Genomic DNA, 72,089 nt, shown 5'->3' with positions numbered 1-72,089 from the left:
CACTGGAACTCACACTGAGTGAGTAAGAGGAAGGTTTTTTGAAAAACTAAACAAGATGAGCATTAATCATCCTCTCTAAGATCTTACAGAGACAGTTCGTCAAAGCAATTGGATGGTAAGTTGAAGGAATCTTGGGACCCTTTCCAGGCTTAGGAAAAGGGAGTACAGTAGTATGATACCAAGCATTTTCCTGCCATAATTTGTTAAATACAATCAGAATAATAACAAGAGAGGCAGGAGAGAGATGGCACAACATCTTGTAATGAATATCATCAGGCCCAACTGATGAACTGCAAGCTTCAGTTCCAACAGTGTAAAGAGGAAATTATAGTCATAGAAACAATCAGCCCTAAAGGAAAGGGTGATCACTCTGCCAATGTCTTGATGGCTAGGAAGGTGGAGCACAAAGCAGATGTGCTATATGCACAAGAAAAGCTTTTGCCAAGAGTATTGGTGATTCTCTAGGCATCAACAACTTCCTGGCCATCAAAGTGCAACATCAAAAGTGAGGTAGAAGTATATTGTCCACTAACCTTTCAAATCTTGTCCCATATGACTTTTGAGCTGGTGGTAGAAGACATGCTAAAGGTGTATTTAATCCAAGATTCCTTGCTTTGACATCTGACTTGTCAAGCATGTTCATGGGCCCACTGGAATGCAACATGATTTAAAAGTGTGGGATACCTACAAAGGTATTCCAAGCCCATTTTTTAGCTTTCCTTACCAAGTGGTAAGCAAGATTCTACCAAAGATGATGAAACTGTGGGAAACGTCTTTGTCTTTGCCACCACAATGATAATGTTAATAATGTTAAAGAACTATGACATGAAGCTTTTGAGTGACCAAACTGTTGATGTTGGAAGCTTCTGAGAGGGTTGTGAATGTAAGGCCATGCCTTACAGTTCAAGTAACCTGCTTTAACTGTGGCAGGAAGACATAGTGATGTAAATGTCAATATCAAAACATCAGTGTGCATCGTAATTCTGTCTTAATGAGTGGAGATTCAGCACACTGCAAAAAGGCTTTGGCTAAAGAAGCCAGAGAAGATCACTGACTCGAGTATGTTCTTTAAATCCCTCTCAACTATAACCCCTCTGGAAGAATTCAAAGTTGCATGAGGAGTAACCTCCATGGGTATATCTCCAAAGGCCTTCAATTTCAAGAGGAGTTTGGTACATTGTGGTGAAGCTGTTTCCATCAAAATGTCTCCAAAACACCAATTCTTTACTGACTTAGGGGAGCCAGTAAACTCCTCTTATCCCTTTTGAATAATAAAGGGGAAAACTGCCTTAAGGATTTCTCAGATAAGGAACAGATAATTAGAAACTGAGATACAGAATCTGACTGTGATGTTGACTATACAGCAGAGTTGCCCATGCATGGTCATTTTCTGATAATATGGTTTTTAATATTTTTTCATGTTTATTTATTTTTCATAAATGGGGGTATCCATAATAAAGATGTACATTTCAGTGCCCATGGATCCCATCCACCATGGATGCCCTACTAGGGGATGCACTACAATGCAAGGGTTTTGTGAGTACTATACCTAAACACCAGTATTAGACACAATGTCCACAACACCAGTTGAGAATGTACAACAGTGGAACTCTGTTGACCCAAGCCCAAGTGGATCAAATGATTAACCCTGGGGGGTCACCCATCTACAGGAATTCAAGGTCAAACTGGTGTGTTGGAATTGGGATCACCATGCATGGCAAAGATGTGGGTGGATGTTTAGATCCCAGAGGTAAACTAAATTTACAGAACCTTGTCTAGGAGGTCCCCTCATCAAGCACAGGAATCCAGCTCAAGAGGAAAAAATTTAGACCTAATGTCGATTCACCAGTAAGTGACCAGCATGTACTGATCAATAATATATAAGCTTCAGAGCAACTCATATGTTGATCAACACTGATCCAAAAGCAAGTATCCAACTCATGCTGGTTTACACTGTCTCTTCAGCAAGAGACTAGCATATGCTGGTCAATATTAATTCACCAGAAATTGATCTCCAAACATCAGCTGATCAACAGAAATCAATAGTTACTGGTGATGACATAATTTCCTGCAAGGAATTATTAAATTCAAAATTGTACAGATGGTTTAATTAAACACTTTATATTTTTTCATGAATTGTGCAATTATGGACTGGAGTCAACTAATATTACAAACCTACATCTATGATGAAACTTTGTAGAATGGACGGCAACTGCCGGTTGTGGAGACACAAGTGTAGGGGACGACGTTTCAAAAGTTTTCCACCTTGTTTCATCATGAATACTCTGCCAAAACAATCTATGAAGAAAAACCTACATCTAATCAAAACTATTTAATGTAAAATCAAAATATATGAACTTTTCATCAAAAATGTACCAAGTAATGTATTATTTTGCTTCAAATATTCTGAAGATGAGTGATGTTTTTAAATTGGAATTAGTAAAATTTCCATTTAATTAAATTAAACAATACAGTATTACCTAGCTCTCATTTTCTAAAATGTTTTTAAAAATAAGTAATGTTTATAGTTAATGTACTAAGTTAGCTGCTTCCAGTGACATTAATCTATCTAGATGTCTTATTTCTTTAGAGTAATTGAACAATTAAGTTTGGAGGAGTTACACTTTGGTACAAGATACCTTGTAACTTAAAAGCACTGCTTAATTTCTTGTGATATAGAAAGGCTTTCAGGATCTTACTTCTTAAACATTAGGAAGGAATAATATGTTAACTATTAATACACTTAGTGTCCCAAAAAATGTACACATTTTAATGTGGTCCAAGAAAGTACAAAGCATAGTGATTCTTAAATTACATATTCATTTATTTCAAGACAAATGATGAAGGTTTACATTCCTGTAATCCCTTTTCACTCCACATGTTCAATGTAGGCTCTAATTTTATCTATAACAGTTTGCATTTGGACTGCCATATTGTCCACCAATTCAGGGAATGTTTATAGGGGGAGGTTCTGAACCTCCTGGCAGATATTGTCCTTGCTCTCAACAGTTTCAGGCTTGGGATTAGCAGATATTCAGTCTTTTAGATAACCAACTCATAAAAAAAAATTACAGAGGTGACAAATAATGTAAATATCAAAGCCACTTCACAACCTCACAGAGAAATCAGTTGGTCTGGGAATTGTTTATGAACTAAGACCTTGTTTCCCTGGCTGTGTGAGTTGTCCCATCTTGATGGAACCACTATGTTCTCATGTTAATATTTCCATTTAAAGGCTCCTATGTCTTGTTTGTTTGTTTTAAATTTTGTGCAAAGTTACTCGAGGACTATCTGTGCTAGCTGTCCCTAATTTAGTAGTGTAAGAAATAGAGGGAAGGCAGCTAGTCATCACCACCCACTGCCAACTCATGGGCTACTCTTTTACCAACAAATAGTGGGACTAACCATTACATTATAATGCCCCCATGAGTGAAAGGGTGAGCATGTTTGGTGTGAATGGGATTCTAAGTTATCCAAACAGTGTGCTGCTGCTAGTGATAAGGCAAATAAAGTTTAAGAGGGCTATAATTTATTGCATATGTAACTGGTTAGGTCACATTTAGAATATTATGTTAAATGTTGGGCTGCTTACCATAGGAAGGACACTAAATTATTGGAAATGGATCAAAGGAGAGTTAATAGAATAATACTTGAAGTGGAACGATTGTAACACAGAGAGGTTGAGATTTCTCAATCTGTTTTATCTTTAAAATAAAATGAAAGGGAATCTGAGTAAAATGTCTAAAACTATAAAACAATTTAATAGTGTTGAAAATAGTAGGTTTAGAGACAGAGGAAAATTAAATTTAGGCTAAGTAGAAATAATCTTCAGCTAAGACAGTTTTATTTTTTTAACAGGGTGGTTGGCCTTTAGAATGGGTTGCCTTCAGTTGTTGTGGAGACAGTAATTTTAAGCGAGCTTATGAGAAACCTTGATAACTATAAAATGATAAGGACTGGTTTTAATTTTTTTTCAATTTATTTACTTAATTTTTTTAGTTTAATTTAGAGGATGGGAAAGCCAAGGAAAACCAAATGGTCTCTTGTATTAAAATACTTTGCTATTTCTTTGCTGAGACTGTTTGCATAGTTCAGGAAAGTAAAATTCCTCAATCATTTGAGGATAAGTAACCTTGTTAATGGTGACCACTTTCTTTTCATAAGGATGTGAACTGGCCTCCATACTCACCTGATTTGTCACATCCAAACTTCTTTTTGTGGGTTTATATAAAAGAATTTATGATAACTCTAAGCCTCACACTATTAATAAGCTCAAGGACAACATCTAATTAGAGATTCAGAATACTCTCCAAGAAATGTTTATTGGGGAGTATTCTGAATCTTCAAGTATACATATGGTGTCCCAAAAATTGTACACAATGTAGTGATTGCAAAATAACAATATGTAACACAAATTTTGTTCCTGGATAGTATGTGTATTTCTTAATTGCTTATGTTATAAATGTACAGATAATAGCCATTATTCCCTTCAAACTTTGCTTTTGTGACCTGGATAATGAAATTTAAAAATTAACCTATTTTCTATGTAAAAACAGGTAAATTTGCACATTTTCATTTACATAATGTCTGAATAAAACATATGAATCAAGATTTACACGTATTTATACTTAAGTTATACAAAAATCAATAAAAACTTTTAGAAGTGAGTAGTTTTTCGAGATTTGTGACTGTAATGTAAAGCACTTTCAAATATCAGGCCCCAAATATAGTATTCCATAATGTTTTCATTATATGCTCCCAGGTCGCAAAAGCAAAGTTTGAAGAGAAAAATAGGTCTTTTCCATTTACTTCAGGCATAAGCAATTGGGAAATAACACTTTCTTCTCGGGAACATGAAAAAGTAAAAATTTTGTTACTTCATGTAATGAATGTATTGATTTAAAAATCATTGATGAAAGTTGATGTTCCCATAATCCCTTTTCATACCACATGATCAGCAACATGTATTCAAACTGCCATATTTTTTCTATGTTTTATCTTTATGTAATATTGAAGTTGAGTTCTGTTAAATTTAATATTTATATTTATCATCGACTGAATAGCCAGAGAAACCTTTTGCTATAAACCTGCTTTTAAAATATTTATATCATAACTTTTATATTATGCAAAAAAGAAAGTTTTGTTGTTGAATCACAAATTTAACATACAGGAATTCATTCAAAAACATGACTGCAGAAAAGGATCTTGATATAATGGTAGTTAAGATCAGTGCCTGTTGTTAGTAGTATAACTAACAGTAATTTTAGTATAACACAGAATTTATGGACAACAGATGATTTGGTCCATCTAGACTGTCCAATTCATTGTACCAAACCATATGACAAAAAAAGTCTAAGCCAGATCTTACTGTTCAAATATTTATCAAGCTTTCCTTAAAACCCACTTAAATTTACAACATTCAAAACATCTGAAGGCTGACTACCATGCTTTAAAAATTAAACTGAAAATTCCTTTTACCTTTCCAAATTTATATTTGTGTTTGCTAGTTCTACTCTCACCATTAGTATGTAACAAAAAAAAATTAGCTATCAGTTATAAATTCCCTTACCAATCATTAGAACCTCAATCAAATCCTCTACTACACTTATTTTCTCAGATTTTAAACTGTTCTCCTACAACAACCTTTCTATCATCGGTATCACTCTAACAGCCCTCCTCTGAACCCATTCCAATGGTTTAATGTTCTTTTTCTAGATAAAGAACCATTAACTGAAAACAATATTCAAAATGTGACCTAACTAAAGGACCAAGTAAAATTATAACCTCTTCACATTTGTATTCAGTGTTTATATAGATATACACACCTACTACTAAAAACAGAACACCATTTGCATAGCTTAATTAAGAGACTGATTAATCAGGATACAAAGATGGGTCATTCCATGTCAAATCATCCAGGGGGCTGCAGGTGACCCCCACAGAACGCCTTGAAAAAATTCACATGTGCTCATCTACCCATATGATGAAAAATTGCCAAAGATTAGATCAATATCTCTAATAGTTTCTAATTTACAGCCCTGTAACATTTAATTAATTTTTGTTATTTTTGGCAAATTCATTTTCAGGCAACTTTGGCTGCTTAAAGCTGCAAGAGTAATGGTGGTAGAAGGCTGACATTTGCTACACTGACTGAATTAATCTCACAAAATTCAACAATGGTCTCAAACCAAGTTTATCTCTCTTAGGATTTTCATAGTGAGGCTATAAAATCACCTGAAAACCCCAAATCATAAAAAAACATTGGTTTATTTAATAAGTCATAGCTTTAAGACTCAATATGATACAAAGCTGAATTTTGTTTTCAAATTTCCTGTAACATATCAGTTGATAAATCAGCAATTATTGTAATTAAAAGTCTATTAAATCTCCTGTGAAAAATTTAGTTGCATGCAACTTTTTTATGATTTAGCTAAAAATAGTCCTACTTCAGTCCACAGTTTGACCATGTCACCAGTTATTCAGCCAAAAATTTACTTTTTGAGTTATAATTTTTTAAAGTATCCTCTGACCATACATTGTTTACTTGAAAAAACAACAACTTCATTTAAGGTGTGTTACTGTGTGCAAATATATCCATACAATTTTGAAATTTATGAATCCCATTGAAATATTCTAATCATCCTCTACCACATATTCTTACATCTCTGAACATGATCTTCAAAAACATCAAGGTTGTGAAAAATAATAAATTATCAAATTTTAAGTGTGTCTGATATGTACCACTGGGCAAAGGACCACATTCAGGGCATTCAGTTCTTTCTTGTCAATCAGGAATCAGTCCTGCAGAATTGTGTAAAGTTTGATCTACTTGAGCGTGATGAAAAATACAAAACTGTGGCAGGTATTAGGTCACATCATAGCTTTATTCTACCAACAAATTGTATATGAGAAGGCTATCAGATGATGATGTGTACACAGTTGTAACTGTTGGTAGTAGCAGTGAAAGTGATGCTGCAGCAGCTCAAATAGGGTCTAATGATAACACTGACAATTATCAGCCAGGGAAATATGTGGCATGCATATATGATCATGAATGGTATGTAGGAAACATAAAAGATAGATCGGATGAACATTTCAATGTGTCGGTGTCATTTATGAAGAAATCAAGAAACGAACTGTTTTCATGGCCTGCAAGGTCACATGGAGATGAAAGCTGGATTCCTTTTCAACATATTTTTTGTCTGATAAGTGCACCTACCGTGCAAGGCAGTAGTATTCGCCACTATGTTCTAAGTCAAAGTGATCTCAACATAATCAAACTCGAATTTCAGAAATTTATTCAAGCTGTCTGAACAAAGCAATGTTTATTTGATGTTGTTAAGGCTAATTTATCACCAAAGCAATTTTTAAAACATTTCATTGTTACAATAATTGCAGTTTGGTGTGACTACAATCTTTCTCAGTTATCCCCTGTTGTAGCACTGTGCTTTCTGTGTCTGATTTACCTTTGTATTTATTATATTATGAATCTTAAACTCAGCCATATCTGCATAACTCTAATGCACACTCAATATATTTGCATTGCCATGTGATCTAACTAGTTATGCCAATAAACTTGTTCAAAAATGAATTAATTATTTCTTGTTTCTTACAACTTCATTATTTAACATTGTGAAAGGCTGGTTAGAATATTTCAGTGGGATTCATAAAATTCTGACAGGTATTTTTCAAAATTGTATGGATATATTTGCACACAGTAACACACCTGAACTGAATTTTTTTAAAATAAAAAACGTATGGTTAGAGGATACTTTAAAAAATTATAACTCAAAAAGTAGGTTGAATACCATCCTGATGTTTTTGTAAATCATATTCAGAGATGTAAGAAGATATGGTAAAAATCTGAAAAGGCTGAATAACTGGTGACATGGTCAAACTGTTGCCTGAAGTAGGACTATTTTTAGCTGCATCATAAAAAGTTGCATGCAACTAAATTTTTTTACAGGAGATCTAATAGACTTTTAATTACAACAATTGCTGATTTATTAACTGATATGTTACAGGAAAGTTGAAAACAAAATTCAGCTTTGTATCATATTAAGTCTTACAGCTATGGCTTATTAAATAAACCAATGTCTTTTTACGATTTTGGGTTTTCAGGTGATTGTAAAGCCTCACTGTGAAAATCCTAAGAGAGGTATACTTGGTTTGAGACCATTTTTGACTTATTTGAGATTAATTCAGTCAGTGCAGCAAATGTCAGCCTTCTACCACCATTACTTTTGCAGTTTTACACAGCCAAAGTTGCCTGAAAATGAATTTGCCAAAAATAACACAATTAATTATATTTTACAGAGCTGTAAATCAGAAACTATTAGAGATATTGATCTAATCTTTGGCAATTTTTCATTATATAGGTAGATGAGCACATGAATTTTTTCAAGGCATTCTGAGGGGGTCACCTGGAAATTTTTCCAAAAACTGGATGATTTGACATGGAATGACCCAGATTATTTTCATCCACAACAATGTTAAGGTTATTCCCATCAACAATTTAGTTATAATTCAAGTTACAATAACCAACATGTATTACCTTGCATCTAAATTATAAATTAATAACATTTGCTCAACTCAACAAATAACTTAAATTCTTTTGTAAAACAACAGCATCATCTTCACAGCCACTATCATTAGCAATTTTAAGTAATTTATTGCTTGTTCCTCCCTGTATATAACTTATAAACATTAAAAAGAGCAAGGTTCTAACAATGAGCCATTGGGTTCCCACACATAACATTAATCATATCTGTTGAACTCCATTTATAAGTCTCCTTTCAGTCATAAACTATATTCTTACAAGTGAGCCATTTTAGCTCTCACACCCACACATTTCATTAACAATACTTTTATATTACATCTTGTTAACTGCTTTCTGAAAATACTGGTAGACCAAATTCACACACTTACCATTTTTTCAATGACATTGTCACACACTTTATGCTCATATGTTACACTCATGACCTTTAGAGAACACATGAAACAACAAGAGAGCAACTTTAAGCATACCCACTATAACATAAAAAGTTAAAAGCACTTACTGTCTAAAGTAATATCATTGTAAAATAATCAAACACACAACTTCCTTATTTCATCTGCTTGTTATTCTAGTCATAAATGGAGTGTTCATCTAATAAACAATGAAACATACAACTGCAAACACTATCTCCCAAAATTTATCATATTTAACTCATCTTACAAAAGTTAATACTAACATAAGCTTGTAATTTATTATAATACACAGGTCTTACCTAAATTAATTCTAAAATCAACTTGCATCTTAGCTGTCACAAATTCATTAAAAAAAAAAAAATCTAGAGATGAAGAGCACACACAAGGACATTTGTCACCAGCAGCACAACAGCATGTCTGTGAACTTTCATTACTAAAATCATATTTTGATACCCATGATTGTCAGAGCACATTCAGTTCATTGTGTAGCTTTGTGCCTAATCCAAACAAACAAGAACATTTTTGTTTTGTTTTTTAAATTTTATTGTAACTCCTACCTCAGATTTTTGTAACTGAAATAAAGATTAATGCATGCCTACTAGTACAGTTGAGAATACTGTAATGATGTTAATCAATTTAGGACATTATTTTATAAGATAGGCTATATAACATATGTGAGGGTCCTTGAAAGATGCACAAACAGGCTTTCAACAGACAAATTTGAATTATACTCTGGTCTCTATCCTCAATGACTTACTGACTAAAAACATTTAATCTAAGGTAATTAATAATTATATGTAAAAGATATGCTACACCTGACTTGATAAATGAATGTAAATTAATAGGACTAACCATTCAAGTAACTTTAAGGTGATTCTACTATCAGCACATAGGCTGCAATTGCTCCATGACTAATTTTATGTGGCACATGCATTGATTATTAATGTTAAATTTCAAATTCATGCACAAAAATAATTTCTCTCAAAACTTTATTTTAATATGAAATTCCATTCCAGTACACCCCATGTTTCTATCCTTTACAGTCTGGTTTTCCATAGGTAAAAAGTTAGACCACCCTGACACACACTTTGACATTATTTTGACTTACCATAAATTCTGATAGTAATTTAACCATGCATGATTAGATTAGAAACCAATAAATGTTATATTTGGTCCAGTAAACTCTATATTTTAAAGTACAGTAATAGACAAAGAACTTCTCCCTAAAAAGATAAGAATCAGATTAAACTTTCAAAAACAGCATTTCTTTAAGACTGATTTTGAAACAACAAAATCAAGAAACTTTGAGATGTTCAGATTTTAAAACTACAATACCTTTTTTTCAACAAAAAAGTGGGAAATAATAAATATCATCAAGTGAAAAGGGCATTTTAACTTGTTGACATGAAGTCTCTGAAAGTGAAGTTTTTCAAAGTTAGTGTTTACTGGCCAGGATTTTGTCACAAGTGTCTAAGCAACTATCCTTCATATTCATCTTTGAGTTACTTTACACAAATGTTTCACAACGTGGAAATCAAATATCTGTAAATTGTAACTGCAATATGCTTTAACTTTTATCTCTTTATTTAATTATTCTCTGTTTTATCTGATGCAGCCATGCCTTATAGCAAATTTCAGAGAAAAACAGCAAAAACTATGCCAAGTAATTCCAAACAGTGGTAATTTCTCTCAGTTAAGAAATTATACACACACACATATATATATATATATATGCATTTTAATCCATGAGATATTACAGTTAAGAAATTCACTACTGAAATTTTCTAGTTTAACTTTAAGTAGTTATCAAATTAATCTTTTATCTTAATTAGCAAATTGAGTTTTTTGATAATTATCAAATAAGATTACATTTTACCTGTTTATTGTCTCTACAGAAATACAAACTTTAACTTAAACATTAGTAATATAGTAGTAATTATTTCATTATTAAAATTATTCTCACTTTGCAAATTTGCACTTTTGAATTAAAAATTAAATTTTTGTAGGAATACATTAACACTTATTACATCACATTTTAATTTAATACTTAGACAGTAACAATAATATACTATTAACAGTTATTACATTTTTACAGTATTACACACGTTAAATAATACTAACAGTACAACTTTATTTTGTTAAACATGTGGACATTTTGACAGAATAACTTTTAGGTTTAGTCTTATCTTTCTAAATATACAATTAATTTCTACTCTGGACAATTGATATATACATTTATCTTTGCTAATGTTTTATTTTGCCAGAACTAACTCGGCATTTTACTTCACACATTACACCTACTATTTCAACTTTTACAGTTATTGCACAGCTGGGCGCGTCCTCTAAGGCAACGATTTGAAAGATCACACGGGTAACAATAATAATATCAAATATTCAAATATTTAGAAACATCGAATACTTTTAAAAAATATACTAATTTGAAGCTTGAAAACATTGTTTGAGACGAGTGAAACACTTTTTTTCAATAGAATTCAAACTATTGAAGAAAACATTCTATAAGTAACTGGTGATTTTCATTTTTTATAGCGAAGCCACATCGAGCTATCTCTAATTCCACCACAGGGATTCGAACTCCTGATTTTAGCGTTGTAAATCCGAAGACTTACCACTGTTCCAAGGAAGGACCATAATGAAATGCTGAAAATAAGTATTATATGCATAGTTGGCATATAATGTAGGAGGCCATAGTATGAATTCTCAAATAACAAGTCATCCAGGTAATCCAGCATTTCATTTCAAGGGTCTCTTTATAATATTACATAACAAGGCAGGAATGCTGGCTCAACAGTTACACTAAAGGCTTATAACGCACAAACACAATTTTGATAGTCGTGGTGGACCCAGGATAGACAGTGGGCACAGTCAAAAGAGTAACATTCAAGTACTTTGATTTCTAGCGGAAAGTTATAAGTATTCACAAAATAGCTCCGAACGCAGGCCGTACAGGAAACAATCAAACACAAGTGAATAAAATGGAAATTTCTATTCTTCATAGACATTAAGAAAGTATTATTGTGACTTTAGCAGGTACTGTTGAGCTTTCATATTTGTGACTGCAATAGACTGGTAGAGAGTTAGGAAACATGTCCGCATGAGATAAAATCAAAAATAAAAATAGTGACTATGCCAAAGCTTCAATCTCATGTTACCTATGTTTGAGTCTCATTACTCATAAACGTGCTGTGTACTTTAGAGTATGGTATAAAAGTAACGGACAAGTCACACTATTGACGATTCGGCTAGACAGTGGTGGTGCAAAAGTTGGCACGGGATGCTGTTGACTAGTATTTTCCATCTAAAGTTCCAGTTCAGTATTATGAATTACTATACGCAAAGAACCGTTTTGTAATTCTACTTGAATATTTTGAAACGAGCAAATAATTTAACTGGTATTACGTCTTAACAAGAGAAAGTTCACTCATATTCTGAGCGTCACTTATAACTGTTAAAATTCTTTACACTTGACTAGTATATATATTTTTGTAATGAACAACCATTGAAAGATTGTTAACAGTTTAAGAAAAAATCTAAATCTAGGTTTTCCACAGCGGATTTTCTAAGATTTTTATTTTGTTTGTGTGTATTTTTTATAACAATGTCAGTGAAGCAATATGTTTAGATATGTTGTCACATACATGAACAAAAAAAGAGATAAAAATAAACAACTTCTGAACCAACTAATATTTCTACAAATGTTTCACATGCAATTCGTAAATATTAATAAGTAAAATTCAACATATCAATAAAAGTCCTAAAGTGTGGTACAACTGGAAACTAAAGTTAAACTAACTCCGGCAATTCAACGGTTGACAAACTAAATAATTCTTCGAATCAACATAAAACTATGACTAATAATTTTCCAATAACAAATAACGTAAGATTTATTCATCATAAGTCTTTTATTTATAATATATATTTTTTTTGTACAGGGCGTCATGATTAGAATGCGCTCTTCATTTATTTATAAAACAGGAAGTAAGAAAGAAAACGAAATTAAAGAAAATGCTACATAAACTACAGTAATTGTAGATTTGATTTTGTTGCTTTACTTTTTTAAATATGTTGACGTTGAAACGTACACTCTAAAAGAGCAGCATTTGCTTTCCATAGAAGAGTTTATCTTTATCTCATAATTATTTTCTTTGTCTTGGAATAGAACCTCACATCAAATCGCTGCTTTAGATTTTATAAAAATAAACTCTCAAATCTTTAAATATTTAAAATCCATAAATTTTGAGTTGCAATACAATTATATTATTTGTCGTTCATTTAGTGTAGTTTTTTTTTTCCTTCTATCATTAAAAGATGTTTCCAGTTCACTTAAGATTATAATTTTGAGCATAATTAAACACGAGTCACAATTACTAAATAATACTAATTTGCAGCAAACAAGTTATCTTAGTCGTTATTTCTCACATAAATAAGTCTTTAAAATGTTCATTTACACATGAAAACTGATCAGTTGTTGCTATGTCATTCAAAATTGGCTCTTTTCTACCTATGCATGATGCCCGGCATGGCCAGGTAATGAAAGCACTCGACTCCTAGCCTGAGAGTTATAGATTCGAATCCCCATAAAAATGCTCGCCTTTTCAGCTGTGGAGACATTATACAATGACAGTCAATATTACTATTCGTTGGTAAAAGAGAAGCCCAGCCCTCGTGTTGCTTTGCGCGAAATTCAAAACAAACAAACTTTTACATTTTGTTTGAAATATTTTAGTTGTACGCCTTAAGACAGATATAGCTAGACAATAACTTTTACAAATAATAAATTGATATATCAGTGTCCATAAAATTACGATAATCATTAAAGAGGTAATTCCAATACCAAAAATATTTATAATTCAGAAATTATAAAAATATATCAAAAATCTTTACATATTTTGCGGGTGATCCATTAATGTCTACAAACTCAAAATTACAGAGGTAGATATTTTAATGAACTTAAAATGTCTTTTTTGATCCAAAGTACAAAACGGGAGCCCGAAACATGAAATGCCAGAATAGCGTGGGGAGGAAGAATAGTATATTATAACAACGCCTATAACTTGCGCGAATGTGAAACGGCTGCTCACTAGTGGGCCAACGTTACTCGCTCTACAGTTCAAGTGATATCAGTGGGAAGGAAGCGGAAAATATGGTCAATTCGATGCAAGGGAAGCACTTTGAATTAGTTGTTTAAAGCTGTTTTTTTCTCTCGGCGGGATCTGCATTTTAATTCACAACCTAAAACGTCTCGTGAACGTTGATGTATTTGCCTTTGTATCAGAAGCATCCACTGGTTGATGCAAGCTTGACCCCTATTCATTTAGTGACGGGGCTAGGCCAAAGGAACGTTTGAACAAAGAACGCTGCTTCGAGTTAGACAGAAGAGCTGTCTGCGTGAGCCATAACGAACCGAAGTGACTGAGAAGCACATGCTAAATTCTAGTAATAATACGAATAACCGAACATAATTTTCATTTTTAATTGAGGTATACACACAGCTAGAATGGGATGTAATGTTAGTAAAGATGTGCAAGTGGAGGAACAACAGGAAAAGACTCAAGACGGTCAAGTTCAGGAAGGAAAGAAGCAAGGTACGTAAATGTCGATTTTTATTGAATTGCGTCAAGTGAATGTGAACGAGTGCTCCCAGAAACTATACCTTTGTAGTTTATGTAAATCGTTAAAAATAAATAAAACAATGTAACCGAAGTAATATGGGAAACAGTCACAGACGAATTAATTCTCTTTTCTACATGTACTATGTAATTGACTGTGTGGGCTGAAAATACGCGTACACAAAAATGCACCATGAATTCTCAGAAGCAACACATTTCATTACGCCTTCTTGTATTTGTGGGGAGATATTATAATGCAATTAAAACATAAGCACTTAAACAAAAATATATAAAAAATTAAACTCGTTGGAATTTTAATTTTTTTTATCACTTAGATCACTGTCAGTAAAGTATGTTCTTGAATATCACTAGGATAAAAAAATCGTAATGCGTAATATGTTTTGTGCATTCTATTAATGTCAAATATATGTAATTAATAACACATCTTGCATAGTTTCTAATAGTTATCACGTATTTCTGAAATTTAAACGAACTATAAAAAGACTAGATTTAATGTCCATACTTGTAAACTCTAAGTGTGGCGTACCGGAATTTTCTAACCGCCGACTAATTGTGTTTAAGCATTTTTTAGAACATCGAAGTGCTACTTCTTATCAAGGGAAGGCCTGACATGGCCAGATGTTTAAGCACTGAACTCGTAATCTGAGGGTCGCGAGTTCGAATCCCCATCTCACCAAATATGCTCGCCCTTTCAGTCGTGGAGATGTTATAATGTGCGGTCTATCCCACTATTCATTGATAAAAGAGTAGGCCAAGAGTTGGCGATGGGTGGTGATGGCTAGCTGCATTCCCTCTAATCCTACTCTGCTAAGTTAGAGATTGCTATCGGAGATAGCCCTCGTGTAGCTTTGCGCGAATTTAAAAAACAACAACAAAGAAACAAAAGTATCAAGGGAAATAATTATCATAAACAAATTAATCAAACAGATGTTTAAAAACCTGATATATATATATACGTTTCTAATATTTAAATTACGATTTTGAAAAAAAAAAAGTTTAAGTTTACTACACCAATAAATCGTAATGTTTCATTTCACCGACTTCTGTACGTTCATTGAAAATGTTTAATATAAGAAGTAACTAGTATTTCGAGATCAAATACGCGATTCATAAACTTCTTACTGTTGGTTGCTTACACTAAAACAATATAACTCTCATTTTATACAATAACTAAACCCTCTTTATTATATTCATTTTCACTGTGACGACCGAATACAGAAGTATCACACTGTCTCTTTAGTTTAATAATTGTATTCCTAGTTGCACTAATATGATTGCAACAAACGAACTTTGAGTACTTTTATTAAACTTAAATTTGCCTATTTTCTCTGAAAATAGGCAATAACATCTATAATAAATCATTTAATGTTTACTATTGCTCCGCAGTAGCACACGGGTATTTCTCTGAACTCTAGAAACCGGGTTTCGGTACTCGTAGTGTGGCTCTGGTATGGCCATGTGATTAGAGACCCTCGAATCGTAATCTTAGGGTCAAGGGTTCGAATCCCTGTCGCACCAAACATGCTCCCTTTTTCTGCTGTGGGGCGGCGTTATAATGTCACGATCAATCACACTATTCGTTGGTAAAAGAACAGCTCAAAAGTTGACAGTGGGTGTTGATAACTAGCTGCCTTCCCTCTAATTCTACGCTAGTAAATTAGGGACGGCTAGCGCAGATAGCCCTAGGGTAACTTTGCGCGAACTTCATAAAAAAACAAAACAAATACACGTATTGGGAAGACAGCAGATAGCCCATTGTGTAACCTTATGCTTAATAACAAACGAACTTTTGTATCGTTACGGAAGCATTCCTCAAAATGTAAAATAATAAGTTATTTTATTAAAAAATTAATACATTTAACACTCTTTACAATGATACAACCATGCCATCTTCAGTCATAACCTTTTCCATGTTAATGTTGTCGTTATTTTATTTTTTGTTTGCGAAAATAATCAGTAGGTAACACCATATTTCTCTCCATAAATTTGACGTACTAGTTTCGGTTGTATCCAATGGTAACATACATACTCCAGCCTATATATAAACTCAACCAGTTTTTATACAATAAAAACAATCTTATATTTATTTAAAAGTGGGAAAATATCTTCTGATTTGTATCATTATGTACAGTTTGACTTTCTTGTCTCTAATGAATGTTAAATAAGAGTGATATGACCATTTCGTATATGTATAGATAATAATAGACCAAGTGACCAAAAGGAATATAATAAATTACGAGTTTTATTAATTAATGAAGATATAATAAAACTATTTATTTGTAATTTGTTTAATTTCCTTTTCACCACAAAATAAGTATCCAGATATTTATATGATACAATTTATTTGTTTTCGAACGATATACTTTTTCATGAAAAAAACATTGATCACACAAAAAAAATATAAGTTTATATGATATCGAGTAAATGCATTTTTGAAATAAATGTGATAGGCCATTTTTAAATTAATTTGAACCTCAACTGGAATACTTAAGATGTTTTAAACTATGACACTATGCATAGTAACATTGTAGAATCAGAGATGATCATTTTCAACAATATTCTACTAAAGAATTGATCAGAGAACAGCAGGTTGTGATATTTTTAGAGCACTCTGAACAACATAATTAATAACTCGTATCATAATTCAGTAAGTTTTATAATGCTAATAATAACTAATACTTATTGCAGGGGCGTTCGAAGTAACTGGACATACCTATCTGACATTTTAGAATATTGAGCGGTCGTTCAAATACCCCTTGAATACGTTCTTGCTTATTTCTAAACTATCGCCATGTCTTTCTATTATCCAATTTAGCACAGACAAAATTTTGAGTCCCCTGCTGGTACAGCGGTAAGTCTACGGATTTACAACGCTAAAATCAGGAATTCTACTCCCCTCGGTGTACCCAGCAGATAGCCCGATGTGACTTTGCTATAAGAAAATATACTGAATACACAAAACTTCGGTTTGTTAATTTTTAGTTAATCCAGTTTTCATTCCTGGTTTGTTTGTTTGTTTTGAAATTTGCGCAAAACTACACGAGGGTTATTTGCGCTAGCCGTCCCTAATTTAGCAGTGTAAGATTACAGGGAAGGCAGCTAGTCATCACCACCCACCGTCAACTCTTGGGATACTCTTTTACCAACGAATAGTGGGATTTATCGTAACACTATAACGCCCCCACGGCTGAAAGGGCGAGCATGTTGAGTGTGACGGAGATTCGAACCCGCGACCTTCAGTTTATGAGTCGAGTGCCTTGTCATAAGATACATTGCTGTTAGAACTAAAATATTTTTAAATACTGCTAATAATATCATATAAACAAATAAATAAATAAAAATTAATCACATATATGTTCTCGGTTTTTGTAGTGGAGAAAAAATAATGGATACTCTTTCCACTCTAGTATCTAAACGTGCACCACAGTGACCATAAGGAAGAAATTCGGTATCTTTGAAACACCTAAATTTTATAAAGTACGTATAAATATATACGTATGTTTTTTTATTACACGATATCCTTATTTCATCAAGTGTACCAACGAAATAGCGGATACCTCAAGGGTATTTTCATTATTAAAACAAACAAATAGATAAAAACCCTCACACACAAATTCGTAAGAATTCCTTAAGATTGTCAGTTTTATTATAGTGCATTTGCTTTCAACAAACAGAATGAAAATAGGTGAAATAGTTTACTTTTTGTTTAATTACTTCGAAAGTATTTCTAAAATCGTTGATTGTGTAATCACAATTCTCATGACTTACTCTAACGGTTTGTAAAACAGTATTTTACTTTATCGCAACCACGTAATGGATTCTGTGAAGTTCGGGGATTTGTCGTCCTTAAGCTGCTTTTATAGGTCATGTAATTTTAAAACAGAGGTAAGTTATCTGAATTATTAATTGTAGCGTCTACAAATTATTTTATTTCCAAGATTTTCATGTTAATACTTCCCCTTCTGCTTCTTCCTTGTGGTGCAGATGAACCAAGAAATATATTTACAGGTACACAGCACTTGTATTCCACTTCACTTTTACTTGGAATGGTTAAACGTAATGAATAAACTACAGCTAAGTTGTATGAAAATTTGATTGTTGATAACTATTTGTTTTGTGTACATTGATACATTTGTTTCTAGTTCTTTGTTACTTAATCTGAACACGTTCCACGATTAGTGACTTTCTCAGTTCTCGACAAAATTCGTTAGGACAGTTCTCGAAGAAAGAGCCAAGAGTAGATTTGGATGAGAGAGGCCAAATGATCATTACATACTTATAAAGATGGTAGCTATTGCATTCAGCCATTCTCTTGTAAATACACATAGTTTATTACTATTCGTGAATTATCGACAGATATCAAAGGAGGTTTGATGACTGAATTCTTAAAATAATCTTAAATAAAGGGTGAGAGCGTGTTTTTTTTTTTATTTCATAAAGAAATTGAAAATATCCTTTCCAACGAAAGCTTTAATTTCAAAGAATTGTTAGAAATTATGAGATGGTTTGATTTTTTTAAATATCCATTTATTGTTAGGTATTAGAACATCTAGATAAATCACACAATGTTATATGAGATTTAATTAATATTAATAAACTGAGCATGAATTCAATCTAAATAAAATTCTCTAAAATAACAGTAATTTAATTTCACGGTGCAGTGTTTCAATACAGTTTAGTCACACAATAATTAGCTGTACAGTTATTACATATCAGTGGCTTTGATCTTGTAAAGCTTAAATACTTTTTTCATGATGAGTAACTTTGTACAGCGTGTTTTGTTTCATGATTCACGTATTCAAATTTTATATAGTTTACGTTCAGAATGGCGGCTTCATTTAAAAAAAAATGGTTGTATTTTAATTATTCATAAATTTGTAGTTATGACAAACCTAAGGGCTTATTAAATATTTTATTTTCAACAATGGATTAGAATAAGACAAAGTAGAATATATTATATGTAAAAAAGTCCAAAAAATGTATTCGAACATGATATTTTGATTCACCTATAAATGCCCCCTCATATTAGAACTTGCTTAACGTGTAAACTACGAAGTTGACATAATATCATTTTCTGTCATTGAAGGTAGGTCACAAGCTATTCATGCTTCAAGATTCCGGAACTGGTTTGTTTCTATCTGTGGTGTACCTCGTTTGTCATCCCTTATTTTTACAGGCTTACGATGTTGATATTCAGGATTTGATTCCTTGCGGTGGACTGAATTCAGATAGCCCTATTGTGTAGCCTTTAACTAAAATAAAACTTACCTGTTTTGAAATTTTAAACATAATTCATCACTTTCAACCTTAAAGGACATATGATAATAAGGATTATTTGAAAACTATTCTATATTTCATTAGGAAAGTGTTTTCTTATAGCAAAGCCACATCGGGCTATCTGCTGAGCCCACAGAGGGGAATCGAACCGCTGATTTTAGCGTTGTAAATCCGGAGACATACCACTGTACTAGCGGGGGGCATATGTTGTTCTGAAAGCCTAATTTGAGAATCACGACCATTGAAAGAACCTTTAATATATCTTGTTTGAGTTAATGAATGTCAGTCATATTGTCAAAAACAATATAGAGAAAGTTTAACAGTTTATAATTTCTCTTTACTAAAGAAGAGTGATATAGACTGATTATTTTCAACACTGACTCTTAAGAAACAAAAGTACACTTGCCGAAAACACTCAGATTATTAGATTTATCTTCGGATATTCTTAGCCTTGAGCTAAGTCATTCGAGAGAATAATGAAGGGCAAAATAAATGATCCACGTAGAAAGATAATATTGTTAACGTGACACAGATTTAATTCTGAGTGTATGATTTGCTCGATTAAGATTATATCCTACATAAAAAAACTATAGTTCTGTATGTCTTTAAAAAATTTTGTTAATACGTGTTATAACCAACACTATACATTTTGAGAAGATTGTTGTTTCGTTTATATTAGTACAGTTACTTCTGTTTTTATACAAATGGCATTATTAATGAAAATTTTAACTCATAGGAAACATTAAACATTTAATAAATATCTCTGTAATCAAACGTTTTACTTTATGTATGCGTGTGAGGAATCAAAGTGCAGGACATATTAAAATGTTTCAATAAATATGAAAAACACCCTTGAATGATGACATTTTGGAGCGTTTTTCTTGATTGTTTGTTTAGGAATTTTGCGAAAAAGCTACACGAGAGCTATTTGCGCTCTCCGTCCCTGATTTAGCAGTGTAAGACTAGAGGGAAGGCAGCTAGCTAATCATCAACGCCGACCGCCAACTCTTTTACCAACGAATAGTGAGATTGACCGAACATTATAACGCCTCCACGGCTGAGAAGGCGAGCATGTTTGGTGTGAAGGGGATTCGGACCCGCGACCTTCGGATTACGGGTCGAGGGCCTTAACCACCTAACCACCTGGCCATGCCGGGCCTGTGTTTTTCTTATAGTAAAGTCACATTACGTTGTCTGTTGTGTCCATCGAGACGAATCAGAACTAAGTTACGTGCCAACAAGGTAAACGCACATTACTCGTACAAAGTAGAATAATAATAAGTTATTTAATTTTTTTTATTAATAATTCTTTAAATGATAGAATTATTGGATATAGCTTTTAGAGAAAAACGGAAAAAGATAAAGAGTGAAATAGGAATTCTAAATTTACAAATCTATTTTATCTGTTAAAACTGATGATTTCTTATCTTTAACGTTTTAATTTCAGGATCACTGCATTTGTGAATGACACCAGGAAACGTATGATGAATCATAATAGAATAATTGTAAACTGTCACAAACTTGAATTAACAGTTACATGATACGTTTAAGTTGATTTTAGATTTTTTGTTATTTGAAACGATATTTGATATTGGAAAGGATGATTCTGACTATAAATATTTATTAATATATGGTGTGCTATAAAATGAGCGAGAAATATTCACCTAGCTAAGCTGATGTGCGGTAGACCCAAAAAGGACAAGAACTAATTATGAATTATATAACATATGATTAGAAACAATACCAGAACCGTATAAATTATTAACTATCAGGAGAATTAAAAAATACCCCGATAAGGACATTGCCTTTCAGAGCCTTCAGAGCTGTCAGATATTTTTGGACCGCTACTATGTTTACTACCGAGATATATATTTTATTTTCTGAGAAGCTTCGTGTATACTTTCAGCATCCTTCGAAACATTGGCCATAGATGTAGCATAGATCTATTATTTAAATACAGAAAGGCTTCGACTAGCATCACCACTTTATTTTGTACTAAAATATATTGTTACTAAAATCTTATTAAATGTTGCTAATGTAATATGTACCTGTATTTCGTGTTGGCTTTTAAACTCAAATATTTATTTATATTCTACACAAATAATAGTTCTATTTCATAGAAATGCTATAATTAAATAATATTAAATTAATATTCGTATAGTATATGTAGACACTGGTGGAATATAACTTTATTTCTGACAATGTACGAGAAACAGAAGTCCTATCCATATGTTCCAATATCCACTCAAAAACATACGTCTGTTTTATGTAATCATGTTTTAATCTGATAGCTTTTCGTCATACTAAGTAGTCATCTGTGGTACGCTTTTATTATCTGATTATTTTTTGTCCCAAATCGCCATACTTAATCCCTTTCTACTGAATTCGAATGGAAGTTTCGTACTACCTTAATAAATCAATATATATGTATATTTGGAGGTCATGTGAAATAAAAATAGCATATTTACGTTCCTATTTTACATTTTACACAAGTCTGCCTACGTACTAAGTCGTATTTAACATATTTAATCATTTGTGGTTGTTAAAAACAACAACAAAAATTCTATTCAAATAGATCTGTTGATAACGTGGTATAAAACAATTTTTAATATTTAAGGACAGGTATTGATATTCAAGGTTTCAAGGTTTTACGATGCAGTGCAGTGCGTTTTGGATCAGAACAATCATAATTCTGCAAAATTGTAATAATCTAATGCGATACTGTTATATATACTATTTACATTATTGATTGCAGCGGTTTCACCATCATCCAATTATAGGGATTGAGCAACACAACATGCAATATGATCTAATGAAATTGAAACTTTATTAACATGTGTGAGCTTAATCGGCTTGAATAAATTAATGTAATTTGTTGCACACTAACACGAACCTTGTTGTTCAACGATATTAATCTTTTATTGGTTTGGTTTGTTTTGAATTTCGTGCAATGCTACTCGAAGGCTACCTGCGCTAGTCGTCCCTAATTTAATAGCGTAAGACTAGAGGGGAGGCAACTAGTCATCATCACCCACCGCCAACTCTTGGGATACTCTTTTACCAACGAATAGTGGGATTGACCGTCATGTTATAACGTCCCCACGGCTGAAAGGGTGAGCATGTTTGGTGCGACCGGGATTTGAACCCGCGCCCCTCGGATTACAAGTCGAGTGAATATTTTGTTATTTTAAGCAATAACTCTACATTTTACAATAACTATATTGTAAACTTAAATTATATATTAAACCATCTTATGGGAATTGTACAACGTGTTATGAATTTATTTGACAAACGTATACATATAGTTAAGGTATTCTATAATTTAATGACAATTCTTAGTTAATTAAAATGAGTAGATTGAAAAATAATTTGTCTGCTGAAGTTGTGTAAAACGTGTGTCTGAACATAATTTTGTATTATTTTCGTATCGGTTTAGGTATAAGTGAAATTAAGATTTACAGTTTTAACTTAATTATCTTTGAATAATTTAGATTTTTTTCTCCTTTCGTGCACATAAGAAATGAAACTTTTTCTTTGCTATCGTTGTTACAACGCACAAATTATAATGTTGCGTATATTTATATGATATAGTGATCGATATATTGTTGTATCTACTTAAATAACTAAAATGTCAGACATTTTCTTGCAATACATAAAGAATATTTGTATATATATTAAAAAAAAGTTGAAGATGAAAATGAAATGCCTATCTTACAGTTATATGATTTGCTGCCCATTTTGTAAATAAAATTGCAATAGAAAATTACAGATTATTATTTTATATTTGTAAATGGGGCCTGGCATGGCCAAGCGCGTAAGGCGTGCGACTCGTAATCCGAGAGTCGCTGGTTAAAGCCCGCGTCGCGCTAAACATGCTCGCCCTCCCAGCCGTGGGGGCGTATAATGTGACGGTCAATCCCACTATTCGTTGGTAAAAGAGTAGCCCAAGAGTTGGCGGTGGGTGGTGATGACTCGCTGCCTTCCCTCTAGTCTTACACTGCTAAATTAGGGACGGCTAGCACAGATAGCCCTCGAGTAGCTTTGTGCGAAATTCCAAAAACAAACAAACATATTTGTAAATATTTCAAAGTAGGCTTAGCATTCTTACTGATTTAGTGTTCTTCCTTATTATCCAATCGTCACGACAACACCATATAGACCAGCTCGCAACAACGGATCTGCCAGCTCATACAGCATTTAGCTCTTTAGACTTACTGCGCCACAACATAACTATAGTCAGAGAGACTTTATTTTCAAACTAAGTGGATGTAATTCTTATCGTTATGCCGTGATAAATGTCATTAGATTATATTCTGTATGCCATCATTACAACACGTAAATTGTCCTTTGAATTAGCATCTATTTGCTGCTTGCTGTGAGGTCTAAAAATAAAATATAAATATTCGGCTGTTTTTGTGTTTATTTTTTTCTTTTCTGAATAAACCCATAAAACTGCTGTACGTACATACGCCCATTTAAAACTGAATTAATTGCTGTTCAATAATACAGCATTTTGTGGAGATAACGCTTAAAAATGGTCCCTCGCTTGGACAGTGGTAAGTCTTCAGATTTAAAAAGCTAAAATCAGGGGTTCGATTCCTCTTGGTTGACACAGCAGATAGCTCGATGTGGCTTTGCTATAAGAAAACACACACGTAAAAATGTCCGGGGTCATTTCTTACATAAGGACAGGAACAACAACAAAATACTTATGAGCAACAATCTCAGTTTAGGTTTTCCTCCATTAAACAAAGATAAGGAGCCTAGAGTTCTAAACATGATTTTAACTGATTATTACTCATAAGAATTCAGATGTTTTAACGTATTACAAAAAATAATGTTTTTCCTTTATAGTGTACAATTATCATTAAATCTATAACAAGTAAGGTAATTAAGTATTAAACATAAATTCAGTAGCTAGGGTTGTTTTTTTTTTCAGTGAAATATTTTCTCGTTTTCATTTATCTCAAGTTTTGGTTCCGCTTTCTGAGATTTCAGCAAAGTAGCTTGCGTGTGCGACATACTGATAGTTTTAATTCATGTCTGGGTTGCTAAGTAACAGTATCGACTTTTCTGCAAGTACAACAGTAGATCGAGGAACATGTTGGGAGAACTGGATTAAACATTAATAAGTAGCGACAAACAGGATCATCAGAAGTGAGGCGCGTACAAAGGAGGCTCGCTAAAGTAATTAAATAACTATTATTATTATTTCGGAACTTACTTTGACGTTATGAATGGGAGGAAGAAATGAAATATCTTATGTAACCGTACTTATATACAGTACTTCAAAATATGTTGGTACAAAATGTTTTACAAAGTTGTCAAAACATGCCTTGTTTAATGGTACCTTATATATACTATACTCAACTGTTCGTAGAAAGTAAGTATTCTGTGACATAAATTATACAGTTTACAAAAGTACAATAGTGTACGTACATTATCATGTTTCTACTTCATGAAACACATCTACCAAATGTGTACTATCTACGAGAAGAAGAAAATAGAAATGTTCTGAAATAATGGTACTGATCGTTGAGAGTTTCAGGCGCGATTCATTTGAGGATATTTTGTCACAGACTGTTTGTTTATGTAAGTATAGGGGAATTTGCTCTTTGTTTTGACACTTTACAAGTTGTTTGTTTATTTTTGGAATTTCGCGCAAAGCTGCACTAGGGCTATATGTGCTAGTTATCCGTAATTTAGTAGTGTACGACAACAGCCAACTTTGGGCTACACTTTTGCCAACGAATAGTGGGATTATAACGTCACCACTGCTGAAAGGGCAAGCATGTTTGGTGTGATGGGAATTCGATCCCGCGACCCTCAGGTTACGAGTCGAGAGACGTAACCACATGGCCATGCCAGGGCTCTTTAGAAGTTGACCTGATGTAGTGATGCAAGGAAATTGTTAAGCTGTGCTTCAGGGTGAAGTTATGGTTACTTTAATTCATATAAGAAGAAAGAACGCCCTTTCCATGGAATTCCCTTTCATATTTTCCACTTATAAGACAAAAGCTTGCTTCGATCATTATAGTAAAAATATATGTAATAGTTTTAATTTAAGTATTGACTCAAGACAGTGTCACTATTTTATGGATGACGACTATTTTTACCAACTTTTTTTTATAAAAGGAAGACGGTTAATTGAAAGCAAGGTCCAACGAGCAGAAAGAAATTAGATATCGTATTGGGTGTGTGTGTGTGTTTCTTCTTATAGCAAAGCCACATAGGGCTATTTGCTGAGTCCACCGAGGGGAATCGAACCCCTGATTTTTGCGTTGTAAATCTGTACACTTACCACTGTATCATCAGGTGACATCTCGAATTGGAAACACGAATTCGTCATACATTTGAACATAGGAGACATTTTGTATAAGAAACAACAACAAGAACACCATTAATGAAATACTTCCTTAGGCTTAAACCACGTGCCATTCAGCATCTCAGTGGTAAATTTGAAGGTATATACGCTAAAAAAAAATGGGCTTAGACGTTTGTGGTGGACACAGAACGTTGTTTACGTTTTTGCTCATTCTACCCCATTGTAAAGCGACCACTAGTCTGATATACTTATATTCTTTATTCGTTAGTAAGCCTAGTTTGAAAATTACAACATTATATTGAAATGTTAAAGAACGAGACGAAAGTTCAACATTTTAATTTGATTCATTGAAGAGTTCGTGTTTGAAACCTATCACCGAACATAAAGCCCTTTCAGTCGGGTGGGACGTTGTAATTTGAATATCGAACCCACTATTCGATTAATTTCCTAAGAGTGTCTGGTAGTGTTGACTACTTGTCATCCCTCTAGTTTATTGCTTCAAAATTTGATATGGCTAATTTAGTAAGAGCTCTGGTACTTTTGCACAAAATTCAACAAGAAAAGTACAAATAAACAATTGAAGGGAAAAGGAGAACGTATGGAGTACTAAAAATCATGACCATATTTAGTCATCTCTATTGTTTCAGAGTTTCTAATTTTCTTTGTTTAGATAAATCTTTAACAACTAATAGTTGCATTTCATCTTTTAACCAAATCGTTTTATTTCAAGTAGGGCTTCGTCAATTTCTAAAAAACAAAAAAAGTTTAGACCCACTGTTACGTGGAAATAGCAACTTTATATTTATAGTGGATCTAAATTTGATTTTAAATTTTATTTTCACAGGGTGTTGTGTATTTACGTGCTATTGACAGAAGCTCTTTGTATGTTATTTGATATTAGAGAATCAGTTGTGTGAAAGGTATTAAACATTGGTATAATTTAAAAACTTTACTGCGACACAGAATATCTTGTATAATAAAAAATTCAAATTTTAATCATATTACGATATTATATGATCAGTAAATTCTGCCCTTTGAAGTGAACAAACCTCGTTCCAAGAAGTACTTGTTATGAAATACGTTGTTCAATCATTTATACGTTTTTATTACTCGATTATAACTAGGATAAAATTCTCAGGATTTTTTTTACAAGCACATACATATATTTGTATATATTTTAGATTGGTTTATGTAAGAAAATGTTTAAAATATGTGTTAAACTCATTGTATGAAATATGTTATGTGGTTAGCTGCAATTTTTCGTTTCAACTTTTTTGTTTGCTTATGTAGATGTCGTTATTTACTTTGTAGTTTTGCTTTGATTCAATCACGAAGCGTTCTATGATCTCCTGAGTAGAGATATGGAGAATATGATCAAGACATACTTTTATTTATTATTGTTGAATGTGGCTTTCAAGAATGTATATTATTAATTAATTGTAACACGAAATAGACTGGAGTTGAGTTGTGTTTCCTTAGTTTAATATCGTTATTGTTTTAGAAATATTTATATTTTTATAACACCTGAGGACAGGGAAGTGAGATGTCAGTGCATTGGAATTATTTAACTGTTGAACAAAATTGAGTGTATAATGTTTTAGGTCATTTAAATTTAAATTTCTATAATAAGCACATATTTGTTGACGATACTAGTGATCTGTAATCTCAAAAACGATGAATAATAACCTTAGGTCCAAATGACTTCTTACAACGTATACCAGTTTCAGTATGATAGACGTAGAGAATAGCAATAACACTTATAAAAAAAAAAAAAGAAAAAGGACTGTCGACATGAAACTTAAGGATGAACATATCTCTTTACAGCTTAGTCGTCCTTTACATGCAGCCTCAATCCCCTGCCAACAAGAAATTGTTGCACAGGTTTTAGACAACTCATGACACCGTGTGACTGAAGTGCTTTGTTTCCGCCTTCTAAGTATCGTGTTGCACTTAGTTTTAATAACAGGGAAATACGGAAATTTTATACGACCAAAACTGATCGCTGATTGGTGGAAAGTTATGAAAGCGCTCTATTCCGAGAATTTGTAACGAAGATTTTTTAATAATGTTTGTTTTGTTTTAAAACAAAGCCACACGAGGCTAACAAATTTTATTAATTAGCAGGTAACTCAGAAAAATCTTGATTTTAAAATAAACATACTGTAAAAATTTCGTAAAGTTGGAACTTTAAGCTGCGTTCATCTGCAATAACATGAAATTAACGAAATTATGCTTTCATGAAATATATTTATGTATAGATAAACTAATTTGTGTGAACTATTATGCAGCTGTGGTTACTCTTAATGCGATATATATGAGCATTTGCGACAGATTCGAAATTTATATATGTATATATAATATTTAAAAAAACGTCCAAATTCTATATGTTTGAAACTTCCATGAAAACAATTAAACTACCAGTACGTGACTTACATAGCTTATATTGGTATGTCACGATCTTTAACCATAATATTAACTGCAGCTGAAGGCACCTATTATTAAACTCGGTACAGTTAAGTGTTTAGGTTTCATAAAATACTAATGAAATGGCCTGGCATGGCCTATCGCGTAAGGCGTGCGACTCGTAATCCGAGGGTCGCGGGTTCGCGCCCGCGTCGCGCCAAACATCCTCGCCCTTTGAGCCGTGGGGGCGTTATAATGGGACGGTCAATCCCACTATTCATTGGTAAAAGAGTAGCCCAAGAGTTAGCGGTGGGTGGTGATGTCTAGCTGCTTTCCCTCTAGTCTTACACTACTAAATTAGGGACGGCTAGCACAGATAGCCCTCGAGTAGCTTTGTGCGAAATTCCAAAAAAACAAACAAACTAATGAAATTCATGATACTTTTTTCTGAGAAGGTGGTTAAAATGAACCGTTTAGAAGCAGAGTTAATAAACTAGTGCGTTTGTTATCGTTCACAATAATTTATGTGGGAAGCAGGAAAAATCCTCATTGTTAGCTGAAACTCATACAATTTATCAAAGTCAATAACCAAACTGAGTGCGGTAGAAATCCTATAACGCCGAAGAATTTTAGCAAGAGATACATTCATCTGCACGAGTTGAGATGCAAGTCGAAAGAACAAAATATTTTAGAAAAAAAATTCACTAAGCCTGCTCTCGGTGGACTTAGCAGATAGCCTAATGTGGATTTGCTATAAGAAAACACACACACAAACAAAAAACAACAAAATCTTAGAATATTTTGTGACTTCGGTATTTCCTAAAATATTAAAGTATTATCACTTGCAAAATATAAGTAATTACTTTATATATTTTTAAAACAATACCAAAACATCGATAAAATGTGCCGAAGAAACTTACAAATGATAATCTTGCATTATACGTGATATTTCATTAAATGTTTTACTTCAAAAATTTATTTGAAGAATCTTTCACACTACATTGTCTAAAGTAATTAAAAGACATGTGAGATGTTTTTTGACCGATGTAACGTATAACACTAGATGTGTATTTCGTAAGACACCAAACCACTGCCAACATTTTATTTACTTCTGATCCTTCGTAGTCAGAAATGTATTGATCTGGATATTTCATTGTAAGATTAAAGCAGTACGCGTTTTCCTCGGTACTCTCTCAGCCTCGTGTTATGAATAAGTATCTCAGTTCAATGCTCTTTGGCCTTGGACTGTTTCTGCGAACGAATGTGTGCTGCCATCTACCATCATAGAAGATCACTATAGTTATTAACTTGGAGTTTTTTTTTTAAAAAAGCTAACTAGTCGTTTATTTTGTATGTTAAAATATGAAGGAATTATTCAACGAGTGAAGAGAAGAATGGTCAATACCTTACTTATTGATTAGATGTGAGAGTTTTGCGGTGAAAGGTATCAAACCAGTATGAATCAAATAAGATTTAAGAAACTTAGCAAAATTATTTCCTTGTAATAATATAGAATATCGTTAGTTCGTACAGTTTGGTAATGGAGCAAATAACTATATGATAAACTTTATACTGTGAGACTAATACGAGGACAACAAAAAATGTGGGATATAATGGACGGAAACACTTATCTCCGGAAGTGGATAAATAGTCTTATTTTTGTTATAATAATCTGGATATTCAATTGCGATAAAGTTCGAACTTCTTACTATACGCGAAGGAATATATTTATTTTAGAAGAAGCTATTATATGTATTGATGGTAGGATTTGTGTACTATTGTAAAATGTAAAAACAAGAACGATTTTAGTAGCTGTTCTTTCGTTTTATGCAAAGGAAAATTCATTAAAGTAATTTTTTAAAGAAAACTTTACGTTTTTCTTCTGTTTAAATGGTGTATCAAACTTGAAGAAATACTACAAGAGTTTATCAAAGATGGATATCGTATGAGCAGCCGTGTTCCATTGTGGAATTAAAGTATCTAAAAAGAAGATTACAAGAAAAGTTTTTGAGTTTGTTTTGAATTTCGCACAAAACTTCACGAGAGCTGTCTGTGTTAACCGCTCCTAATTTAGCAGTGAAAGACTAGAGGGAAAGCAGATAGTTATCGCCATCCACCGCCAACTGTTGGACTACTCTTTTACGAAGGAATAGTAATGTTGACCATAACATTATAACGCTCCCACGGTTGAAAGGGTGAGCGTGCTTGGTAAGACGGGGATTTGAACCCGCGACCCTCAAATTGCGAGTCGAGCACTCTAACCAATTGGATATGCTGAGCAGTACTGATGGGAATCAGCAATTGCTCATGTTATTATTTCGTAGAAAGTTAATAACAGCTATCCAAGTTTTAAAAAGAAAGATAGAGAGCTTGCTATGTTCATATCCTCTAACAGAAACATATAAGAAAGAAAAAAATAATTAATTTATTTTTCAACTTGCGTCATATGTTATGACGACCACAATGTATCTACTTTGTATAATGCAGTATTAATTGTAGAAACACATATTACACAATGCATAAAGGTATATATATATATTAAAGATAGATGTATTTTGTAAATCATTAGGTATTATAACATGACTAATCACATTACGAGTGTGACCACTAATGCTAGGTAGGACTACTATTTCTCATTCAAACAGCCAGGATTTGACGTAACATAGACTTTACAGAATGTCATAATATATAAGTATGATATTCGATTGTAACTGTACCTGAAGGTTATAATTAGTAGTTGGGTCACAGATATGGGTAGAGTTAGAGTCTGTTTCAGACTGAGATCTGTTGATTGTTCTGAATTAGAAAGATGAATGAAGTCAGTGTCACGTTCTTGAAACCAGTTGCAAGTGTGATGTATAATTGATGAATAATTGCGTTATCATCTTGGTAGATTGCTTTTCAGTCAGTTTTGAAGTGCAACGTTGTTGGGGCGAACATGATCACAACAATTTTTTTAGTGCACTCTGAACGTTAGTGACCGTTTTTACATGAAGAAAAAACATTTTGACAGTGAATGATGTAAAGGTATGTGGAAAGCTCTTGGCTATAGCTTTCCACACACCTTTACATCATTAAAACATCTTGCAACATCAGAATAACACAAGGTTACTACCTCGGTCATTCTCGTAGTGCAAAATAACTGGTTTAAGCTGTGAGATTGCTTCAAACGGCTCACGTAAACGCATGCGCAGGTGTAATTCTCAACAGGTTTTGCCTTTAAAAAAGACAAGAAGAACTGGGTAAAGCAGAGATAAACGTAGCAGAGAAGTAAGTTAGATAAACTAAACAGTATAATCTAGGGTCTTTCAACGTTTGTAACTTTTTTCTGTAGTAACTAAGTCACTAAGTCTGAAGGACAATACTTAACAGTCCAGAAATATACCTGACAAAAGTAAGATATTTTCAAAATGTATTTGAATTTAACTAAATAAACAGGATAACATCTATCTTATTTAAGTACATATTTTTGTTGAAAGTTTGAAGTAGGCTCGTAACAATATGTTAAGGCGCAGATAGTCTAGTTACTTTGCACCATAAAACGCCAAACCCACTACCACCACCACCACAATGTGGCTTAATATATACTTTTAATATACTTCTGTTAAATTGTTGAGGACGGGTTAATATTTACGTTTATGTTACGTTGAGCATATATGGAGTTAAAATCCATTATTTTGATAAAACGTACCTAAGTGAGATAATTTCCTTTTGTAAAAAAAATATCTTCTAAACAGGTCAGCTCGATTCACCAACCCCGTCAGATGGAGATAGCTTGATATGAGATAATAATTCACCTTCGCTAGTTGTATTAAGTTGTTCTTTGTTGTTAAACGTAAAGAGATATCTGCACTTTGTCCACCACGGATATTGAAACAGATTTTTAGCGTTATAAGCTCTCATACTTGCCGCTGAGCCACCCGGAGGCATTATATTAAGTAAGATAATAATATCAAAAAAGGTCTTTCTTAAACATAAGACTGTGGTTACTTGAGAAGTAATAATATTTTATAGATAAATATTGTAGGTAGTCATCTTCATTATTATTTCAGCTTACTATTAACACTTTCTGTTCAGTCGTATGATTTCCTAAGTCTTCACAACTTTTCCAGCTCATTTACATCGTCAAATACTTCAAATGGTTTTGGAATAACTATTCTTTTATTTAGTTACTTATATTTGTTAACGAACACCGTCACATTATGAGTCATCCACATCATGGCTACAGTAGCGATTGAAACCCAATTTTTATCTATATCAATCTTCAAATTTTCCACTGAACCAACAGGGGCTAATTTTTGATACAGACCAGGATATAGCTGAAAATTCAATTCAAATGAACAAAAGAAAAATTGAACACGTTCATAAATTGCGTGTTGTTAATTCATGTAAAATTGGTCTGTGATGGTAGGTAAAGACTTGAATGTGTTTTTTTGACTAAATAATTTATTTTATTAAGACAAGTTGTATGATATAGTAAAAATTGTTATAGCAGCAACGTCTCGTCCTGTTTTGTCTTACTCCGTAAACTCTAGCAAAAAGCCACTGATAACAAAAAGCTTTGAAAACAAAGTTTTCTCAGTAATATAAATACTTCCAAAACAAGGAATAAAGAAGCGATAATGACGGTTGAGTGTTTGAGATGTAAGATTGAAAGAGAAGTTCATAACCAAATTTATATAAAAGAAAAAACTTAATGACTATAATTATAAACTTTGGTAGTTTTACGTTTCTATTTGGTAGGCTTCATTTACATTCTTTATCAAAAATTCTTATCAAACATACAACCCATATTTAAATGAATTAATTACACTTTCCGTGGAAACTATCCCCCGGTGGGACAGCGGTAAGTTTACAGATTTACAACACGAAAGTTTGGAATACTATTCTGTTATAAGGTATTTCACTGGTGTTTTACTTTATTTTAATTAAAGTTTTAATATCCATACCAGCCGTCTTGAGAAAGGTGAAAGATACTTACCTACCATTAAGTAAGAGGGAGACGGTGTGGTGGTTTGGTGGTGTTTCTCTGCTGAGGAGATATTTGCAAAATAGATGGAATAATGATGGACCAGCGTAAGCAAAGCACCATCAGATACTGATCTATTATGGTATACCCTCTGATTTGCATATTATTGATAAAGAATTCTACTACCAAGAAGATAATGACCCCAAACACTCATTCAACATATGCAGAAATACTGAGCCTAAGACAAAAGCTGCTGGAGTCATTCAAATAATGCAATGACCCTTACTAAACCCCGATCTCAAACCACTTGAACAGATATGGGAGTTAATAGATCAAGAACTTGACAAATCAAAAATTACTTCCAAAGAAACTTTATGGGAGTGTATTAGAGACATTTGGAGTAAAATTCCAAAGAACACTTTGATTAAATATGTTGAACAATGCTTAAAAGACTGTCTGCCTCTATTAAAGCAAAATGGGGACACAGAAAATATTAATTGTGCTGAACTCAAGTACTTCCACCGATTTTCTGTTGTACTAAATATGAAGATCAATAAATTTTAGTGTTCCGCTTGTGATTTACCTTCAATTTTTCTTTAAAAGTAGCCTGAAATCTAATTTTTGACTTTGCCCTAACACTTTTGCACAGTACTGAATATAATATATACATATAACAATAATAAAATCGTAATCAGTATATATTCTCTATTGGTCATTTTAATTCCAGATATCTCCCTTTGTTGTTATTGTTGATTTTCATTTTTTTAAATTGTATTATATTAAACGTTTCTTACAAAATGTGTTTTATTTATTAATTATAATGTAATTTTAAAATTGTAAAAAAGTAAATAAAAGTTTTAAGATAAAACATTTATACTTTTCTCTTTAATTAATAGTTGGTAACAATTATTCCCTTTATATGTATATATATATATGTTTTCCAAATGTTATAAACTTGGTGTTTAATAACTTGAGTACTTTTGAATGACTGTATTTTTACGTTATAAATATTTCAAGATTTTCTTGATGGATTTCCTTAATATAATGATTTTTAAAAATATTCTTTTGATGGTTATAGTGCTCGACTCTGAATTTGTATGTCTCAGGCTCGAATTAAATCGTCGAACATACTCGTACTTTCAACCGTTTGGGCGTTAATATGTGACAATCAATTCCACTATTCGAGTAGGAAGAACTAGTATAATACCACAAGAGTAGTTTTGGGTGGAATTCAGGAAACAAAGAAAAAAATATTTTAAGGCAGAGAGATAAATAAGAATGAAGTTTAACTAAACGGCATATTACGTGTGTTTGCTCATGCATTATCAAACCCTTAGAATGATAAAGGAAAGTCTTATATTGCAGATAATGTTTCTATTTTTCATGCCATTGTAATTTATCAGCAAGTTCGGTGATGTGAAGATACACGATAAGTTCCCACTCTTTCTAATTTCTTGTGGAAGTAACCTATAAGCTGACTGAGTTTATTAGGAAACTAAGATTTTTTTTTTTATGTTAACAATAAAAGTTATTTTTCATTTGCTTTTTCGAAAACTATACAAACACAAAATAGCTTAGAACAGAATACCCTCAGAAATTCGTCATTTGTATATATTTTATAGCATCAGTGTCGAATCTCGTGTTGTACAGTTTTTATATACTTCGAACTTGCATACCTTTGTCTTGTATCTGTGGCCCGGCATGGCCAAGCGCGTTATCGCGTGCGACTCGTAATCCGAGGGTCGCGTGTTCGCATCCCCGTCACGCCAAACATGCTCGCTCTTTCAGCCGTGAGAGCGTTATAATGTGACGGTCAATCCCACTATTCGTTGGTAAAAGAGTAGCCCAAGATGGTGGGTGGTGATGACTAGCTGCCTTCCCTCTAGTCTTACACTGCAAAATTAAGGACGGCTAGCACAGATAACCCTCGAGTAGCTTTATGCGAAATTCGAAAAACAAACAAACAAACTTGTATCTGTTTAAGAAGCTGTTATTCTCCTGTACACAGTTTGCATGTAATTCTCCTTTTTGATAAATTTCAAATCTTATGTTGTCTGAACTGCTGATAGGATTATACATACAGATATGCTTTACACACATACAGTTGATAAAATGCAGTATTTGTAAGTTCTCAGTTGTTATAATCATTGAGACAGAGTATATGAGGGGATTTTGTTTCCATGTAATATTACCCAATTTAAATTTAGGACAAACATCTTTTATAAAAGTAAAACATCTACAATCTGTTTTTTCTTTTCTTCTCTAAACACAAGAAGCAAAAATTAAAAAATAATGCAATTTGATGTTATTCTAAATAGACATTTCTCTTTAACCTGTTGACTGCCAAGTATTTCAGCTGCTATAATACAACTCTAATGCTTCTTCATTTTGTAACTTTTTTCATGACGTCATTTTGGATCGAAAGTGAAACAATTTGTAAGTAGGTCAAATGCATATATGGTGCTGATATCTATCATTGAAGTTAGGTATTACTGAGAACGAATTAACTCGTCCGTGGCACTGTGTTACCGATCGGCTTGGACGAATCATCTCGTCTACGGCACTGAACAGGTTAATGTACAGAGTTTAATCAATAGCAGCCAAAAAGCATTGGTTGTATCAGGTCGTTTCTTTTTATAATCCATGTAATATTTCTACACTATATCCCGATACATGAAGATGACAGCAAGGAAAACTAGGTAATCATATTTCTTTACTTTAATTTGTCAAGCTGATAACGTTTCGACTCCAGAAGAAGAAAAAGCTGCTACAAAGATCCAATCATCATTCCGGGGATATAAAGTTAGAAAAGAAGTGAAGAAGATGAAAGAAGGGGATTCACCACAAGTAAGATAATAATATAATTTTGAAAAGCTTGTCTTTAGAATAGAACCTTCAAAGTACAAATACAATTAACTATCGTGATAAATCGCTGTCTCCTAAGTAAAACGTTTTCCATTAAGTTATTAATATTTTAATAGCTACCATTTTTAAACTCTTGGCTTATTGAAATAAGAATAACGATAATACAGGTTTTGTCTACACTATATTATCATGGGAAAAAATGCTTGGAAAGTCTTACACTTCTGTTAACTGAGAGTAAGTATTTATTTTCTGAAACTTTATGATAATAGTCAACATGTCATTATTGTCATATTTGTTCACTATAAAAAGACATTGTTTAGCTGAAAATTCACTGCTCAGATTGATATTAAAGTAAAAGAGAAAGTTAGACTCTATAATAGATATAATTATTGACGTCGAGTTTGTGAAGGGATTCTGTTTCCATATAATGTTTAGCAATTTAAATAAAAATAAGACAGACTTTGTCTACACTGTATTTTCAAGGAAACACAGGCTTAGAAAGACATGCAATTTTATTAATGGAAACTAAGTATTTATTTTTTGAAATTTTATCATTCTGTAGGCTAATTGGAATAAGAAGATCTAAGAAACTACAGTAGTTGCACAATCATTTTTTATGAGAAAATGTAATAAAATCATGAAAAGCTCAGGTATTTACGAAAGTCAACGTTAAAATTAGGATTTTGGATCATATTTGAACAGGTCTCGTAGAGTTTGTTCTAAAATTTATAATTTTACATATCTTTCTGTTATTTAATAAAAGATATAACAAATTAACAATCTTCAAGGAGGGCCACTTTTTGTCCACTTCCCTGTATATCATAGATTTAAATTAATGAACATGATTTCTGGAAACATTTTACTTTTAGTTCCTCTTATATTAATTATTTGTCAATTTGTTTTTCTCAGAAAAAAAGTTATGAACATCAAAAATCTTTTGATCCAAATGATCCGGACCTTTCCAAAGCGGCAACCAAGATCCAAGCTTCCTTTAGAGGTCACAAAGTACGGAAAGAATTAAAATGTCAAAATGAAATCAAGAAAGCGGACAACAATGAAGACATAACTGGCGTAAGTAACAAGTGTTGGAAATTTCACTTGTTTACATGTATTTATTTTTAAACTTTCTTGACCCAAGATTCTCCATAACACCAGTCTTCCTGATAAGGGACCAATGGCATGTGAATCCATGGAAACTGAGCAACACATTTTCGTTTATAATACTGTTTATTTTGTTTTATTTCCAGTCATTTCTTTTATTGTGACAACGGTACATGCTTTTATTTATTATTTTATTTTCTTTACCAAAACTTAAATTTTAGTTAAAAGAAAAAGATGTAGTAGAGGCCTAATCTATTCTTTGATTCGCCAAATTCTTGGGTTGATTGGAAGAGCGAAGTGAATTCATAAAAGTATTCCTAATATAATGGTGGAATTTAAGCAATTTGTTGGTTTAGAACTATATTCTACTCACCATTAATAACCTAAAATACGTTAAAAACATTTGAGGTTATTATTGGCGAGTAAAGGACTGTATACATATAAGCCAAAATATTAGTACATACTGTTAGCAAGAGTGTTTTTAAGATATTAAGGTTGTTTGGGAGGTCACGTTTTTGGGTACGTGTGCTTCCGTCTTATTAAATATATTGTAGATTTTCCAAATTCGGAATGTCGGTTCTGGTCCATCATGAGAATGCTCACATGACTGCATTTCTTTTCTTTTAAAGTAAGACCAGCATCAGATACATTGGCCAATTAATTTTGGTTTTCTATCGTCATGTTCTGAAACACTAATATTAGTTTTAAGCCAGGTCTGAGATTCCTAATATTTTGGTAAAAATAAACCCGTAATAATTCTAACGACATCTGTTGACAATATTGTTTTAATCAGATCTTTATTAGATTCTGACTGAAACATGCAGTTTAGAACAACTGTGATAAGAATGCACGCCAATAATATTGTACTGGAATAACTGTCATTGTCACACTAAATGGAAAACGCTTACGTATAAGGAATAAAAAAAGAGAAGAAAATATGTGTATATATAGTGGATGATTCAGAAGTGTATTGATAGGCAAATAATTAAGGTATTTGGCAACAATTGTTGATTGTGTGGAATGAGGTGTCTTTATGTGATTATATTACTGAAGTAATGTTAAGCTAATTTCAAGGTCATGCCCATCGAAATATCATACTGGAGAAACGTCTATGGTGAAGCATTTTTAACCAAAATTTACAAATAGCTCCACGACAACAACGATAGTTAGGGACATAAGTATAGATGAAATAAACATCTGTGCTGCCTAAATGTGATGGATACCAGTACAGCTGTTTTACTAGCAATATTGGTTTATGTTCTTGGTATATTCACGTCTATGCGTAAGTTAGCGTATAGTAAGAAGCCACTATGACACACTTCCTACCATTTGATGTGAAATATTATGTTTACCTGAACACCTGTAAGCAACTTGGAAATTTTGGTGATGTTCTTCATACAGTGGGATCACGTTAAATCGTTCTTCAACTGAATGTTGTACCATTATTTAGATGATGTGGAAACAGCTACAGAGTAATATGTGTGTTACCTCAAGAAGAAGGATTTTGTATTAATGCTTTTTAATCTTCATAACCTGTTCATGCAAAACTCCAACTTTGTACGTTAAGCCTAGATTTATGTTTCTTGATGAATTTCGGTCTTCTGCAGTACAACTTCATATGTTTGGAAAGGGTTCATTTATACCTATAACTGTACTCTTTAGGAGCGATATTGGCAATTTTTTGTTCCAAAATATTTAATTTGTTATTTTCCACAAAACTGCCATTGACATTTTGGATATATGAATACATAATAAGAACATTTATGAAGAACATGGCCTTGGATTCTCTTGGGCCACAACACTTCATTCCATACCACTAACGATTTTTTTTACACATTTTGGTTTTTTATATACATATATAGAAATCATTATTTAGTTGAAAGAAATATCTATTAATATGTTTATTTATTTCATATTCAGATCATAAATGTGGAAGTAAAGCTTCTTCCTTTATGTTCAGTACGAATTAAAATATTCTTATTTTGACTGGTCGGTTGATAAGCAGGTAAAAGATCAGGACATACATCATTGAGCTAAGACTGAGATAATATTGATTTGAATAACCCAGAGCTGTTTTCTAAGTTGTGTAGAATATATTGGTTTAATTTAACTCTGTAATATTTGTGCATTGAGAACATATTGGCTAATATATGTTAAAGGAAGCTATTAATTTTTTATTTTCTTAAGTTATGGTATTTCATATTACTTTATAAAATACATATAAAGAGTAGATCTAGGGTGGTTTATTCTAAGTATTAGCAGAAGGAATCTCTTAATTTATTTAAGCACAATTCTGATGTTCGTCTTGAATTTATTTAGTTATTTTTTATATTATTACTTAAAACCTGCATAAACTAGGTTATTTATTACTTTTGTGCATTAGTACCAAAGTTTAAGCCCCCGCTAGTACAGCGGTAAGTCTACGGATTTATAACGCTAAAATCAGGGGTTCGATTCCCCTCGGTGGGCTCAGCAGATGGCCCGAGGTGGCTTTGCTATAAAGAAAAACATACACACACCAAAGTTAATTTTAACTTTTCAACTATTCTTTCCAACTTTGGAAGTTAGATGGATAACCTCTACACTTTTCAGTTTTAGAACTTGATGGATAACTTGCGAAATTTCTGCTTGATTTGTTTTACGTGTTTGTTTCTTACGGCTGAAAGCATAATGCATTAAAATGTAAGAAAAGCTATAGAATCATGAAAGTTTCAATTCTATTTCTTTTTCAGCAAAGCAGTCCTTAAATCGCAGGAATTCAACCGTTCCTCATACTGCTTATATTTTTCTGTGATTTACCAGCATGTTCTGCAACTTTTGTAATTCAGAGGACTGGAAGCTTTTGTTATACGTGCAAACTAAGGACAGAAGGAGTTCTGGAAAAGTCACTTCAGGAATAAAAACAATCAGTTAAAGCCTATTCTAATGATTTTAAGAAACATGCTAATTCACTCCTTTTCATCTCTCTTCTTTTACACCACCATTTTGTTTTCAAAACATTGTTTTTCTTAGCGTCAATGTTTTCAGTGATTATTTAACAGTAGACCACAATTCAACAGTAGTTATAGATATCAAAGCCTTATCTATATAAACTTTCGTGTATTCTTTACTTTATTAACAAAATTTGCTTTGATGAACAAGTACATGTCATTATTCATTTTCTCAACGTTTCAGTGAAAGAAACAATATACAAATACATTGTTTTACGTTTTTTAAAATTAGAAGTTAAAGCTGTGACAGTAAGAAAATATGCTTTTATAAACAGGTACGACGTTTCACTCAATGGTGCGATTATTCTCAAATAAATGGCTTTCAACGGTAAAGAGATGTTTGTATTTAAATCATACAAGAACCTTCTTTACCAGTAAAACTTATGTACTTGAAAATGATCGCGCCAATGATCTAAACGTTGTACTTATTTTGAAGGAAAAAATCTTCACTGCTGTAAAAACTGTAACTTGTAATTAAAACAAACAAACAATTCATAACCAGTAAGTAAACCCAAAACGAAACTATTTTCCCATGTAAATTTTTTAATATCCGCGTAAAATTATCTGTTGTTAACTTAGCTAAGGCTAGAAAACCTAGTGTTTATGGACAGGTGCCACAGCTAGTGTCGACTTGAGGATTTACACTGAATCTTAGATAAGTTTCTTATTTGCAATAAAAGTGTGACAACATTTAAATAGTTATAATGATTTTCAATGATAATTAATCTTTTGTTCAAACTTTATATGTGTTTTAGTAAGGTTTGAAAGAAAAGTATACTTTACAAGTATAAGATCCAACATTTAATAATAAACCTAACTTTTAGAATTCTTAAATAAATCTTACTTTAATGCAAATTTTTTATATGTGGCTATTAAAAAGCAAAACACATAGGGGTGACTTGTCAGGTGAGGCATTGCCTCACGTGGAATTTGTATATCCCTGACTCTGATCGAGGTATTTAAACCGATAATATTGTTGTTGTTTAAATTACGTTTTTACTTGTAATAATATTTGAGAGTGTAGTTCGTTCTTAACCCTTTCGTCCCGGTAGGTCAGAATATTATAATACTTCAATAAAAATCTGGATTTTTTATGTGAAAAATCCTTATGATATTTACTAAAAGTCTACCAAATTTTGTGAAGATACACGTAATATATTAGAAGTTAGTAGTATGTAAAGTTTAGCGAGTACAAATGGTTATGAGGTTCAATGCTGTTTGCATGAGGAAAGAGTTATTACGTTTAAATAAAGAACGATGAGCGTAGCAGGTAGTCCGTTGCTATATCAATAGTAGAAAGTGGCTAGGTAATTTTAAGAACTTATGAGTGAAACCAATGATAACATGTTTATTATAAATTACCTAATGATGGAGCGAGAAACGAGTTCGACATAGACCAGAAGTTACGAGGAGTGACGTACGTTGATTTTGGTTGGTTGAACGTATAATCATGTGCTATAACTTGTGCCTCACCTGTCAAAAAGGTCACCAGCCGCCACTAGTCCTGTATTGAAAATAATTGCAATGGCTTTTTTTGTTAATAATAATGATAAATATTCAAGCTGGATATAAAAAAATAATTTTAGGTTTTCATGTCCTTTGATATTAACAGATACATAGAAAAACTAAAATCTTATTTTATAAAAGTAAACTAAATTAGATGAATGACAGAACTCTTACTTCGATATAACATTTCAATTTTATGTATATCTTTGTAGTATATATATCTATATATATGAATACACATACAGATATGAAAATAATTACCCAAGAATTAGAAAGTTCTCCAACAATAATTTTCTTGCCTTTGCAAAATCATTTCTTTTAAAATATATATCGATTTATCTTTCTCCTGATAGTGAAGTAAATAATTGTAATACAATCGTATTTATATCTTTATTTTTCCATTATTTTATAATGCTCTCTTATGGCACTGGAATGTCTGCAGTGTTGCACCGCCATAAACCAGGTTTCAATATCCGTGATCGGCAGAGCACAGATAGTCAAGTCCATTGTGTAGATTTGTGATTAATTAGAAATTAACTGTTTGTTTGTAATTACAAACACGGATAACAAAAGCCTGTTTCTGAGTAATGCAAGTTTACAGACCTACCTTAGTGCCACTAGGGACATTATAAAATAATACAAAAACAATCAGTTATTTTATATTTGTTCTCACTGCTAAGAATTGTTAAGTAAATTAATTTTAAAAAATCTGAATGCAATAAAAACTACATGATATTTACACAATTTTATAGTTTTCTTAATAAAATGTCAATAATACGTTAATCCCACGGCAATTTACTCATAGTTTAATTAACGTAAATAATACGATAACCTGAAAACGTAGCACTTTTCTCGAAATGAAAACTTCTGGCTAACCGTAGAATAAATATTTGTTTATTGAACAAAGTGATTAGATTGATTTTCAAACAAGTACGGTTGAGAGTGCAAATTTAATTTTAAAATATTCTTCATTGGAAACAGCTTGTATGAATAAAATGTCCTTTTCTGCATACCTGTTGGAACCTCACATCAATATTTTATACAGCTTGATTTCATGATGGAACATATTGAGATGCCCATTTATGTGATGTGATAACAATCTCTTTTCCTTTTCTTGTATTGTAAATTTGGATGTGATTCATAAAATATCATTTTCATTTGTGTAATTTTTATTACGTTATTAACCGACCGTTAACAGTATATTAATTTTTTATTGTAATAGTTGATATTTTGCAGCGAATGTTTATTGTAATTGCTTAAATGAAAAAAAAATAAAGTTTGAAAATGTGTGTATTTTCATTGATTTCTTTGAAACTTCACGTAGAATTTTTAATATGACTGGTAGAAAAATAACATCTCACAGAATCGTTTAAAATCAGCATACTTTTGCCAGTTCTGATGTATTTTTAGCTATATTATCTAAAACAAAGTCGTTTTTAAAATCCCAAAATAAAGTTAATGATGTTAATACGATTTGAAAGTATTAATTACTTTTTACTTAGATATATCTACTTATATAGTCTATATTTATGACTTAAATATCAGACATGTATTAGACATGTATAAGAAAATTTGGTTCAAAAGTCTAAACCTCAGCTAGCATATTGGATTCTGAAAATAGCAAGTGTTTTTAACGAAAATCTGTTCGCTTTTTTATGAATTGCAACAACATCTCCAATAGTTTGGTAAAAAATGAAGAGAAATGGTTTCGATGCAGCTTTAATTGCAGTATGGCCAAGAACTTAGATAGAACATGAAAACCAAATAGGTGGGAATTATTGGTTCGAGAACATTTTATATGAAATTAATTTCATTGACATATTGACAACCTTTTATTATAAAAAATGATTTTCGTTCATAGTTATATACCGTTTTACGTGGGGGCTGTTTGTGCTTATTTTTTATAATATTTGTTCTATATATTTCAATCTCCATTTTTTCACTGTAGTAAATAAGGATTCTTAGTTTTAGTTCCTGATCCAACACGTAAGTCATTTAAAATCCTTTATTATAGGTTGCTTGTTTTTCTTTCGAAGGTATCAAGAATAGTACACTGTAAAATAAATGAGTAACTGGTAGCTACAAATACAATTTGATATTTAGTATCTAAGCTTTACTCACCGCTGTTTAAAATGGCCTTGTAGAGCGACATGACTTCGGTAATACACGTTAAAAGCTACTAGGTCATGTTCATTTGCCACTTATTTTTATTTTTAGTGTGTAACTAACATTGCTCATACAACAGTAGGATATTTTTATTAATGCTAAAAATATTGCAATTCGCATCAGAAAAAAAATATATTGTGGACATAATTTGGATCAAAATGCTTTTTAGTAGCCAACCATAGCGGCTTATAGAATGAATCTGAGTTTTTCTAAGTACAAACTTTTAACTCATAGCTTCGTCATCTCTTGACCGATTTGAGATCAAATTACACTTTAGGACTCAGGAGGTCAACTCCTTTCAATTGATTCATTTTACCACACCCAAGATTTCATAGACTAGAATAAATCCAAAATAAAAGAATTTCATGTGTTGCTGCTGTTGATAATTCCCTTTCGTTCACATTATTAGCATGTTTAGTACACTGAAGTAGCTGACATGAAAAGCTGTGTATTATTATCTTCATCTTAAATCACAACTATCTGAGTCTCAGGAGAATGTATCAATCACACAGTCCTCTGAAGGAAACTTGTGTTTTATATTCTGCTAAAAATATCAGAACATCGAGTTGCACAAACGTCCAGTTTTAAAATGTTAAATAATTGATTTAAAAAAAGGAACAATTAGCGTGTTACATTTTAGCCTAAAGATGGCGCGGCAATCTCAGTGACACGTTGAAGTATACCATTTTTCGTAAATGATTCAAAATAACACAGAAAACCCAAGATATTTTTTGCTGTTAATTTATTTCCTTTAGTGATTCCTACAGAAACAAGAATGTCATGAGAAAATCTGTCTCTTTTGTTTGGCTTAGGCATACTTACTGTGCCATAAACGAATGCCTGGAACATAACCCTAAAGCTATATACACAGACGATTGAGACAAATAGTTTGATCACGAAACTGAACTTTCATGGAGGCAAAAATGTAATTGCTATCATTGTTAAGATGTTAGTTGTTAGCTTTAAAGTTTCGAAGTTACACTGTAGTTGAAATAGTGCATTAAGGAACAAATGCATTCATTTTCAGGAATTTTTTGTCTTTGATAATTAGAAGGAAGGAAACTACTTTATTCCGTAAGTATTATAACTCATGATTCGTAATAGTTCTTTTAATATTTGACGGCTGTAATTATAGCAAGTCAAAACAGGTTGTAACATAATCAAACTAGTGTGGCATGAAGCTTCCTATTTATAATTATATATATTTACTTTAGTGGAGCTTTATACAGAGTAGATATAGTAGGTTTGAAACTAATGAAATGCAACTGACAGTAGAAAGAAAGACCATAGTTTCGGATGAAGAAGGCCTCAGTATAGGAGCCGAAACGTCGTTTCCTTTTCTCTCTCGCTCTTTAAACAGGCAGTTGCTGTTCATTAACGTTTTCAAACATATTGTGTATATATAACGTCTGTTATTTTAACTCAAAAACAAGTCGAAACAAAACAAAATAAAAACACTGCATCAACTAAAAACATCCCAGGTTACAAGCTAGAATATGGGATTATAAAATGTACCCTAGATTTTGCAGGTGATTGAGGAAGTAGGACCTACATAGCGGTGGGGGTACACTGTCTATAAGTTTTAACCTCCATTCGCCAGTCTTACATAAGAAGTAAAGAATATACATAGAATTAGAAATAGGAATTAAAAGAACGAGATGTGGGTGCTCAAGCCCACAACGTACCACATCTATATCACCCTTCACTGCCTGCAGACAGTTTTCGGAAAGTGACTGCTCTCCCAAGTAAAGAATTAATTGAAATAAAAAATAAATAAGGTACTACCATTTGGAAGTAAGTAAGATAAAAACTTACCTCTTGATGTTAACATTCCCGCCCCCAATATGGTAGAAAGGAACTAATTTACAGCACAGCAAACGAATCATACTAACAGGAAGTGTCTCATCAAGCTGTCCAAACTAGTATAACTCCCAACCATCACCCATTCATCAAGTCTCTTGTGACTATAATGTTTTAAACAAGACTTTATATGTGGCAAGGTGTACATTCGCATAAAGTAGTGCCAAGTTATTAAATGATTTTATTCTTAACTAAAAATAGTAAAATTTCTCTAATTTTTATTCCCTTATACATTTTTAATACGTTCTTGTATTTGCTGCAGAATAAGTTATAATTTTATTTAAAGTTTCTTTATTAAATCCATTAACTATTAATTTTTGTATCAATGTTTCAATATTACTTATAAAATATGCAGTTGATACAGTGTTTTTGTTGTATTATGTTTCGGCTTGTTTTTTGAGTTAAAATAACAAATTATGTAATTAGTCAGTAATTTCAATTTGCTGTTTTTAACGCAGTTATTCCTCATAATTTTTCTTATAATTTAAAATGTAATTCTTTTCACTAAAATATATATATATATATGTTTCATTTATGCGTTATTTCTGATATCAGGTAGCATTAACAGTAAATAATTGTTAGAGAAGATACGAATTCTCTTAACCTACTTATACTCAATATATATATTAGTGAAATTAAATAATTTATATCTAAATAAAGTTAAATGAATAGACAAAATAATGAGGAAGGACTGCGTTAAAAACAGCAAATCTCAACCTCAGATTAATTATATTATAACCATAAAATATTCAAGCCATAAAGCAAAACACATTAAATTGAAATTAAAAACATAATTTTCTTCTTTAAAAATACGCTGCACGTTTTAAAAAAAAGGATCCTATGGTAGAAGATGCAACGTGGGATTATAAAATATATCGTATTTATAACACTAAAATCAGGGGTTCGATTCCCATCGGTGAGCTCAGCAGATAGCCCGATATGGCTTTGCTATAAGAAAAACACACACATGCATATTTTGCAAATTCACTTATACTTGTTTATCAATAGTGTCATGAATTATAAAGATCAGTGGCTCAGCGGTACGTATACTTACAATGCTAAAAACCGGATTTCGATACCCGTGGTGGGCAGAGCACAGATAGAACATTGTGTAGCTTTATGCTTAATCAACAACAGTATAAAGATTAATGTTTTCCATATTTAAAATATAATTACTGATGAACGTTTCTTCCATTATATGTAGTTTATTTGGTATTTTATCTTGACAGTACTTTTATCACAAATTTAATACACCATCGTTAAAGAAAGTCTTTATGCCAACCATATTATCAAATGTTGACGGTTGCACTAAGGCGTTACCACTTGGCTATGAATCACTTTTCGGATTCATATTTATTGCTCATAAAATAATACAAACCCAATATTTAAGATTTCTTTATGAGCGAATAATTTCTATATTTTCAGGGTAGATTTGTAGTATAACGATTGTTACTCGTTTTCTTCTGGACAAATGATTATAAAGTATATTTAATAAATTATAGTTTTTCATTTGTATGCATGTATAGATTTTAGTACTGTCACATTGCTTTTCAAACCGTTCACAGTAAGGTCTCTTATTGCAAGATCTGTGTTTTTAAGCTCCTACATTTAGCGAAAAACCATTATTTTCCTTTTTGTCCATGAGCTTAAAATTTCACTTACTCATTTAACCAACCCTATTCGCCTAAATGTTGGGACTTGACAGATATCTTCTTTAAAGGTCTCTTTTATAAAATATTTTGGCAATGCGTGAAAGAAAAAAGCCTAGAGAGAGAGAAAAAAAACTTCCTTGCAGATAACTTAGCTGATCCTCATGGAAATTCATTATTCTCTAAACTAATTTATTTGATATCAGTCGAAGGACCAAGAGAGACACAAATAGTAGAAAGCACTGTATGTTTTACCCAATTTTTTTATTTGTTTTTCTTTTATTTAAACCCTATAAACTCTTCGAAACCTTGTGGCAGATTATTGATTAGAAAGTAAGTAAATATTTTTATTTCTTCTAAGTTTTTCATTTCTTAAAAGAATGACTATTTGCAATAATGTAAGATTTTCATCATTAGTGAAATTTAGTCCGACGTATAACTTGAGACTTGTATTGATTGTTGTCACGTGCTTTGGACAAAACCGACAACCTTTATGTTATATCCTTTCTGCCTCAGAAACGAGATTATTTTTCTGGTGTATTAAACAGAGATATTGTGGAGAACTCTGTGCTAAGTGTTTGGATTAAACTATCTGTAACTTTGCGATAAGACTAAAGATGCAATTTTATATCCTTGTTATTTCAAATACTTGTTTATCCAAGTATTTTGTTTCGTATTCTTATTCTGAACATCCACTGTAGACTTTGTAGTACAAAAAAGACTACAGTATCTAAGTTGCATGCTATGAACTAGATAAAATATGTTGGTAGACAAACAGTAAAACATGTGTTTTACTACAGTTTTAATTTTTTGGGCGGAGGACGAAGTAGCTTAATGGTTAATTTTAGTCTTCAGTCGGTAGGTTCAAGGTTAGAGACATAATATTCCACTAAATATGATTAAAAACTCCAAGTCTAGCCTGTTATAAATGTAGCAGTAAATTTCATTATTTAAACAAGAATAGCCACATTGACAGCGAAAATTGCTTACCATTTTGGACAGAAGCAGTAACATTAGGGATGGCTGAGCCTAAACACTAACCCATATGTCGTGTAAAGTGTAATTCAAGTTGAAATCACTATTAACACTTATTGATAATTAGTTCTTTAACTAGACTAATATATAAGTGAGATACAACAAAATACAGAACTCCTCTACAATCTGATATAGAATAACGTTCTCACTGCAAAATTGAAAACACTGCTGTGAATCTGGACATATTTCATATTATCGCTAACGAAATAGAAGTCGAGGTTTGGAACCTATCAAAACTTACAGCCAAAGATTTAAAAGTTTATAGCCGCAACTCAAAATTACGGACTGTTTCTGTGAGAAACATAACAAAAACAAACAAACAAACTATAATCACAGCAATTTCATTCGATTACATACCTGTCAAACTTCCAGTACAGCTCCAATAGACATCTGTGTCTTTCACCTATTTGAAGTTTGATTTGCAAGTCAATATCATTGTTCAATGGAGGGTGTTTAGATAGTTGAAAATACGTGGTCTAAGATTGATTTAACTGTATTTCGCATAAGCTTCTTATAAAAAAAAATGCCGTCAAGGGATTTTAAAGGTGATAAAGTATTCAAACAGCATGGCCCTGTTTTTTCCTCAGTATTTCTGCAGTTCCATTAATAAATTTAGTTCTTCAACGTATTACTCACTATAAAAATATTACTAGGTTTTTATTATAAAATTAGAAAGCGTCTTGAAATATTGATTGTTAGTATGATTATTTACTCTTTACAGTTTTTTCGAGCAATGGTAAACTGAGTTGTCTCATCCCAAATACGAGGTGTCACATGAAGAAATGGAATAAGTAGATAGCTGTATTGCTCAAAGGATTATGAAAAAAATATATACTAAGTAAATAATAATTGTTGATCGTCGGTGTTTCTTAATATGTTATGAACTATGAAACAAAAATTCTAAAAGAATATTTATGCTGAAATATTACATATTAATAAAGCTGATAATAAGCGAACATTTAATTAGTGTTATGACACATCCAAGGGCTTATCACTGATTGTGACAAATATAGAAACACAGCAGGGAGAGGGAAGTTCAATTAACCCTTTCAGAGAAAGGTGAAACATGCTCTGAAAGACAATCACAATTAGCGCCCCAATGTTTGAGATACCTAATCACTTAAAAATGACAGTTTTATAGCAGTAAGAATCTCTTGTCATTTGAACATGATATTATATCGATATATAGGACGCCTATATAAAACTTATGGCTTATTATAAAGAAGTAAAATTGCCTTACTTAAGGCTGAAACAACTGTCATTAACTCATGTTTAAGGCTAGAAATATGTAAATAAAACAGTGAATGATTTGTTTGTTTGTTTGTTTTGACTTTCGCGCAAAGCTACTCGAGGACCATCTGCTCTAGCCGTCCCTAATTTAGCAGCGTAACACTAGATGGAAAGCATCTAGTCATCACCACCCACCGCCAACTCTTGGGCTACTCTTTTACTAACGAATAGTGGGATTGATCGTCACATTATAACGCCCACACGGCTGAAAGGGCGAGCGTGTTTGGTGCGACCGGGATTCGAACCCGCGACCCTCGGATTACGAGTCGAACGCCTTAACACATTTAGCCAACAGCGAATGATATTTGTATATATACGTGAGATGAACCACATATACCTGACCTTGATACACATATGAATGGAATTAACAATATATTTATTCGTGATAATTACATTATAGCATAAAGTTACCCTAATTCAGACTTCTGAAACCGAAATATGACGCTTATAACACTGTAAATTATTTAAAATTAATTTTCAATATTTCAAACCACATGTAGCCTTGAAAACAAATAAACCGAGAAGCAGCGGATTTAATATTCGGATTGAGCCTAACTTAAAGATATGTCTAAATGGTATTAGTTGTTTTATATATGCAAGTACTTTTTGTATATATAAAATACTGTTATTCGTCAAAGCAAAAAACAGAGAGTACTGTATTGGTATATGGAATAGTAATAATTAATATTCTAATAAAATGTTAACGATTTTTTTCAGATTCTACTGGGCGTTGTTTACTTTGGAAATATCTAAATCTTTAGCTTATGATAATTTATTGACTGCATTTTTATTGGGCGTTACATCGTACGCTCGTCATTTATGGGAATCTTTACCGCGTTTTTTCAACGCGGCTTAACTGAAAAGTTTCGTGAGCTGAAAAATTAAAAAGAGCTTTCCATCATACATTGCAGGCCACGTTGGAGGTAATTATTTCTTCTATAGACTTAAGTTGATAAAAAAGAGTGACCTGCGACAAACATATAATTAAAAAACTTCTCTGAACAAAATTTCGATTAATCAAACATTGTTAAAGCCCACATCTTACTCGTGGGATTGATGGAAGTAATTGAAATATGCATTGAGCTTCATGGTTTGAGACTACTATCTCTTTACCTTTACAGTTATTATAAAAAAATAATATATATATATATATACATATGTATTTAATTCCTACCTCACTTCTACTTTTTTTATTTCATAAGCCTAAGCATTATAAAAAAGAGGTTCTTATTTCATGCATCGTGTCTCTTTTCTTAAGTTTTCAATTATTACAGTCATGGTTACTGTATCTTTTGTTATTTTTTCATGTTAATTTAGACATTAAAATATTATTTCAATGATAAAAAAAATATTTTCTTCATTTAATGTAATACCATGTGAAACATATATGCTGAAAATTCACAGATGTTGTAAAGCAAAGCCACATTAAACTATCTGTCTCGACACTACACGGAATCGAACCCCAAATTTTAATGTTCTAAGTAAGTAAACTTACTGCTTTGCCATGGTAGAGATATATATGAAACTGCGCTTTCATATCTGAAATAAATTGATCAATCATCTTGAGAAAGCTTACATTTTTATCGAAAATAATTAAAAATACAGTGTTAAGTGTGGAGACAAATAGTGATTTCATAGAGAACCAATTTTGACTCTTTAAGATTCAGTCATATTTCATAAAAAAACATAAGATTCTTGACTGAATCTCAGATTGTTCAGAACCTTAAATTATACTAACTGGACGATGTATGATGTGATTGTATGTAAGCTCTTTACAACCATAACTGTATCTTATGAAAAAAAGTCATTTGGTCCGAGATCTTCATGGTTTTAAATTTTGAATTTTGGACTAGGGGAAGGACAAGTAGTCAGCAACGCTAGTTCATCGAAATGCTTTCGCTGTGTTTTAATCAATTTGTAATAAGTTATAGCTTGTAGACTAGAGGTATTATGGAGTTCAAACTGATATAACTTTATAAAAAAAAAGATTTTTGAGGTCAGAGAGAAAATAGGTTATACAAGAGATATTGATGTGTACTTACTGATGAAATCAATGACATGATTATAAGTTTCTGCGAATTGATTTCCCTTTCCTTATCTGTCACGAGCAGTAGTTCCAGTTTTTAGAAGAAAAAAAACGTCATAACAAGTATTTGTAAAGGAAAATACGTTTTCCTTTTTTTAAGAATACAATTGGAAATAATGGAATGATTTATTTACGTTATTAAAATTAAATGTTTTATGAGTTTTTTTTAGATTAGAAAATTATCGAGTACTGTGTTAGTATACGTCATCGTGGTCATAGGGTTCATCTTTGAGGCTGTGGATATTGTGTTTATACAATTTCTTAACGCGTCTGTTATATTCACGTGATTCATCAAACAAGTTTTTATGCATTATCTACAGATAGTTCTGTAATTTTTCTTGAGGCATAAGTGAGGGTATGTAAAAGCCATGAGATGAGTGCACTACTTGATCACAGCAACCTAAAGAAGAAAGATAAAACGTGATCCGCGAGAACAAGCTGTGATTGCGATGCGTGAAAATTCTGTGTAAGATTATTCTTTAAAAAACAAGATTTAGATAGAAGAACAATACAAACATTATTATCAACAAAATTTAAGAATAAATTTGTTGATTTGGGGAGGTATATTTACGCTGTTTATCATAGATCAAGGGGTTCAATTCCCCTCGGTGGGCTGAGCAGATAGCCCTTTGTGGCTTTGCTATACAAAAAACACAAACACACAAACAATCATAGATCAAATATTTAGTGTCGTCTATCAGTTTCAAAAGTGTTAAATGTTTCTATCTGATACTCTTTCTACGTATTGTAGTAGAATCAATTTCCAACCTCGTAAGACACGCTTCTTTTAACAAAATAACTGAATAGATGGCTAAGTAAATATTATACCAGTTTTTATTGCATGGCAATAAAAAGAATGGAAGAATTTTTTTAGCTTTCTTAATTAAAGGATATTTGTGTCCGTGAATTAAAAAAATTCAAGATTATGCGTTTATATCAAATGAAAATAATTCACGAAAATGTAGACTACTGATGCTTAGTTTTTACCTTTATCTCTCCTCAGTGGATTCTGATAATAACCCTTTGCCCAAATCGCCAAGAAAGTGCTTCTTTGTCTTACTTCATTGTTTTATTTTTGTGGTTTCTAAATAATGATCGAATAATTCTAAAATAAAACTAAAACATATTTTACTTAAAATATTTTAGTTTTGTTTAAGATCAAAAATATATTGTAGACCATAATTTTTTTAAAAGTTATCCAGTAGGTTTTCAAGTAATTTTATTTGTTATTTAGACAAAAACAACAACGTATAATATAGTTTGAGTGTTGGTTTTGTAAAACAGTGTATAATAACGTAAAAAAAATTATGAAGTAAGATGTTAAATAGTAATGGTTCTATTTCAGAGTTTCTGAGAATTATAAGTTTGTTTTGTATTTCAGTTTATCTCTAACAAGTCTCAGATATATTATGTTACGTGTGTTAATATATTAGGATTTAAAGTTATTCGAGGCCAGGCGGTTAAGGCACTTGACTCGTAATCCGAGAGTCGCGGAATCGACTACCCGTCACACCAAACATGCTCGTCTTTTGAGCCGTGGGGGCGTTATAATGTGATGGTCAATCCAACTATTCATTGGTAAAAGAGTAACCCAAGAGTTGGCGGTGGGTGGTCATGACTAGTTGCCTTCCCTCTAGTCTTACACTGCTAAATTAGGGAAGGCTAGCACAGATAGCCCTCGTGTAGCTTTGCACAAAATTTAAAAACAAGCTAGAAGTTACTCGAATGTCGATATGTATCAAATTTATGATATTTGTCAACAAGGTCGATAGACAAAATATTCCTTCTTAACACAAATATATTTTAATATACAAACAATAATACAATTTATAATAACGGTTACTATAAATAGCTATTACAAATAATAATTTGTATACAAAAGTTTTACAAACGTACAAACAATATCGAATCTTCTATCTGGTCTGGAACTGAATACTTTATCGACGTTTTATAATGAGCGAATTAATTCTGAATTAATATCGTAATATTTAGCTTGGCTCACGCTGTTTACAAGTTGACTTTTCTCCGAGGAAGATATCTAACGTCCTCGCAGATATACTGAAGTCCGAAGTTAATTCACTTAAATTAAGGGGTTGGAATGTTCGAAATATATAAACATTCCTGTTCAAATATCTGTAGTTTTTTTGTTTTTTTTTTAATAAGCGTTTTTCACAATTATAGCTTGCGAGTTTTATAGTATATTAACTGTATGAAACAAACAATATTCTACTCACTCTGTATGTCAGCTTACAAACTTTATGGTGAGATTTTTGAAAGTTCAGTTGGTAATAATGTAAAACACATATTGTTGATTCTTACACTCTAGAAGCCTTTACAAATTTAGAGAACAGGCAAGACTTTCGCAATATACATTTAACAAAATACATTACATGTATTAAACTGAAACAAACACATATATTAAAATAAATATATGATATTAAATTCATTATAAGCTATACAGTAACGTGGAGTTAATTTCTATGTGTGTTATTTCTACGGATGAATTCCCACAAGTATTTAAATAAACCAATGGAATGTCATTGCTGCTATACAGTTCGAAATAGGCTTATCATAACAATTGGGCTGTAATGGATATATTTTATAGTGAGACAATGACATCTAAACTGACGCCTTACTCAGTTCGAAGAAGGACTGTGATGCTTTAAATTCTTACTCCTGGAAACTGGAATATCTGAACGTTTCTGAATAGAATGTTTAAAATAATCATCATGCTTTGGCTTAAGTTTAATAAATATTCAATAGTATACTTATCTCTTTTTGTTATTGACTGCCGAGAAAACATAAGGCATGAGCTATTTTCGAATAATTTAAGACACGGCTTTTTTCATAAGTTAAACAAAAATGTATTCAAACAAAGAATGAGTTTTAATAACCAATTCTTACGAATATAAAGCTGCTCACAAAACAAGTTATGTTCCCATCAATGACACAAAACCTAACGTGTGTCACTGAAACTAGTTATTAAGTCACTTTAAACAGCGTGAGTTCCAGTTTGTTTCGCAGATAATAGACATAACGCTGAAGAGAATAATAAAAAACAAAGTTGAGAATTCGCCATTATGGGTTTAGACCGAAATTGAAGAAGAACAAATATTTCCTTTTGCATTCTTCAATTTACTTTAAGTGAACAGGTTATACTTGAAGAAATAAAGGTCTTAATTTGGCATAGAGTCTGTCTTATGTTGTGTTAGACCACACGTATCTGTGAACATGCCTGATATTATTAATATAAAAATCTATAACAGTCATATGTAAAGGAATGACTGACATCTTTACTATTCTTGCAAAGTGTATTATGCTCCACGATAGCACCCCCTCTAATATATATATATATGTTATGATAGATACAACATTATTGATTTTGAAATATTAAAAAGACCTTGTTCTTGATCTCTTTTTTACAGAGTATCTATGATAAAAGTACTAATTGTATTCAGAATCAGTGAAATTTTGTTTGCAGAAATAGATATCAGTTTTGGACTACTTATAGCGTATATTTTATTTTTCACACATATTACTGTAACTGTTAAAAATGCCGATTTCACTGGTGTGAAAAAGGTATAATTTTATATGTTATCATTATTTTTGTATCACTGTATAATGTTGACAACGCAATCTGAGATAAGCTGTAAGCACTATCATAGGATATAAATAAAAATTAAAATTTTAATTTAAGGTAAAAATATGTTATTAATCAGCATTTTAATTTACTTTTTACAAATATATTAATACAATTAATCATATATAGAACGTTATTATTTCTCTTTTTTTCGTTTTACGTCCTTTATTTTGTCATGGACCTTTCAGGAGTGTGTCCAGTTTTGGTTGCAAGTGTCGTAGCTTATCCTGCTGTGTTTCAGTGTTACTGTGTTTTAGAAGCTTACCCCCCGCTAGTAAAGTGGTATGTCTACGGATTTACAACGCTAAAATCAGGGGTTCGATTCCCCTCGGTGGGCTCAGCATATAGCTTAATGTGGCTTTGCTAGAAGAAAACACAAGTTTTAGAAGCTTTATTACCACCATGAAAGGACGTACCTTCTGGCCAAATTGATGTTGTTAACTGCTGGACAAAACAAAACAAAGTTCTCACGTGCTCGTTTTCCCACGAAAACAGAAGAGAGAAAAAAATAAGTTGATACCTTTTTAATCCAAAATGTTTTATATAGCAAACTAACACGTTGAAAAATATGTCTAATGCCATTTAGACATATCTTTAAGTTAGGCTCAATCCGAATATTAAATCTGCTGCTTTTCGGTTCCTAATACAATAGTGTAGGGGTTAAATACAAAAAAAGGTTTCAGATATTGCTGTTGGACAAACTGTTGTTCCATAGCATTATATGAAACATGTTTGTAAAGTTCGAAAAAAGGAAGAAAGTAATATAATTAATGTAACAGAAAAGCTTACCTTTCAATGGTAATATTCTTTTAAATTAGTGTAACAAAACTTATTAATATGCACATTCTCTAAAATTAGCGTAGGAAGAGTTAGTAATATGCATCTTCCTGTATAGTTTTCAAAAATCATCAAAAAAATATCAACTTTCGTATACAGTGGATTAATCACACTTTAAAAGAACGATGTATCAGGTCTCGTAGTTTTCTTGGGATTACTTCTTTCGGCGCCAGTTTTACTCTGTGTAATTACTATGTTCGCGCGTTACGAAAACCTTCCAAAATTGTGCTTAAGTAGATATAGGCAAAAACATCACTGGAATTGCATCAGGGTACTTTTAAGGTTCGTGTTTAAACAAAATTGTCGTGATTCTATTCTATTCAATCTTCTTCCTCATAAAAATAAAGTTGATTTCCATGCTGCCGAAATCTTGCCAGCTTGTGATTTATGAGCATGTGGTTAACTTCAAAGTCTTGTTTAAAATCTTGTGTCAGGGGATATTCTCAGCTCTATCTCGATGGTTCGTTTTGGCAATACTAACGAAACTTTTAGCTTTGTTGATGTTAGTCTTGCTCCAGATAGATTTGGATATGGTTTTGGAACACGTTTCTCTCCTAAACATTTAATTGTGTGAATGTTTCTTTTTATATTATATATATACATACATGTAAAGATTCATTTTCGAAAAGCATTGCAGTCGATTTGTGTGAATTTGCTGTGAATCAAATACATATTTGTTAACCATGTTGCCCATGGCCCCAAGGTGGAAATATGACGTTTGATTGGCATATGTAAATCGCTTTTAGGAAATGCAATTAATACTCTGTTTCTCCAAATAGAATTAATTCACAAACGTGATTGTAGTGTGGAGTTTGAAACGTTCACTTAACTCTAAAAATGTATCATGAATCAATACATTATTCCCCCATGCTTAATTTAGAGGTAGAGGAAAAAAGACTTATGGGCGTACCCACACACTCTCTCTTATGATTATTTGTTTTATTAGAATATATATTGTATACTTTTTTTATAAAGAACTGAAAAACATGATATGCTCAGACGTTTGGGTATTTTAAATCGCAAAATGTTTGTAAAAAATATTTGTAGAAAACATTTATATAAAAGAATATTTATACACATCATACAATGTCAGTGCAAAATGCTCTAAGCGAAAGTATTTTCACAAGGCTATGGAATCGTCACCAACAACATGGATCAACTCGTGACCGTCCACGATCTGGCAGACCTCATGTGACCACGCTCGCACAAGATCGTAACATCCGGTTACGTCACCTTCGGGATAGGACCACCACTGCGACGTCTACTGCCTCAACCATACCAGGGCTGCGTAGGATAACGGGGGGGCATACTCGTTATTGACGTTGAGTGACGTTAAATTTCACCTAGTGAGCGTGGACTTCGCCTTTGCAGACTTTGGATGTTCAGCAGTGAATGTGCAAAGTTTCACACATGTCATAGAGAACTACCCGGAATAAACTTGTTAACAATTTGTCTCAAATTTTGCCTGTTGCGTTTCTTTTTTTGAAGAGTTTATATTTCAATTCCATCTGGGAACATGTAGCTTCGATTTTTCTGTGTCAGCTGTTTTGTTAAATTGAAAGTAACGTAAATCGCAATATTTCTAAACATTAAATGTTCCACGTGTCTTCATGCGCCAGAAAAATATTTGCTTAATATACCGAAACTTATGGCAATCTTATTCCATTTAAACTCGTGATGCGTTCAAACATATGAGGATTTAGTGTTTTAAATTTAAATGTATTTCTTGAGTCTAATTTTAAAGCAAGCCTACGTAAACGAAATGGATTAGTAAGATTGTGATAGCATAACTTTAAATTTACGTATATTTCTGAACATAATACAACAAGAACAACGTTCCGGTTCGCTCCATTCACCCCAGCCCTACTTTGCAATACGTCGCTATGTATATGTATGTATACTTATGGTATAACCACATCGTACTATCTGCTGAGTCCACTGAGGGGATCGAACCCCTGTTTTTAGCGTTATAAATCTGTAGACTTACCGTTGTGCCAGCAGGGGATGTTATGCATACAAACATGACAGACCTAGCATATGTAGTATTTATTAAAATATATATATATTTTAAATTTTCTACAATGAGCAATCACATAACAAATATAATGGAGAAAATTCATAAGTTAATTATAGTTCTTCAGTCTCAATACAGGTGACTATAAAACATTTTGTGCTTGCCGTTGGTACAGTGGTAAGTCTACAGATATATAACGCAAAAATCAGGGGTTCGATTCCTCTCGGTAGGCTTAGCATATACCTTCATATGGTTTTGTTATAAAAAAAACACACACACACGAACTTTTTTGCTCCTGTTAGAAAACGAGGTCACATCTATCGTAGTCCGGACAAATTTTACTACAAGTTACAGTAAAATAACGTTTCACGTAAAGTAATTGAATTACTTTGTTGATATTGTTTTCGTATTTTGTGCAAAGTTACACGAGGGCTATCTGCGCTAGCCGTCTCTAAGTTAGCAGTTAGAGGGAAGGGAGCTAGTATCATCCTATATAAACTCTTGAGATACTCTTTTATCAACGAATAGTGGAGTTGGCCGTCACACTATAACGCGCTTACGGCTGAAAAAGGAGCATGTTTGGTGTGACGGGGACTCGAACCCGCGGCTCTCAGATTAACCTCTTGGCCATACAGGTGTCGAGTCACCTTGTATGATTTTTTTATACTAGCATTTCAATTGTCAAAAAATAAATGACTCAGAGTGAGTGCACCTAATTCTCATAATTGTTTTTTATTCCTAGACATCTATTTTGTTTTTATTTTGTTAAGACAATTCTCGTTACATACGAAAATTTTGTAAGTTTACTGACTTCTGTATTATGAAATTTACTGAACCTGATAATTGCGATTGAAATACCTGATTTATGATAGCAAAAAGAGGAATATTTAATTTTGTAATGTCTGTAAAATGCTTTGAAGACATTATATTAACTGATCAGTACAGATACTCATAAAATGAATTAATAGAATCATTATTAAAATGTGAAATGTATTAAATATATCTAAGGAAATAAACATTATATTACAGTTTGTAATGTCAGATATTTGGTCTCATGTACCCAGCTAGACATGTTCATCACATATTATTTTTAAGCTTTTGTATATACTAAAAATAAAACTGCTATAATCACTATTACATCTTGTTTGATTTGTTTTAACAAACGTTTTATTAAAAATTTAGATCAACTTTAGCTTTTTACTTTATTAGCCCCTTAAAAATTTTCTGTCCCTCCCAAGTGGAAACCTGATTACACCACTGGGTGTTGACAAGAAATACTAACAGATATTAATGAGAATTAAGGTGGGGAAGTTTGTATGATCTTATTCATGTTTATACTCCGAGATGGATGTTTTTAAAAAATGACATCAGTGATCTGTGAAGAGATTTATGAAACAACTCATCTTTCGAGAGGCGTGCAACACTTGTCAAAGAAAACGTTTGATTCAAGTGTCCGTTACAGAAAATTTTCCAAAATGTTTCCATTTGTAATCTAAACATATGTATTGATTTTATTTGTTTCGTGACACTCTTATGTAGCCCACTGGTACAGCGATAAGTCTACGGATTTACAACGCTAAAATCAGGAATTCGATTCTCCTCGGTGGACTCAGCAGGTAGCCCGGTGTGGCTTTGCTATAAGAAACACACACACACTTTTGTTTCAAGGTAATGTGTATTACAAACACATATGTGTTCACACGAAATCAAATTTACCATTGCTGTTTCTATTAACCATAAAATCCATAACTAAACATCTTATACATTTGAAAACTTAAAATTTGATTATTCACCGAGAATTAAAATACAATAAACTAATCTGTACGTGTGCTTTATAAAATGCATTTGTTTGTTTGTGAATTTTGCTTAAAGCTATATGAGGGCTATCTGTGTTAGCCGTCCCTAATTGAGCAATTAAAGACTAGAGCAAAGGAAGCCAGACGTTACAATCCTCCTCCAACTTTTGGGTATTTTTTACCAAAATTCTAAAATAGAGAAAATGGATTGATTAAGTATGACTGAATATGCGTATCACGCTTTTGTTTTCATGTTTGTCTTATTACGTTATTCCATTTTTTATGCAATAAAACGAACTTTAAGAAATTATAAAGGGTTCATTCGACTTTCTATTTGTTTGTTTGGAATTAAGCAAAAAGCCATCTGTGTTCTGCCCACCACGGGCATCGAAACCCGGTTTTTTAGTGGTGTGAGTTCGCAGACATCCCACTATGCCACTGAGGGGCTCCGCTTTCTGACTTAAGTTTGTTGTTTGTGAAAGCTGTTCCATCAGCAAGTGTTATGTATGTGCCTTAATACATTTTTCAGTTCTTGTACGACCACCAAAATCTCAGCAGTAAGTCTAATGTCTTATAACATAAAAATTGAGTTGCAATACCCATGGTGTGCGTAGCACGGATAACCCATTATATAGTTTGGAAATTAATAACAAAGAACTAAACGAAAAGAAAGATTTGTAAACACCTGAGCAAAATGAGATTTGCTGCTTGATGCTTTTACAAATATGTATTTATATTTATTTTCTATCTCAGTATTCGTACTTAATATTTATAACGCAAATTTATATTACAATGCTTGGAGCTCATAAAAAAAAAACTGAAAAGGAGAACTTAAAACCTGAGTGTTACATTTATATTTCTCAATCTTTTAAGCTCTAATGGTTATTATCTCCCTTTCTCGATCAGACAATTAACATTCCCTCAACGCATTTTCTTCGGGAAACAATCTGACGTTGACAAACACGTCAGATCTTATAAATCATATAAGGATGTCTGTCAACTTGCAAGATATACTCCCATGTTAATTATCATATTGAAAAGATTTCGCTCTTTCAATTAAATAATCTCCAAATTTAAGAACATTTTTAATGACAAAAAAGATTTATTTATCATGTTCTATCATACTATAGTATATGTATACAAATATTTTATTCCAGTTATGAAATGTTATCTGTCTCTGAAATATTTTGTTTCATTGTTTTAACACAAGGCTATATAATAGGCTAGCTATTCTCTGTCAGCCACGGAAATCGAACTCTGGATTTTAGTATGGCAAATCCGTAAGCTTATAGAGTTGTTATTTTCTTTAGTTTTTATATTCCGAAAATTAATCACAAATTATACACCTGTGATTTTATAACAATAAATATTTTTTACTTTAGATTTTATTTTTTCAGAAAGAATTATCATTTCGCCCTTTATTCATCCAATTTTGAATCAAAATCGTATGACTGGTGCACAATAATCATATCATTTATAAACATTATTCATCATGAAGGGATGCACAAAAGAAACTTTAAAAAGAAGAATAACTTATGTGAATAACTTTGGCGACTTGCTTTCCTAGATCTTTTTTGAAATTTTCTTTTTTCTTTTCATTCTACTTTTCATCAGTATACATTCTTCTAAGAGTAGATTCGTGCAAGCTTAACTGTACTAAATACAGTGCTGTATTTCGTGATAAGCTGCTGAGAGATAGCTAGTTTTGTGACGTGTTTTAAAACAAAAAAGCTATCCGTAATAATAATTATATATACATACATAGATATATATATATAACAAAGATAAATTATTTTACATTTTGAAAATTTGACAAGGAAAAGTCATTTGGAAGGGAACATTTTTGAAAGAAATTTACATCTCAATTATATAATATAATTTTCTCTACCCATTCAAAAATTTCTATTTACAGCTACTACAAAATTAGCGTTTTCTAATATTTTATGCATCGAGGGGTCCAACAGAAATACTTCCACGTAAAAATTATCATAAAGCAGAGATTTATTTATGTATGCAGAATGCCAGGAAGTCATATAAGTTTATTCAAATTCTAAGGTGGAAGACTTCAGACCAATGGGCAGTTGGCTGGCCTTTATTTCAAGAAAACTCAAACCTGAGAAAAAAACAACACACGACAGGATCTCCCTGAAGACGGGATCATATTAGCAGCTAATATCAAATATTAACTAATTAATTTTAAGGGTAATTTGAATCTAGCAATAAAAAGTAACTAGTGAATAATTAAACTAACCACGACAACAACTGATACCGCATCTTCACAATCGGAGAGTAAGTACATATAATATTCTATATCTTTATCTTTTTGAATTATCTGTATTAAAAAGTGGTACTTCATACTGTTTATTTTAATATAACTAATAAGTAAAAACTAAAGCACATATATTTGTTTTATACCCTCGTGTAAAAAAAAAATAAATCGGTTATTTCTTAGGGACATAAAGCCAGTTTTATGAGCCTTGAGATATATGCTTTATCCTATCGAGAAGAGTCTGAGATGAGACAGGTTAGATGGGTTGTTGTAATGGACAAAAGTGTCACGTGGGTTCTTTACACGACGAGTCCAGTTACAGAGCGAGTTCCATCTGTTATATATTAAGAAGTATATAATTACACTTCAGATGTTCTATTGTTTCTTCGTTTATTTTGAAGTTCAGATGATAATTTAATCTTGATAGAGTATGCGAAGCGCTAATAGAGTGAGAACATTTATTTATGTTCATTGGCAAGATGATGAAAAGTGTACAACTCTCAGAAGATAGCTAATTAACAATAGTGAAATAATAGTTGAACACTTATTTTTTTAAAGTTGTTGGAATAAAACTATACCACTCTAGATAATAACTTATTAACATTATGGAAACCAGAATGTAATGAATAATACTTTACAAAAGGAAACGATCGAAAATCAGGAATATTTCAAATGATTAATATTTGATTTAATTCGCATGAATATATGGGAGTTAACATACAGTTACATTTTAGTTAAACAATTGTCAGTTAGTTGATATTAAACTCTAGAAATTATGCATTTACAAAAGTGCCAGAGTTGTACAAATGATCGAGCCGGTATAAGATTTGTGCTGTTTTTGATTTTTAAACTATTATATATATATGACGGTTGTATTTTATTTCTGAAAACATAGCTCATCATGGACAGGTGGTTAAAGCACTCGATTCGTAATCTAAGGGTCGCTGGTTCGAATCTCCGTCAAATCAAACATACTCACTCTTTCAGCTGTGGGGGCGTTATAATGTGCAGTCTATCCTATTATTCAGTGGTAAAAGAGTAGCCAACGAGTTAGCGGTGGGTGGTGACGACTATCGTCCTTTCTTCTAGTCTTCCACTGCTAAATTAGGGACGGCTAGGGCAGCTAACTCTCGTGTAGCTTTGCGCGAAATTTCAAATAAACCAAACCTAAATATTTTACGCGGTTCAGCCAGTTTAGACGATGTATATAACTTCTGAAACTAGATACTAAAATAATAATGAAAATAAAATTTTAATTAAAGGGTTAACACACTGCAATGGTAATAAAGCTGGGTTTTTTCACCTCAAATTACTGAATTTTTAAGATTTAGCTCATGAATAAATTATTGTTTCATATTTTATTCGTTTTGCTTGATCATTTGCGGCTTATTTTTTATTATTAATTAACAGGTCCATACATCTTTAATCGTTGTTGTTTTATGGCTATCTTGAAAATAAAACTTGCTGGCATAATTGCGGTTGCATAACATGTTCAAATATTAAGCTGCATATAGTTTAAATCGTAAAAAATAAAAGTAAATACTTGGAAACAAACTGGTTTATAGTTTATAAGTTCGTAATAATTTAAATTCTTTGTTGAAAACCTCACAACAAACATAACGACTTTTGATCTAGGCGTCAGGCAACGAAAGAAAAAAAGAAGTAATAATATAACCATGAATTTTAACCTGCCGTTCCTTATGATGTACGTACATTCATGAATATTGAACATCCTTTCTAAGCACTTTAGTGTTAACTGTTTCTGATTTATTGAAAATAAATGTACACCTATTTTATTTGTTGTTGTTCAAATATTTGAGCTGAATTCATTACTACATGCAATAATTGATGAACAGTCCAGCACACTGCGATCAGAGGTGTGATTTACTCGAATATTCGCAAATCGAAAACGGGTGCAAATCGAAGAGATCATTATTATCGAGTATTTTCGATTAAAAAACAATTGCCACAGAAAGACGAAGGACATTAACTTCATAAATATACATCCTAAAAGGGATAAAAAAATGCAAAATATATTCAGTCGTAAATATAACTTCTCGTCACTGTACACTATATTACTTCGCTGCTTTACTGTAAATCAGATTAAAATTACTAGCAATCAACATCGTTAGCTCATTATTGTACAGTTTCAGACTCAACATTTCATTAAATCCATACATGAAAATATTTCTAATGACAAGACTCTATGGCATATATCAGTCATATTATCATATTAAATTTCTTATATAGTGCATTTACCTAACCCCAATAATCTGGTCATTATATTCCGCCAATTTCCCGCTCAGGGAAATGAGATAGTCGAGTCAACGCTTCCCTTGCTTTTATATACGAGGTTTGCTATACGAGGTCTGAAAACGGTAAGCTGTTTAACTTTTTTATATTTTATCAAGAAGGTTCGTCAACTGCGGTTATTAAGAATATGAATATCTCCCTGCAAAGATTAAATTTCTAATTTACGGTGTTATTTATGAATAAATATTCGTATTTGTGATCTCACATTCGAAACGTTTCTTATTCGCCAACTGGCGTTTCAGTTACAGCTGTAATTGTGACGCATGCGCAAATACTCTTATGATACTTTTCAAATATACAATTTGAGGACGTGTAATATGAAAGTGACAAAAAGATGTTTTATTTAAGAAATACAAAATCATACCAATTAGAGTATATTACTAATAAACATTTTTTTTAAATATAAGGTTATTCTCGCACAAAAAACAAACAAACATATTTTAATAAAATAACATTTTAGTTCCGTTTTGAAATGCTGAAAATTCAAATTTTAATTGTTCTGTTTAGGCTTTGGAAAAAAGTAAAATAAATAAAATAAAAGAATAGACTTTGTCTACGCATTATAAAAGGTTTAATTTATGTAGTTTTTAGACTCCAAAGTGCACAGTTTTTGTTTGCCTAAGCCTAATTACATTGTTGTCAATCAAATAATAGACAACAACAGCGGTTCCAGCGGTATGATTAAGTTGATTGAGATAAAACATTACCATAATTAAACTTTCAAATAGCTTAAAATTATATAAAATAATTATCAGGAAAACGTTTTGAAGAGTAAAATCTTCTAAAATTAAGGACCAAGAAGTCATTGCTATTGTGTTTTTTTTGTATTTCAACAAATTTATGTGTTAATTATATTTTGAACTACTATTTAGGAAATATTGTTTATTATTAAGCATAAAACTACACAGATGGAAACAGTGATGGAAATGACTTCTTTAGTTTTTATTTTCTTGGGAGAATTCTTGTTCATGTATCTTTTCTAAACAAATTATTATTTCTATTTAAAGTTAAAGATGTAGTTGTTTTTGCTTACTGTATCTGCATTAAAATCTGATATCTCTTTGGTGTTCAGACATTTGGATGTAAACATGTTACTTTGTTTTTCTACAATATAATGTTTTGAGCATTAACAACAATGTCATACGCTACATTTTTTGGTTGACTTCACTCGGGTAAGAATGCTTTTGAAAATAAAAGGAGATTTTAAAACACTATCACGTAGTACTTTCAGAAAGCCATCTTAGTCTCCCTACAACGTTGAGTACATATGGTAATCACGTTATTTTTGTCTGCAAGTTTGAAAGAGAAGGAGTTTCGTTAAGAACTGCCCTTATTGTATTTTTGATTAATTTTAGAACATTTATTCAGCATGAGTGTTCCTTAAAGAAAGTTGATTTCTTTAATTTCCTTCAGAGCATTGTTGATTGCTTTATTTCTTAATGTTTTTATGCCTTTTTTAAAAAATTGAATTAGTTTGTTTGACCTGTAATTTAAATATATTTTAGCGTATTTATTCACTTGTAAATTGCTTTTGGTTCACTTTTTCACCAAATAATGGTATTATAGAGAATTTCTGTTTTCAGTCTCTGAAGTGAATTGTATAACTTGGTCTTGGCTGTTGACATGATGAAGTAACTCACGATGACTGTACAATGAAAATGTAATATAATATAAACATGTATATTTTAAAACAGAAGTTTTCATAGAATGTTGATATAGTTGTGCCTTCACTTCATTGGCTATAAATTGTTGCTAATATAGATGAAAGAGGTTCCAATGGTAATGCCGTCAAATACAAAATTAGCTTTTCCTTTAAAAGTAATTGAATTTTAGAGAAGTATTTAAGGACTTAAGAATCGTTCTTTTAGCAAAAATAAAAAAACAACAACAACAAGCGAACAAGTAAATAAATAGTTTTTAAAAAGGAAGTAAATGTAGGAATGGCTAATATCAATCTTTCAAAATACAAACAAGATAGTAGAGACAGCATTTACATCATTCTCGCATAACACGTAGGCAAAAAATATGGTTCTGTAGCTATGTGTATTGCTACATATTAATTATTGTCTGTGTATTATGTAGAGATGATGTAAATGCTATCCCTACTATCTTGTTTGCATTGTTATTCAAAGATTAATATAAGTAATTTCTAAATGGATTACCTTTTATTAATATTTTTCTTTCTTTCATTGTTTTTCTTTAAATGCGGTATTTCAATAGGCGTAGGAACGTTGTATTGATAACCAAGTGCTAAATACAAGGAAGTTCTGACTGTAATGTTTATTGTTTATCTATAGTGGTCGGTAATTCCTGTTTCATCTTGTACTTAAGTTCTTTAAAGGAATATCAAATTTCTATGAAAAAAACTAACTCAAGAGATAGGAATGACATCGTGTGCTCTAGAATTATGATTTTTTAAAAATATTACTAGTTATTATTAATACTTACGAAATCGAATACTTCTTTTGAAATTATGTCGCCTCAGTAAAATTGATTGACATCATTGTTTTATTTTTGAGTTATCATGTAAAAAAGGGAAGCAGAAAAAAGAAGAAATGAATTTCAAACTTTAGCTATGATACTTACAGATATTCCTAGAAGCTGTGACTTAATCATTACATAGATATTGTTATAAAAGGAAACACAGTATATTATTATAAAGTTCTGATGACCTATTGAGGAGATATTTAAAATACCACTTTGATGAGCAATCCGAGCCATTCTTACAGAGGCAGTGCTACTGCCTGCCTGATATTTGTGTTAAGTTGCCTTTGGCTAATTTTAAAATAATACTACAGCTTAACTGTTTAGGCAAAAATGTTAGCGAAAAGGGGAATGACATCTAAATTACCTTTGCAGCTGAAATACTCAATCCAAGTTATCTCAGGCTTATGAGCAATTAAGAGACAAGGATATTATAAAGTAGGATAAAAAAATCAATTGGTATTTATTTTATATATATGTTATTCTATAAAGTTTTGGTAGGGTGGAATTATGAACATTGAGGGCTTGATATCAGTTGTTTTTTCGTAATGCCATTGTTATTGTGAATAACACGAAGTAATTTGTCAGGTACTTTATACGAAATTGGATCATTTTCAGCAGAAAGTAGATATAATTTAATAACTCATCAAATCTTCAATTGTAATATGTTCTACAGTGGAAATAACCCTCTGATGATATCACAGATAGCATAAGACGATTGATTTGAGAGTTATTCATGAGCTTCAAAAAGATAAAGTTCTTTTTTTCTAAAGAATCACTGCCCCTCCTTTGTCAGCTTATTTAATTACAATGTCGCCGCGGGAAGGAAGGTTATGTAAAGCTGTTCCTTAATTTTTAATGAGGTTTCTAACAGATATCACAGTTGTCAAACCCATGTTGTAAAGTTCCTCTCTATATTTCTCTACCAAGTAATTGAGAGAAAGAAATTTCCTAGGTGTGGGAGTCCACTGATTGGCTTGTTTCTGTCGGTGAAAAAGAAATGACTTATTATTGTTGGTAAAGATGATATACATACCAACAATAAACGTCTGAATTTAGCTTTCCAAAAATTGCTTAGCTTAAATCACATCAGTAATTTTAACATCAACATTGTAGGCAATTTAAAATTACACGCTCCCAACCACGCTTCAACCAACGCACTCCTACATCCACTGATCAACACATTCCACTTACGCATACGTTTCAACCCATTTAACACACAAATAACACGTATATTGTTTGATAACTTCCACATCATAAGACAGAACAATGTCATCGGTTACATGTACCATAGGAAGCCTGTAATTTCTTAGAAACGCGACACTAACATTATGAATTTACTCTTCTATAGTCAACTTCCGAACAAATAACAATTATCATACACTACTCAAGTTTGTACATACAGTTTTCAAAGGAGCAGATGCAATACTTGCCCTTACATTAATCATAGAACATCTGTTAGATGCCCTAAATCAATATATTATATGAATAGCCATTTCACCTGCACATCTTAATGTTTAACTTATTGTATTCTTTGTAACAACTGTGACCAAATATGCATAGGAGAAATCGGCTGAATGCTCGCCGAACGTACACGAGAACACTTATATCGTATTTTGATTAAAGATGTAGATAAACCTATAGCTCGGCACTTTAACAAGCTAATCATTCTTTTGAGCACTTTAAAGTATTTATTTTACGTCATGTCCCCACTGACATCAATAAAAGTACCACAATAAAAAATTATTTTTTTAAATTGGATTGTTCAAGTCCTCTGGGTAGTAACGAACGGTTCATCTTTTTATTACATTTGTTTGTTTGTAATCAGTACGAGTATCGAAACCGGTTTCTATTGTTCTAAGTCTGTCAGCTTTTTACATATTTTAAAAATATCATTCTTTTATTATTTTAAAAATATTTGAATTATTTATTTTCTTTCTTATGTAAAGTTGTTTTATGTCTTTAATACTGTTGTTTTAATTACCAGCTTGATGATATTGTTTTTTTAGAATACGATTTACCTAGCTGGAGTACCCGTCCGGAAGTTATCTGCATTCATGATTAATTAAATGTTATCTTACCTTATACGTAATTCTAAAACCTGCAAAAAGCAAAACTAAAAATATGTATGTACTCTCTCATGGATTTAATGAGCCTCCATACAATCTGGGTGAAAATACATCCAAACTCTGTTAGTAGTTACATGGACATACAGCAGACAGCACTGTTATATTTATATAGATTTTTGTAGTTATGTTTCGTGTTACCTTTTCTTTTCATGTTCTGTTTTATTTGAAAACTTTCCCATTCTTGTCATTAACCGACGGTTTTGTTTATGACTTGAAAAAGAACGTTTGCTGGAATAGTCGCCAAGTAAATAAATTACTACCTTTGTTTTTAAAGGTGATTTTTCTCTAAAAGTCTACTTTTTTAAGGTTACCCATAGGTACATATAAAATGAACGACACTGTGTTGTATTTAATCACAAATTTACACAAAGGGCTAGCTGTACCCATCATGAGAATCGAAACCTGGTGTCTAACATTATAACACCGCAATGAACGACATTTATCATAAATATGAAAATTAATGACAAGTATATAAAATGTGTCTTCAGAAACGAATAAGTTTGTTTGTGCTGATATTGATTTTAAGAAATTAGCGCCTTCATGTTGGTTGAGCTGAAACGTTTTAGAGAGACAATTAAACTCTTTATATGCTACACAAGAAAATCATCAACAATGAGCCGATTGACAGTTTCACAACGCCATTTTCTTTGCTGGTAAACAAGTTTTCTTCATTACAAACAAAACCGAAAATATCCTACACACCAGGAAATTTACTGCTTTTCTTCCAGACCAGTCACTTTATTTCTCTTTATTTATTTATAATTCACTAAGGATAAGAGCTGAAAAATACCTTGATGAATTTTTTAAGATGATTGATGTGAGTAGTTTTTAATAATTGTATTTGTTTTTGTTTTACTTTTTATTTGTATTCCGAGTTAAGGACAACAATATCATGTGTTTAATTGTTATATGTCCCCCGCTAGTACAGCAGTATGTCTACGGATTTACAACGCTACAATCAGGGGTTCGATTCCCCGATGTGAGCTCACCAGATAGCCCGATGTGGCTTTGCTGTAAGAAAACACACACACTTAACTGTTATACATAGACAGTTATGTTGTTCAACTATGAGACCGGAAATTAAGTCTCTCTGAAGAAAAGTGCTTATTTTAAAACCACTTTATTTTGCGTTAAAGGATAAATAAATGCTTTGTAGACGCTTAAGGATCTTTATGGGAAATAGAATGATCATAGTTATAATATGTGATCTGAACACAATATTTCAAATGTCAAATAGTTTATTTGAAATTTTTATTTATAGAACCAATGCAAAATTTCAATTTATATTTGGCGTTGCTTAGTAGCTAAATACAATTTAGCGTTCTTTTCATACAATAAGAAAAAAGTCCTTCATGAATGATAACCTCATTTAGCAAGAAAAGAAACATTGTGACGTTGTTTCCGTTATTTCTTTAAACTTCTGAAATTATGACTGTTGTAAAAAATAAAAATAAATTGTTTTTTTTTTCCTACATGGCTGTTGTAAAGTGATATTAAAAAGGGGACTTTGATTTCTGAGGACGTGAATATCTTTAAACAGCTAATATAATATGTATACATTGTCCACAATATGCATGATAACCATTGATGGGTCTTCTTAAGTGTTTAGTTTTTGTTTGTCAGGCGGACACGAGAACAGAAGGAATTTAACAGCTTACTTTGAACGACTAATTATTCAAGGAAATCCGTCGAAAATTTTAATTTTGTAGTTTACTGTTGTTACTTTCATCAATTTGAATGCACGTTTTGAATTTGCTTAGTAATTTTATTATTATGAAGTTACATCTACTTAGTGATTATTTTGGTTGAAAATCAGTTTTTTAAAGTAAATCTGTATATTTTTGATATTACAACATCATAAAACTAATGTTGTAATCAAAAGCTTTGTTTTATGCTTCACTACTGATTTTCACTTTTATATGTCGTTATATCTTGAGACTTATGGCCAAATTTACATCATTTTAGTGTGTTGGTGTTGGAGTGATTTTCGTAGAGCACTTGTTATTGTTGTTTTGAATTTCGCGCAAAGTTACTCAAGGGCTATCTGCGCTAGCCGTCCCTAATTTAGTAGTGTAAGACTAGAGGGAAGGCAACTAGTCATCACCATCGACCGCCAACTCTTGAACTATATTTTACCAACGAATATTGGGATTAACCGTCACATTATAACGCCCCCACGGCTAAGAAGGCGAGCGTGTTTGGTGCGACCGGGATTTGAACCCGCGACCCTCGGATTACAAGTCGAACGCCTTAACTCACCTGGCCATATCGGGCCAGTTCATAGAGCAAAGCCACATCGTACTATCTGCTGAGTGCACGGAGGGGAATCGAACCTCTCATAATTTTAGTATACTGACAATCATTAAAACTTTATAAGCTATTAATTTGATTTGATAATAAAAATAAGTATCTCGTAGATATTTTAACTTAATCATATACTCCGATAGTTTGGTGAAGGGTAATGCCT

General features: G+C 32.0%; 1 protein-coding gene across 1 annotated transcript; it reads left to right on the top strand.

The window, feature by feature from the left end:
• The first annotated feature begins 14,045 nt into the window (after positions 1–14,045).
• LOC143240978 (uncharacterized) lies at positions 14,046–43,343 on the top strand. The gene is made up of 4 exons (XM_076484332.1): positions 14,046–14,573; positions 36,324–36,439; positions 37,367–37,528; positions 40,291–43,343. The coding sequence occupies exons 1-4, from the start codon at positions 14,486–14,488 to the stop codon at positions 40,303–40,305; spliced, it is 381 nt and encodes a 126-aa protein (XP_076340447.1). The 5' UTR covers positions 14,046–14,485; the 3' UTR covers positions 40,306–43,343.
• The last annotated feature ends 28,746 nt before the right edge of the window (positions 43,344–72,089 follow it).

This window comes from Tachypleus tridentatus, chromosome 13, assembly GCF_004210375.1.
Source record: "Tachypleus tridentatus isolate NWPU-2018 chromosome 13, ASM421037v1, whole genome shotgun sequence".
In the NCBI taxonomy this organism is placed as follows: Eukaryota; Metazoa; Arthropoda; class Merostomata; order Xiphosura; family Limulidae; genus Tachypleus; species Tachypleus tridentatus.
The sequence above is the reverse complement of the archived record's forward strand: the minus strand, read 5'-3'. Positions and strand labels throughout refer to the sequence as shown.

Coding starts and splice junctions, on each gene's coding strand:
- LOC143240978 (XM_076484332.1), top strand. CDS start 14,486: ATGGGATGTAATGTTAGTAAAGATGTGCAAGTGGAGGAACAACAGGAA. Junction 14,574..36,323: donor TCAGGAAGGAAAGAAGCAAG/GTACGTAAATGT, acceptor TAATTTGTCAAG/CTGATAACGTTTCGACTCCA. Junction 36,440..37,366: donor AAGAAGGGGATTCACCACAA/GTAAGATAATAA, acceptor TGTTTTTCTCAG/AAAAAAAGTTATGAACATCA.